The 71,681-nt window shown below is 42.3% G+C and overlaps 1 protein-coding gene across 4 annotated transcripts; it reads right to left on the bottom strand.

The window, feature by feature from the left end:
- Positions 1-2,657: 2,657 nt before the first annotated feature.
- LOC311581044 (interleukin-1 receptor-like 1) lies at positions 2,658-53,613 on the bottom strand. Of its 4 annotated transcripts, none has more exons than XM_084752934.1 (11): positions 53,477-53,613; positions 16,619-16,824; positions 15,906-16,113; positions 14,804-14,978; positions 14,533-14,695; positions 13,000-13,068; positions 11,610-11,751; positions 11,152-11,291; positions 7,743-7,889; positions 6,108-6,275; positions 2,658-3,857 (listed from the first exon to the last, which is right to left on the bottom strand). In XM_084752934.1, the coding sequence occupies exons 2-11, from the start codon at positions 16,677-16,679 to the stop codon at positions 3,454-3,456; spliced, it is 1,677 nt and encodes a 558-aa protein (XP_084609060.1). In that variant the 5' UTR covers positions 16,680-16,824; positions 53,477-53,613; the 3' UTR covers positions 2,658-3,453. The 4 variants fall into 4 exon arrangements, with proteins under 4 accessions (XP_084609060.1, XP_084609059.1, XP_084609062.1 ...); XM_084752933.1 differs by lacking the exon at positions 53,477-53,613 and adding an exon at positions 33,434-33,692; XM_084752936.1 differs by lacking the exon at positions 53,477-53,613 and adding an exon at positions 29,969-30,465.
- Positions 53,614-71,681: the final 18,068 nt, after the last annotated feature.

Raw genomic sequence — 71,681 nt, forward strand, 5'->3', positions numbered from 1 at the left:
GAAGAAAATCCACAGACGACACTGTTTTGCTGGATCACCCTGTGAGCCTTTCAAACCAATAAAAATTTAAAAATAAATAAAAATAAAATAAAACTACTATCTTGAGTGTAGCAAAATCATCAGATACTAGTTCACCACTGAAAAATCAATTGTAGATTTTTCTTTCCTTTCATTCTTTTTTGTTGTTGTTGTTGGGTTTTTTGTTTTTGTTTTTGTTTTTGTTTTTGTTTTTGCAACACAGGGTCTCTTTGTGCAGCTCTGGCTGTCCTGGACTCACTTTGTAGACCAGGCCGGCCTCGAACTCACAGAGTGCCACCTGCTTTTGCCTCCAGAGTCCTGGGATTGCAGGACTTGCACAACCGACACTACCACCACCAGGCTCAACTACAGATTTATATATTAGTGATAGAACTGAGGCAAGAAATCTGATAAGGAGACCAATTACAGCTGCAGGAGACAAAAGCCTTTGAAAGATGCCTGGTGCATCCTGGGCAACTGAAGAGCAAAACTAAGAGCAATGAAAAGAGCCACACAGAAGGCGATGGAGACCTGCACCACATGAGTGGACCGGAAGGAACCGGTGCCTGGTTGTCTACTTTCTACTCGGGGTTCAGCTGGAGGAGGACATACTTTGGATTCTATGTTACGAGTTCTATATACATTAATGTTCAAATCCAAGGGAGAATTTTCTAAGAAACTGTCTTAAATATGGACACATACATATTAACATATAATAATATATAATGTATATATATTATAGACAGTGTCTTGGTATGTACATCTATTTATTTATGTATTTTATATATAAATATATATGGAAATGCGAACAGTTTAGAATTGTCAGAGTGGTCTTGAAAGGGGACAAATACTGATTTCTTAGATCATTTTAGATGGGTATGGCAGCAGAGATACTGAACCATCTATTCTTAAAGATGAGTCTGGAAGAATTTTATTTTTAGAGGTCTTCATTAAGATGAATCACAGAATACAACCAACTTCACGTGGCTCACAATGAGATTTTATAATTACAAATCTTATTATTTATTGCATTCTTCCTGAAATCCAACACTTCTGTTTACTGTTAGCAAAAGAACTCAGCATGGTATAATGTTTCCTTTGATCTAAGGAAACTACTATCTGAGGACATGGAGGAACCTTCTCACGGCCACAGAGCTGGTTATCCAAACCAGGATTGCTCACTGACTCCACGTCCTGCAACATGGACCAGTTATACACAGTGTGCTTTTCACTGGTCACTTTTTGCAGTTCGATAAAAGTAGATGATGCCACAGCAGAACACAACAACCTACTGCGGGGGCAGGTGGGTAACAAACTATCCAGCTACAGGATTTGAATTCCAAAGCATCTTCAGTTAAAGTGGAGCCTCTTGGTGGCCTGGTCTGCAGAGCAAGTCCAGGACCACCAAGGCTACACATAGAAAAATCTGTCTCAAAAAACCAAAAATCTAAAAACAAACAAAAATCCCTGGAGCACAGTAGACGTATCTCCAATTTAAATGACTCCAAGCATATACAATGGTAGACTTACTTAAAAACTTGCATAAACAACAGCAAAAGTAAAACCAGAGAAAAAGCATGGGGAGGGGGAGGAATTTAAGGAGTCTCCAAATTATTAATAGAAGCTCAAGAAATGACAAAATTAATGATCCCTGGGAAAGAAATTTTATTTTTGAATAATTTTTCTAGTTTATCAAGTTCTTTCTATGTCTAAAACAAGCTTAGGGGCAATGCTAAATCAACACAAAAGACAATAAACTGTTTCTATTTCTACCTAAGAAATGAATCATTTTATTGATTATGTTTAAAAGGCAATTCCAAAGGATTTCATGTCCTTTCCTACAGAGGAGCCAGGTTCCCATGTAATCAGTGGATTATTAAACACTCTTGAAATAGTTAAAAAAAAATAAAGTTCAACCTTTAAAACGAACTTGAGCAATTTCCCCCTCACAGCCCCACTAGAGCACACAGAGTCGGCCGCAGCCCCTAGAAGGATGGGTTCTCTAGGTCCTGTGCACAGACTCCTGGGTATGATCTCTCTGCCGCCAGCACTCGGACCTCTATGCTGACCATGAGTTCAAGACTGCTCTCCTCTCAAGAATCTGTTCACTTCTATTTTCATTGTCATTTCAGTGTGGAGCCCCATCACCTAGTGAGGAACTCAACTAAGGCAGGACTCATATCTGTCAGCAAAACTCGAGTAAGACTCTAGCCTTAGCTCTGGATCCACTCCCTGGGTGCCTATGGCCCCAAAGTATGTGTTTTCCTGAAGAAGACTGTCCAGAGGACCTTTGACTATAGATCAAGGCTGTTCTGTGCAAATTCCCTACACATTTCATAAAAGTGCCACAAAAAAGTAAGATGTCTCACAGTGGCAAACATGTCAGTCGGTAGGGAGCTGTGCTTGTGAGCATGCAGGATTGACTTTCATGGTGGCTGCCTCAGCTGGATTCTGCAGTACAAACTGAGGCAGGACATTCTGAGCATCTGTGAATGTCAAAGAGGCTCAGTGACATGCCGCAGATTTTCACTAAGGTGGCAAATAGGAAAAATGCAAACTCCGTATTATACAATGTCAGCTATACAAATTATATGCATACATTTTAATTATGACTTATGAAATTAATCTTAAAATGACAGTTATGATTTTTAATATATTTTATTTTATTTCATTTCATCATTTTTATTTTATTATATGTTATTTTATACTTTATGTTTTCTAATATACCTTTATTGATTTTATAGCGAGAAAATATTTCTAAGGAGATAAGAAATACATAAAAGACATTTAGAACTGAAAAAAGCTCGATTGTAATGGCAATTTGGATAAGGTATTCTAACAAATTTGGTGATACTGATATGCCAAAACTGCATATCTGCCAAATAAAAATAAGAAAAAGATTTTGGCGTGTTGGGGATGTGGCTCACCACTGGTGTTCTGCCTCAGGGAATGAGAACGCTCTTCGAAATGAATCAGAATTTTATCCTAGAAGTGTCAGCTCGATATTTCACAGTAGACAGTAGATGAGAATTAAGAAGATATAATAAAGAGGAATCAAAGAAAAATAAAAGGCACAAAGGATGATCCCGTGGCACAAAGGAGTAAAGTAGGCAAAGGAGAGCAGAGAGAAGGGATGGACAGACAGCTCTGCCAACAACCAGGACCGCTAACAACAACCACCAAGATCTCTAACAACAACAATCAGGATTGTTAACAACAACAACTAGGATTCTTAACAACAACTACAACCAGGATCACTTAACAACAACCAGGATTCTTAACAACAACCAGGATTCTTAACAACAACCAGGATGGTTAACAACAACCAGTTAGCTGGGACCTGGGGCTGCTGCCCTTGACATCTCAAGTCGTCACACTTCCACTGTGGTGCCTGCTGCTGGGACACACTCATCTCTGGGCAGTCAGAGCCACAACTCAAAGGTGTTGCAGGTCCAGGCATGCCTTGTCAGTCAAAGGATCTGCAACAGGTGCCATCCTAGGGGGTCTGCGAGGCACTGACATTTGGTACCTCACATGCTTCCAGAATTTGGAGCTTAGAGACTCCTTGTTGGCCACGTGGTCTTCCTTCCACTTGATGGTCCCTTGCATTTTCACAAGGTGCTGGAGAGAATCCTGAAGGTCCTCAACCTGCAGCCGGCTTGCCTCACCCAGAGGCTGCATCTCAATAAGAATCACCTTGGAGTCGTTCTGGATGAGGGCGCTGTGCAGGGCAACCTCCTGTTCGTAGGCAAACTCCTTGCTGTGCAGCATGTGAGGGGCCAGGATAAACATGTGCCGCCTGCTCTTCTGGATGCTGCTTTCCACCACGGTGGCCGCGTCTACAACCAAGAGATGGATGGAGACTTCCTATCATTCCTCTTGTAAGTTTAATGTTTGAATCAGGAGTGTTCTGGACATTAAAAAAAAAAACCTCTATCTGTTGCAATCTGTTGGGAGATTCTGAGCTGATAGAGTCATATTCAGAAAGTAGAAGTGAAGTTAGTTATTTTGCTACAAAAATATCCCTCCAAGGGCCCTCTGTTTACACAGCTAGATCAATGCTGATGACTGATTAGAACTACCAAGGGAAGTGATGGTCTCTTAGTCTATCATTTCGTGGGGGACTTAGAATTTAAGATGATTGGAATTTAATTGTTAGGCTGAAATCTTCTTAGGCTGGCTACTGATGAGTTTTTAAAACTGTTAACATTTAATTCATACACCAAAGAGTGCAGACTCAGCAAATATTGATGTTCTCAACTGATCGATGTTACTAGACAAGGCCTGGGTCACTTTACCCGCCACCCTCCCCACCTCAGTGATCTCTGTTTGGAGAGTTGATTTGATCCATGATTCTAGAAACATCCTGAAAAAAGTCAGATCTCCTATCAAAGTCAGCATTTGTATTTGTGCACAGACCAAGATGATACATTAGCACTCGGTGGCGGGGTGGGGGGAGACTTAGAAGAAACTCTGTGTCCCACCTAGTGCTCACTGAAGAAGGGAAACGTGCATGAATGTAATGAAGCCATGAGCAACTCCAGATCTTAGACTGCAGTGGTGAATTCTAGTCACCCAGAGTGAGAAAATGATGTGAAACAGTGCCAGATGGAGTCTTATGCTGCTTGAGACTTTTCATGCTGGATGGAAGGAGATGTGGAGTGGACTTTAGGGCAGAGTGGGAGACAGCTAGCCAGAACACATGCACAGGGCAGTGGGCAAACACGAGCTTCCTCAAAGGGAAAAGCCGTGCTCTGTTGGCAGCTGTGCTTTAACTGGGTAGAGGAAGGGTCAGAGTTCATGTATTGAGGCAGGGGATATGGGAACCATCCAGAAGAGAGCACTGCAGCCTGACAAAGATGATAAGAGCCTGATTTCAGGAAGCATCCAAGTGTCTGACTTTGGCTGTTAGGAAGTGTTCATATAGATTAGCTCGGTGAAGTGGGAAGGAAAGATGGAGATCTGGCAGACAAGGGGGGTCCTATAGATCCTTGAACAGCTGTGAGACACAGAAAGCACACAATGACCAGTACCCACTGTTTTCTACCCCTACAGCAGTCAGAGGGAGAGTTGTGGAAGCGGGGGAGCTGGGACGATTAAGACTGTACCCTCCAAACTTGTGCATCTTTAAGCCATTTATAACAGTGACAGCACTGATCAAATATTGGAGAAGAACCTCAATTTCCCTGTGCAGTTAGCCTCTGGCTCTCATGCACATGTGTGACACACACAAAAGAAAAGTAATTTGAAATATTTCTTTTTTTTACATGATCATGGTGGCTCATACTAAGTCATAATTACCATGTGTTTCAAGCCAGCCTACACTACATGATGAGTACCAGAACAGCCAGGGGAACTAGGAGAGACACTGTCTCAAAATAATCAGTCACTCAATACTAAGTCTCTGGTCTTGAGTTTGAGATGACGATCAATGAAAGTCCTTCACCAATCAGCAAACAGGATAAATTCTTTGCATTCATTAACTTTGTTAATGCATATGTATTCGTTACAAAGTAAACATTCAAACTTAAAATCCCTATTACTACTCATGTTATACAAATGATAATTATCACTACTTATTACTATGAAATTACTATAATCTCAAAACAGGATGATAAGTTTAAAAATTCAGCATAGGAAATGTGAGAGTGTGGTCCACCTGATAAATTATAATGCTAAGGTGGGGTGAGAATTTTTATCTCTTTAGAGATCCAGTTATGTTATGTGAGTATGTTTTTGTTTATCCTAGGTGTTGGATGGGACTCCTTCAATTGGTACACAGCCACGAACTATGATTGTCTCGTGCTCTAGGAGGGGCATGATTTTTGCCAACATATAATTGTCCATATATTTTTGTATTTTAAAAAATTTAAATCTATGCACAATGTGTTAAACATCATGTTGGCATGTTCTATGGTTCTCCTTTCCACATCTTTCCCACCCCCATTGTCCTTGCACCCCTAATTACCTGCCCCAGACTCTTTCCCTCTGTTCATGCTCTATGTGTCCTTTTACCCACCCCATTCCTCCTCGTTACCTCACATCACCCTCTCTTGTTTTTCCTCCCTGACCTGTGGTGGCAGCGTTACCTTGTCCAGGCAGCAGGTCTCTCCCATAAATGCACAACTTGTAGCCACATTTATTCTCAAGAACGTTGGGCAGAGTATGATGAACGAAGAACTCTACAGAGCTGGCTCCTGCTGAGCTGCCCCAGAAGCCCCGTGGATAAATGACATAAGCATCATAGAGCTTGCCATCTAGAATGAGATCAAGAAGCGCCACTTCATTTGCTAGTTCTAAAAACTCTCATCTGTCTGCTGAGAGACAGTTTCCTGCCATGGTTTACCACTGTAAGTAAACATCTTTCATCCCCCAAACACTCTAAAGTCAAGAGATGTCAACAACCCAAAGCCACAAAAGGTGACCAGGAAATAAGAGACCTGAACCAAAGGTTTGTTTGTTTGCTTGCTGACATATCAGCTTGAATAATAGAGAACAGAGAGTCTGTTCAGAATACTTCAAGGTTGTTTAAAAGCTTATAGTATTTATCATCATGGATGGGACTTCCTTCTGTGCCTTTTGCCTGTTATATTTTTCCCACACAGCATTCCTTCTCATTTATCCACACAGCACAGGTTCAAAGAACTTCAGCTGATACCCGAAGCCACGAATGGTACTAAGTCCTCTATTCTACATTGTCACACACACACACACACACACACACACACACACACACACACACACTGAAGACTAGTTTACAAACTTAGCACATTAAGAAATTAACAACCATAACTCGTAATGAAGATAGAACAGTAGGCCACAGGCATCACTTGATGGCCATTATTTCAAAGTAAAATAACTGTTACTCAAACACAAGCTCCATGGTGCTTTCAACAGTAAACTGTTAACTAATACAGTAGTTGAACAGTGGGTGGGTTACAGATACAGCGTGGATACACTGATGCTTCATGTTCCAGGCAGGACAATCACCTACCACAGAATCATGTTCAACTTAAAACTCATATTTGTTTCATTCAGCGATTCCTTATTTTATCTTTGCAAGCTTCTGTTGACCTTAGGTAGCTGAAATGCCAGGAAACAAAACCGAGGATGTCTGGGAACTTCCTCGGGAGGAGTGCATACGTTCACAGGCTACAGGCTAACAGTGACCAGGAAGTGGGATTCCCTAAGCAGCCGGAATTCCTCACAATTCAAAATACCACCTGCTAGTCAATTGCTTCAAACACAAAGACCTAGTGTGTTCGCTCCAGGTGAATATGTCCCCCCTTCACCAGAGTGCTTCCTTCCATGTGTAAATGTTGTGCAAGTGTGCACTCACAGATCAAGGATTCAGGGGAAACGAGCCCCTCCTCCACCTGCTCAGAACTGGAAACCAGGAATGGTTTCTAGGTTTTTTTGTAGAATTTAATCAACACATATTTGCTGAAATGTTGAAAGCTGTATGGCCCTCAGCCCAGTCTACTAGTAGGGACTCCTAGGACCAGCAATCATACCAAGGAGAATATTTGAGATGAATGTCTGAGGGTCACAAGCATAAGAAGTGACAAAGCAGCATGGAAAATGATCTATGCAGACTCAAACACCTCACTGATGAGGTAACAAAGAACATGGACATTGGGTTTGGCAATATGACATCAACAGACAAATAACCAGCAGTCACTGGGACTTTTTCTTGTGAAAAGAACCTTGAAGTGGATACTCACCATTCTGAGTTTTGTAAGGTGTCACTATGTCTCTCCAGCAGAGAGCAACCTCAATCCAGAACACTTTTAAAACTATCACCAAGACACTGAGAAGCATTAGCAACATACTGCATCCCACAACTAAGTGGTAGGTGCTTCGACGATCAACTATGAAGAGATGGGGGCGCGAGAGAAATTGTCATTAGTATTAGTGAAATAAGACAGGATGGACGGTTGCCTGAGTGGGGACAGCACCTGAACCCACAAGATATTCTCCCAATAAACCAACACCGATTTTTCATAAATACTTTCAAAGTCAAAATTTTACTAGCCCATACTCTATGGAAATCTTGAGGCTTGGTAGCACAGGGTGTTCTTAAAGGTAAAAGAGACACATGTAAACCCAACAAAGACAGGCGGTAAAATCTGGCAGAGGCATTTTGAACAGAGGTTGCTCCATTCTAGGATAAAGAAGGAAGGCTTCCTATAGAATGGATCAGTAAAGGATGAAGAGTACTCAGAAACATCCAGAAAAGGCAATGCTCTCCTGTGTGGAGAGGATGCTGAGGCCATGTACAGAGGCAGAAGTGTGCTATGAGAACTATATGAACTCAGTGTGGGGAAGTAGTGGAAGATATGGCCAGGGCTGTGCATAATCAGACCCTTGCAAGGGAATTGGTCCTCACTTGAAAGGGCATTAAAAATGAAGTGCAGCAGGATTTATCTGATAGTGATGGAAAGCTTGTTTTTATGGGAAGGGATGACATGTTCAAGGGCAACTATTTGGGTGGAAGATGAGGCTTGGAACTCATGAGGTAAATAGAATGGGATTAGCAAGATCAGTGTTTGCTGGTGACCCAAGGAGCGTAAGTCAGTAGGTCAGGGAGCTTGTGGCATCTAAGGAGGACATAGAAGAAAACCAGGTCACACTCCACTGAGTATGTGTGATGGAGAAGTCAAATTGCTGGTTCTGTATGCTGGTGCTTTCTGCCATTGAGCTCTTCCGTCAGCATCTCTGGGCTTAGTCCCACATTCCTTGTTTCACAAAACACACAAGGAACATGGCTTCCAACTTCAAGAATTTGTAAGACAAAAGTTGAACACAGGAACTGTCACCATTCATGATACTCTCGGCAGTTGTTAACTTTATGATCTTTATAAACTCATGAGCGGCACTGCTTACACATGAATATGAACAGACTCTCATGTCTAACCTCTAAGTGCTTCTTTTTTAATTTGTTTGTAAGTCCTCATGTGAGTCACCCTATAGGACTTCCAGGTCCTGACATGAAAATCTCTGCTAGTAACAAATCCCTCTCCCACCCTTGATAATTCATCACATCTGTGAATCCAGGAAAAGGAACTCGAGACACAAAGTCTGTGACCCTCATTCAGAAGAATTATCTAAAAGTCCAGCTGGATGTGGGCAAGGATGGAATGGAAAGAGCACTTCTTACTGGAACTCTTGTGGGTGAAGCACCTGTGTGGGAGGCTGAAGATTTCACAAGGGGCAAAACTTGATTCAAGATGTTGAAGAAAGTTGATGTTCAACATCCACCTAAGTGCTTACGATTTTGTAAAGTACAAGTGATAAACTTGTACTAGACATAAATGACCCCAATTCCATTGTTTATAAACAGGAAAATCTCATCTGTGTTGAGTCCTGGCTCTCAAATTACAGTTTATGGGAAGCCCCTGGGATCACTCTGCCCTTGATTCCTTGGTAAGTGAAATTATGGACAGTGTGGGTGTGGTGGTGAGAAAATAACTGAGAAACTCCAAGGGAGAGCAATTAGATCTGGACTGAGCATGAAAACATTGAATATGTAGATGACCATAGTAGGCACTAAACTTGCCCCTAACAAGTGTCTAGAAATATGCAGAGAGAGGCTTTTTAATTTTATTGTTTAAATTTAAGAAATATCAGAATTGGAGAAAAAAAAAGAATTCATTATAATTCAATAGCAATACACACAAGTTTTATTTGGTATGCCGAGTTGTGGAAACAGTATGAACACATTGATTTGAATAATAACAATTGATTTAAAAATAAACTAGAAAGTATAAACACACATAAACAAAACAAATATAAAATTCCAGATAACACAAATCTATCAAATACAAATGTAACTAGAGACAATTCAGAAGTCTAGACAAAAGACAGTGTTGGCAGAAGAGGGTCTGAAAGACACACGGCTGTGCTAGCTAACAGTGTGGGTGTGGCTTCCCTTTTCCTGTAGGATCCACAGTGACCTCCACCATGTTGTAACACTGTGCTGTGGTCACAGTGATCCCGAGGAAGGCTGTTATCAGGGACAGATGCCCAAGATCTCACTGAACAGGACAGCACTAAAGGTCATCTATGAGTCACAGCTCTGGTCACCCATGAATCACAACTCTGTTTTGTAAAAAATTCACAAGTGAGAGGCTAAAAGCTAAAGTAAAACAGGTTTTTAATCCCAGCACCTGGGGAGGCAATGGCAGATGGAACTCTGAGAGTTCAAGGCCAGGTGGGTCTCCATAGTGAAAACAAGCAAAAACAAGAGAAATCCCAAGGACGCCATCAGACAGAGACAGTATGACTGTCAAATCAATACCTCCATCCTATCCTTTTCATTAATATATTCACTCAAATGAATGTCTCGCATATTGCTATGAGCCTAGAGTCAGTATCTCTTTCCTTTCCCTACCCTCTTGATATTTGAAAAGAAAACTAATTTTTTTTTACATTAGTTGTATTGCCTCCAAGGGAGTGGTCAGTACCATAAGAGAGTGATAAGGGTCAAAATATTTTCTCCCCATTCTTCTAAAATGGGATCAAGTCGGTCTTTTCTCTATCACGATGTCTGTGCCTGTGAACTCAGACACCCAGCGAGGATATTAATAACTTCTCAGAATGAAAAGCTTGTAAGTTGTTTTCTGTGACAAGGTCACACAAAGTGACACAATATGTTTGTTACTGCTTTGAACCCAGTATAAACACCATTGTCCCTTGAACCTGTGTGAAAGATGGCTGTGGAAGGCACTACCAGATGGAGAGGAGCCCAGAGAGGAGGGAAGGAGAGAGAGGGGAGGGAGACCATGTGAAGGAAGGAGAGAGAGAAGCAAGGAGAGAGAGAGGGAAGGAGAGCATGTGAGGGAAGCTGAAGTGAAGGGGGAGGAGTGTAGGGAAACCAAGCAGGAGGGGAGCACAGGGAGGAGGAGCAGAGTGGCAAGGAGCCTCCTGGAAGATGGGACCATTTGGGAGGGACCGGATTTGAGGAGCATCCTCAAAAAGAGAAGCACATTTCATGAGACCAGCCAGCTAGCCCCATGCTCACGATGGATGCCCTGTGACCAAGCTGCAATACACAGTCATCTGAGAAAATGGCTGCAGCTTACAGATGATTCAGCCAGTTTAGTCGAGCAAAGTGTGAGGGACACTCCTTACTTGGCTGTTTCTTTCTCAGTCTTATGGGGTGCCTTGTGCTGCCATGAAAGTTCATGGCCATACAGTCATATTGCTGGGACAAGTCCTTGTCTGTCACTCCAGTTATCCTTAACACGGAGGTTAAACAGCCCATGTCGTTGCTGGAAGTGAAAAAGCGGCATGTTACTGGATAATGTTCTCCTGGCAAGTGCGAGGTTTGAAGAGGCTGAAAGGGATGTTTCAACTTCAGTATAGAAATATCTAGGCACGGTGATATATGTTCATATTATCTCTCAAAGATGGTATATAATAACACTATCATTCAAGAAGAAGGAGAATCTCTGTGAATTTGAGGGCCTGGCCTGCATAGTGAGGTCCAGGCCAGCCAAGGCTACATAGTAAGGTGATGGATAGATAGATAGATAGATAGATAGATAGATAGACAGACAGATAGATAGATAGATAGATAGATGACATACTTATGATTTTGCCCTTCCTCTTCTTGAATTCTTGGTTCATTAAAATTTCCTATGTTGCTTTTGTTAATCTGCCACAAGACAGCAGTCAAGATCTGAGAGCCTTTGCCAAAGCAGGCTACACAGGTAATGTTCACTGTTTTTCCTAGAGGAGAAGTGAAGAGATTTACTAGGAAAATTAAATTCTGCAGGTGGCATCCAGTTTCACTCAATACAGTAAAATCTTCTGCAGTTCTGCCCATGGCCTATCCTCATCTGCTTCCTGTGTTTTCTGTGGACTCCACCCCTACTTCCCCAGTGTCTTCCTTTTCCTCACAGCCCCACCAGCCTCTCGTCTCAAGAACACTGAGCTGTCCCTAGGCTCACATAGTCACGTAGGAGTGCTGCTAGGTGAAATGCAAGTTTCCTGGTCCATTTCACATCTGTCTCTTGCCCCAGAATACCCCTTGTCCCTCAGTGAGCTACCTCTGGAGATAAAACAGCTTTACCCAAACTAACTATTCTCCTGGATGTAAACATTCACAAAGCGTGCTCTCCAACGCCCCATTTCCTCCAGCTCAAGATGTTCTTTCAAAAGTGAAAACATCAGAGCTGGTTGTGGCCACAGTTATACATTCAAGCCCCCTTCCTGAGTCTCAGGCTCCCATCAGGAACTTGCCCTAAAGTGAGGCACATAAGAGGCATGAAAACCTGAGTCTCTGGAACGCACAGCTATGGAGAAAAGATCAGAGGCTTCCACACTGCAGGTGGAAAGGGCAGTTGATGCTATAGTTAGATGCTACTCTTTGGCAAGGAGGAGGGTGGCAGGAAGGATTACACACGGAGTTATATGTGATCTTGCTCCCCAGAAATGAGGAACAACATTGTCTAAATAGGGAAGACTGCAAAGCACAGTGTTCATCAGAGTGATACACTGAGGCCAGGAGTGTGGTAGAGTTAGAGGTCTCAGAAGAGTGATGGGGAAGGCATGATCATCATCGTGTTTCGGGGAGTAAGTCCTTTCCACTGTATCTAACTGCTCATGGAAACCAACAAGGATAGTAACAGAGAGATTCATAATCTGTATTCTCATTCTTTGCCTATCACTCATCTGTGACCTTGGGTGTGCCTCTGAGCATCTCTGAGCCTATGTTTCTCAAAATTAAAATGAGGACTTTAGCTCACTGGGTAGAAGGGACAATAATAATAGATGCTTATATGAGAGCTCTATAAACTTCAGGGCTCAATACAAATGCAGTGTTGCATTTTGCTGTGATGGGGTGTTTCCATACTGTCACCTCACATGATTACCACATGCCCTCTACTAATTACATGACTCTTTCATAAAAATACAGACTCCAAATCCTAGGGAAACACCTCCCAGATTAGTAGGGAGTTAGTTAAGATTTCTTACCTATTTCGACATCAAATGTCTCATTTTTTGAAGGGGCTGTGATTACTGGAAAAATAGAAAAGCCTTTTTCTAAAAATTAGAGACAAAAAAAGAATATAAGTATTTAAGTATTGATTGGTCATCAATATAAAGCTAATTTTTTTTGTATTTTTATTTTATGTCACAGTATTGTGTCTTCTTTTTTGAAAATAACCTTTGGCAATGAATACACACAAAAGAAACAAATATTTTAAGCAACACTTGTTCTGATTACCATGAATCTTTTCTGTGCCTTCTGTTGTCTTGTATATCACTAGGACAAATACTGATCTAACACATCGGTCATTTGAAAACCATGATTTTGGAGAATGAGGATAAAAGTACCGAGAAGAGGAGGTCAATTTGCTCATGAACGTGATGCTCTCATGGGCCCACAGGTGTGCTCCTCTCTGCTCTCCACCCCTGTGTTTACATGTAGATGGGGATGCTTCTTCCTCCTCCTTCTCTCACCACTGAGGCTGGGACAGGGGTAAGCGGGGACTTCTCTCTGAGCACACATGAATCCTTCACCCATGTGCTCATTTATTTCAGGGCGTTGAGATTTATTGCAGCAGTTGACATTAAACAACAAGAGGCATAGACACAACTGTGGTCTAGTGATGCTTATTCTAACGATGCGGAAAAGGCTCTCAGCAAAACATTTTCTCCAACATTGTATCGTCCTTTTCCTGTTCAGTGCCAGTTGGATGGTGAGGCCCCATCTTCCCTTTGGAGGAAACTGTGTCGTGAAGACCTTAATTCTGTAAACTCCATCATATATGAGTAGGAAATTGACTCCTCTAATAGGTTCTGTAATATTGAAATCACTTTTGGAAAAATCAGTTTTCAAGATACTGATGATATCAAAAGCACTGTAAACAGAACTGAAGACTACTCAATAGTGTGTATAAAGGTCACTGGGCCCTGATACACTCAGACATCTTTGTGGCTTCTACATCTATGAACTCAATCAGCTACATATGCACATTACTTGCTTCTTTGCTATGTGTGGTGCAGACTTTCTCTTTGTCACTCTTCCCTAAGAAGCAGTATACCTGTTTATGTAGCAGTGCATTGGTTCTTACAAGCAATCGAGAGATGAGGTAGACTTTAAGGGTTAAAGTGAGTAACTTCTGAGAAAATATACAAAACTGGATCATCCAGGAATTAGGTAAATGAACATTCTGGACATCAGTAAAACAACAGCAACAAGCAAGAAATAAATAACAATAAGTAAAAAACAAAATAAATTCAGACTGAGTTTTCCATGAAAATTAAGTCTCTCCAAAAAGGATAGCTATGGCTTTGGCTTGATAATATGAAATCTCTCCCTAGAATTCACAAACCATATGCTGCCACGTCAGCACCTTCCTGTCACAGTACAGTATGTAGAAGTTAAGAGGAAGCACAAGGAAATTGGATATGGCTGGAGGACAGGAAATACTACAGGAAGTACCCAGGTCTTCCTGGTTGTTTTTGTTTGATCTTGCACACCTATTGAAGCCGAGAGCTCACCTTCAACTGTGAATGATCTGCTTGCAGACACATGGTAACCAGTTCCGTTCTCTGTGTGTGTGAATTTGCACGTGTAATCGCCTTCATCGTCGGGGCCCACATCGTCAATGAACAGGTATTCCCTGTGTGCCCTGAACCTCGGTGCCTGAAGAGCTTTGCAGTTCTGAAGTAACGACAAACACATTCCATCCCTCTTCCACTGACTTTGTCACTTGCAACTACATCAGTTGTGCGCATTTTATCTATTTCTCCCCAAATTGCGCACTTTTACCTTAAACCATTGCACAGGTGCTGTCCAATTGTAGAGGTCAATTGTTGGACAAGTTATCTTAGAATTCTTGTCTGATCCATGTACTGTTGAGTACATCAAATAATCAGGAATGCTGCAGCCTGGTGGCCTTTTATGTATGGTGACATTCACGTATCCAGTCTTATTCAAGTTTGGACTATAAAGAGAAGGCAAGGATTTAAAAGACACACTTATTACTATGGAGTAGCTTAACCCAACTCTACCCCTTGCACAATGTTGCGTTTGCAAAAAAGAGATGCATAGTGGTTCTTCTCTTACTGCAAGAAAATCATTAAAATCTCCAGCTGTAATGTCACCTTTCCCGTGACATGAAACAGAGGTCAGAAGTGGCTTCACAACGTCCACACACATCACACCAGCTGGAACATGGGGAGCCTAGCTAAAATGTATGTTCATGATCCTTGAGCCAGATGCAGTTAAGCTCCCTTTGTGGGTTGCATCATTTTATTCTCACAGTGACCTTTTGGGGATCATAATGATACTACTGTATGAGTTTTACAGACCAGGCAGCAAGAGACAGAGACGTCACTTGGTGGCACCACACACCTAACTAGTAGGAGGGGATGGATTTGGAAATTGTGGTTGCCAAACCTACATACCAAACTAGGTATAGTTTGGTGCCAGATGTTTTATGAGTAGCAGAGATGGTGTGAAATCTAAACATGTGGCAATTGCAATTCAGTCTAAGGGATCTGCAGACATAGACACCATGTCTGTCTCTACAGTCTACCTCTTTGTGATGCCAAATGTCTGGGCTTCCATTTGGTATGCTAATTTGTACTTACTACCAGACAACAGTGAGTGATTACTCACTTTATTCTATGGGTTACTAGAAAAGTTGGGCATTTTTCTAATCAGGCTGCAAATGATATATCTTTTTGTTATATATTCAACAGCCCATCACCCTTCAGGTCTTCTCATTTGTCCTTTCTTGTTCAAATCACTTTATTGATTTAAGCATTCTACTGAGAGTCAGAGCAGAGAAAAAGTAAAGATAGCTGGGCTACCAACTATTCATGAAAGAGGAGCAGCCACAGGCTTACAATAGTTTCCTGAACAATACCTTCTGATAATGCAAGTGTAAATCCCAGAGTCATCCACTCTGGCTGGGAGAAACTTCAGACGATCTCTTGAGACAAAGATCTGATTTCTTCTTTGAGTGGGAATACTTTCGTTTGTGTTTGAGTACCACTCCACAGGGTAAAGGGAGCCTCCTCTTTTGGGGCATCTCACAATTAAAGCCTCATTTTCTAGACCAAAGAATCGTTTACCTACAAATAAATATACAAGCATGATCCTGAAATGACTTTGCAAAAAGCCCACAGTTCTTTTATATAGCTAAATGGCTCTATTCAGGATTAGATTTTCAAAGGGATCATATATTGTAACGCTTTGAGAAAGAATAAGTTAATGATTAAAAGCCTTTACTACGTGTGCCACTTGGTGCAATAGATTAAGCAATCACTTTGAGCCAATGTCTCCCTTCACTCCTAGAGGAAAACACATCTATTTACCTGAACACATTGTCAGTTGATGAAGCCTGCAATGGCTCCCATATGCAGGTGCCTCTTGCATTTTGATTTATATAACTCAAAAAACTGATCTACTCACTTCCTTCTGAGAGATTTACCACAAAGAATGAATGAAGTGGAAATAATTTTTCTAGCAAAAGATTTAGCCCCCAACAACTGACAGCAAACAACTTAAATGAGGCAAAATATTCCCAGAATTGCTTAAGTTAAAAAACATACCACTTATCTGAGAATCAATACTTACTGCCCTCCGTTACTGTGAAATACACGGGAACGGTCAGAATTGCCAAAGCCCAAGGCCCCATTCTCGGCTTGTCAGTCACAGTCACGTGCTGGTAATTGATTGCTGAGGTCACTCTGATGGATCAATGGCACTGGATGGTAATTGTGTCTTCACAAGAGGCTGGAGAGTGTTGTCTGACTTAAGATCCAGAAGAGAGATCAATGTAGCTACGGAAAAAAAAACACATGAAAAATCATTAGTAAAATATTTATCTTGTCCTACTTTTTACTTTCTAAAGACCATAAAAGACAGCCAATTGACACATACTTATTAAGTTCACATATGCATAATAATAGATTTCAGGTGCGCAGAATTTCACTCAATTCTAATAAACTTGGAAACCTACAGCAGTCCTCACAATGACTAGATTTTTTTCACAATTACATCTTACCAGTTTCTTGAGAACTTTCTCAAAGAAACTAAATTAAGAGGAAAGAAAACAAATGTTTACATTTGAAAAAAGTAGACCCATAAAATCCAATAAGTGCTAGAAAACAGTGTTATTCAAAACCACAGGCATGTAGCAGACTGGAGGCAACACGCACATGCCTGTTGATGTACATTCCAGGACACGCAGACAGATAGCCACCACAGGAGGAACAAGGAGGGGAAATTTTGAGCTACAGCATCAGCCAAGAGGCCATCCAAGGCTCTTCACTGACTTTCAAAGACTGGTCACTTGCAGCTCATTCTCAGAAGCCACAGGGGTTTGCCGAAGGTCTGAGAATAACAAATAAACCCCTTTTTAAAAAGAATCAATTATTGTAGCTTTCCCCTTCAACCATCAGGGGAGGGATACAGAAATCGCACAGGTAGGAGTGAGTATGAAAACCTTAGCAGTCTCAAGAGAGCGCATCTCTTTGAACTGCAGCCCTTTTTGCTTCTTACCCCAAATGAAGGGCTGGAGAGAACAGGCTGGGCCAGGGAGCCTACACCCCAGCACCTGAAGCTCCTGTGCCTCTTTTCTGTAGACTCCCCATGTGGGCATGCTCCCTCTTTCATTTTAAATACACAGACAGATGTCTTGTGATCCTTCTACCCCACCCACCATGAAGTTTGAATTTTAGCCAAAATCCATGACTTGTTCAAAAATGCTGCTGTGTCACTTACGAAGAATTCTTAAACTTACCACATAAATATTTAAGCACAAAGACAATGTTATAATCCGTTGGGGGTGGACAGATGAAATCGCCCTCCCCCCTCCCATTTTTTTGCTGGGTCATTCCTGCTGAGATAAACAATGCTGTTTATCTCCCCTGTGTCTTAACATTCAGTTCCACATGACAGCACACATTAGGCTGCCCTTCAGCTACTCCCTGACATGACCTCTGGCTGACAGTGGTCAGTGGGGCAAACAGTTTCTGTAGTGTGGGCAATTTCACAAACTCCAGTGGTGGGGGAGGGTGCAGGACATCAGGTTTCGTAGGTGCTGAGAGATGGTCTATAATGGAGACAGCACAGCAGGCTCAGTCTGAAGCATAGTCTAGCACCTCAGATTTTCATTAGTGACTCTCAGCTGGGATGAAAATAACCAAGGGGACCTCCAAGGAGGTCATCCTCTTTTGGGGCTTCACATAAAACCAATGTTAATGGCTGATTTTTGATTTTTACTACACATCCTTGTCACGACTGTATTATGAGACTAGCACCAGTAGAAAAAGAATTCAAATTTCATCTTGACGCAGAATCTCCTTTTTGCCTTCTGCAGCAGTCTGTAACTCACCTATATCTGCTCTTCATTCCCAAAGACAACCAATGCCACAGTATTCTCACCACTGTACAAAGAAGGACCCGCAGGCACAGAGATAAAGTAGAGGGGTCCACACAACACAACAAGAAGAGATCAGAGCTGAGGCAGACTGGCTGTAAGGATTAGCCACCAACTCAAGTTGAGCCAGGTGCCAAAGTGAGGCTGGGGATGCTGCTAGCTAAGAAGGAAGCTTGGACCATTTCTCTACTGCTCCTTCATAGTGCCGGGCGCTGCTCCCAACATCTCTTCTTTGCCCAATGGCTCTTGGGCTCTGGTGACACACTCTACAGGGCAGAAATGCCAAGCCTTATGTTTGCTGGCATTGACCTTAAGTCTGTTCCTTTCTACTATTGATCTTTATTATCAGAATCTCAACATGAGTATGTGCAAAACTGAAGACTACTTCATCTGGTGCTCCCGTTAAAATCAGCCTGCTTAAATAATTTAACCAAGCTCACTCAGTTGGGGCTGGGGTTAAAATCAAGTTGTTGGAGGAAAAAAGGAGTGTGTGTGCATTCTTGGTTTTTCCTTGGGTCAAGTAAAAAAAGAGAAACTGTCATGGCCAAAACCTTTCTGATATTGTCGAGACTGAGTTGTTAAAGTTGATATTTCCCTTTCCCAGGTTCTTCAAGGAGCAATAAGCCATTTAGCTGCAGTTTTGATTTGTAGACATGGACTGCAGTAGTTTGAGAATACAGAGAATACAGCAACACAAGGGACATCACAGCAAGGAGGGCCTCCAATCAAAGCACCAAACAGGAGATATAAAGAAGCCAAGTCCATCAGAATCTGTCCAGCATCTGCCAATTTTTCTCAATAATGCTCTTTTATAATGTCTTCAAATTAACCATCTTTTCAAAATCAACTAATTAAAATAGAAAAGATTTTTGCACCATTTCCCCTGTTTGGGGATTATAGTTATGAACCTGTATGTGTGTCTATTTATCATCTGGTTCGTTGATTCTACTATGAAGTAAATTAAGAGAAACCCCTATGGTATTTGTGGGAGAGCAGTCAGTTCCTTTCATCTGAACTGCAGCACTGGCATGTTGTGTAACAGATCTTATGCAAAGCTTATTCATTTGACTTGGCCAACAGTGCAGCTATTTTTAAATTACAAACATTGTAATCCTCCTGAGTGGCCTGCCAGTACCCTGATTTCATCATAAGTCCACCATAGGAGTTGGAGACTTATTTATCACATTAAGAACCTTTATATATAAACAGATCCATACCTTTCAGGAGGTCTTACCAGAATAATTACAGAATGGATGACTTTGCCCTCCTGTAATTAAAGATAATATTTACTATCTTTTAGGGCTTATTGGTTGTTTGGTTTGGTTTGGTTGTTTTGTTTTCCTAATGAATTGTGTGCGGCGCTGTCAGTGCTGGCCTGTCATCACAGGCAATGCACATCCTCTCCTGTATCCTTTGACTCACCTTCTCCAGGCCACTCAAGCTCTGCTGATTCCTGCTATTCTTTCTGCTGCAGTTGCCTCTCTGCTCCAGCAATCAGAAGAACAAACTGAAAGAGTAGAGGCTTCCTACCTGCAGAACCTAACACCTGGTGTCCTCCAGCCTTGTCTCCTGCACCCCATGAGGGCTGGCCTCTCTACAGCTTCTCCTGTATCAGTGATAAGCACGCCCTCATTAACTTAGAACGAAATTCCTCATCATGATCCACCTTCCACCGCACATCTGACAGAGAGTTGGCCCAGTGAGTGAGTCACCGATTTTCACTTATGGAGCCTATCCTAGCGCCAATGTCCCCTACCTCCACTCCCACCTTCCTCATCCACAGCATCATCTTTGATTGTGTTTTATTGATGGTTTTGTGCTATCAGAGTTTCCTGGTGCCTCATTGGGCTTTTCTGAATGCGCTGACCCCAGAGAACCCCTAGGAATCTAAGTCAAGTCATGTCACTCTCTAGAACCCTTCCACTTTAGCAAGAGGAAAGGCCAATATCCTAGAATGGCCACGTGGACTTAGTGGTAGGATGCTACCTGTCACCTCTGTGGTCCTGTGTCTTTCTGTCACTTAGAGGTATTAGGCAACTCCACTGTCACTGTCGCTTCATCTCACAGGACACCTCATTGCAGCTACCCATGGACCAACTCTTCTCCTCCAACCTGGGTCTAAGACAGACCTTCACACCAAGCTCAGCCTGGTACCCTGGCGAGCTTTCGGATGCCGCGATGAAGCTGCTCTGACCAAAAGCAACTTGTGGGGAGGAAAGTGTTTGTCTGGCTCACAGGTTACAATCCATCACAGAAGGAGCTCAAGGCAAGAGCTGGCAAGTAGGAGCTGAAACAAAGACTAACAGGGAATGTTGCTCCCTGGCTTTAACTCCCTGGCTTTCTCAGCTTCATTCCTGACACAGCCCCAACCCACCTGTCTTCAGACAACACTACCCATAGTGCATTGGGCCCTCTTATATCAAATAACAATTAAAGTATCTCACTTTAGTCTAATGGAGGCAGCTTGAAGCTCTCTCTTCCCAGGTTTGTTTCAAGCAGATTAAAAAACAAAATAACAACAAAAAACTTACCTGCACACCTGGAGATTCCATCATCTCCTTCTCTCTCCTGCTCTTCCTCCCTTCATTTTCTTTGGTTATAGTTTTCTTATGCATGTATTTAGGTGTGTGTGTGTGTGTGTGTGTGTGTGTGTGTGTGTGTGTGAGATGAAGGCACAGAGGAACCCACATGGAAGTCACAGAACATCTCACACAAGAATTCTCCAACAGGTGGATTCTATGGATTAAACTCAAGTTGTCAGGTGAGGCAACAAGAGCCTTTACATGCTGAGCCACCTCACTTTCCCTGTCTCTTGTTGCTCCTGATTTTGAGGTAGATTCACATACTATGAAATGAAGCAGCTGAAAGGGCACAACTCGCTGACAGTGCCTTCGCAGTGCTGAGCGGACACCAACACTAAGTGCAAAGCCTTTCCTTTACCTCCAAACAAAACCTTGTACCTGTAACACACTCTCCCTGTTCCTCCCTCCTCCTCATCCCACACGAGCACTGACCCATCCTGTGTCTGCATGTATTTGCCTAGTCTGAATATTTCATATCAGTAGAGTGATGCAATATGTCCTTTTGTGTCTGGCTTTTTTTCACTTAACATGATGTTTTCAAGGATCTTCCTTGTTGAGCACAGGTTAGGAGTTTTTCCTTTTAATGGATAAATAACATCGAACTGTGTAATTGTACCATGATTTGATCACCTGTACATCAAGTTATGACATTTGCACTGCTTCTGCTTCATGAAGCCCATCAACTTCAAACTGGAATAGCCCCTTCCCTATCTCCTGATCCTCTTCACACTTTCTCTGGAGTATTTGCCACTTCCTAACATCCTAATTTTGAGCAGTATTTATTCATTTTCTAATCCCCCCACTGGAATATGAGCTCTAGAAGGCAAAGTTATTTAAACATGTGAAATACACCTTAAAGAGACAAGACAGCCAAGCAGGAAGCGTTTTGGGTCTGAATACTCAAGCCCTGGTGTGTAGATCACAATAGAGTGATGTACCTCTACCCAGTGACCTCTCCTCTACTGAGTATTGTCTCTTCTTTTCTCAATCATGTTAAGTCAGGCCCAAGTTGCCCTGGGAAGATTCAAGAGGAACTTGTGACCAAGGAAAAAGTCATCAGCAAGAAGCCAGAAAACAAGGCTGTGTGGTGAGAAGAGTTGGGTGGCAGTCACTCGAGAAACTTCCTGCAGTCTTAAGCTTTTGCACATGTGCAGTGACTAAGTCATAAATAAGAGCCACTCAGACCTCAGAGCAGTTAGTGGCTAGCTATCTGGGATATGAATTTGTCATATATTAATTGAGTCCAGGTGCATCTTCCTCTGCGTAAAAGGTCATTGTGGCTATGATATTTCCCAGATCAGAACTGATTTTGTGTATATATATTTGCTTTTTAGGGGAATTCTAAAATTCTCATGAAAAGTCTAAGTACTTAGAATATCCAAAACACTGTTTCCAAAAAAAGGAATGGTTGGAGCATTTACACAACCTGACATTAAGATTTCTCCATATGGAGCTGCAATAACTGTAGTAGTGTAGTGTCTGCAGATTTACACACAGTGGTCAGAGACTGGAAAGGAACACCCAGAAAATGACTCAAACAGAGAGGGAATTGGCATTTCATTAAAGTCTACAGACAAGTATATGGGGAAATCACAATTTTCCAACGTGTGATGATGGAAAAATCAGCTATCTATGTGGGAAGGTTTCAATTTTCATACACAATATAAAAATCAAGTGTATTTTAGAACACAAAATGTCTATAACTTAGAACAAGAAATGAATTTAAACCAGACACACACAAATGACTCTGCTAATCATGAAAGAAAACTTAGTAACATGGACTTTGCCAAAGTGAGATTGTCTCAAAAGATTGTCTTCAAAAGATATTGAAATTTGAATGTGCTGACCCATAATTCCTGACAAATGAAATATACATAGCTGAAGAATGATTTGTACCCGAATTCACAGAATTCTTTTGAAGGCCAATATAAAGAAAATGGAGTGGTCAATTCAAAAATGAGAAAAATATCTAAAGTGAAATTTAACATAAGAGAAACATCATCATTTGACAACAAACTGATGGAAAATATTCAGAAATATCAGTTGTCACAGACATTAATATAATCAAACCACTTTAGAATTCTATTTCACATCCAATTTTAAAAAGACTGGCAATTCCAAGTATCGGCACAGCTGTATGCAATCACGGATCTCAGAAATTGCACATGTACTGCTGATGAGAGTCTAAAGTGACACCGTGGCTGCAATACAATGAAATAATTTGCTGTAGGACTCAGGAATTCCCCTATGCCTTAGTCTAAGAGAAATTAAATGTATGCACATAAACTGCTCCGTGAATGTCCACAGTGACTTAGTTTATGTAATAAACAGCATACATGCTGCAGCTTTCACAGTATGTGTATGAACAACCATCCGTGTTCATTGAACCAATAAGAAAGAATAAATCAGCAATTGTTAACATTAATTAATGGAAGAAACATTAGACTGAATGAAAGAAGTCACCCATAAAAAATATACTGTGCAACCCACAAGTGTGGTGTTTCTAAACTACAAAATATCAGTTAGTGTGGTAGGTGAGAGGACAATTATCTACAAAGCAGGATATGAGAAATACACAGGGTGACGTCTGAAATGAGATGAGGTCATAGTCTACACATTTGTGGGAACTTATCAGGCATAAAGTGTATGTATGTTGATATATATGAAGTGTATATAAGAACAAGATAATATAGCTAAAAAGAACTTCTGCAGAGTTTCTCAGTACTTTAACTCCTTGAGAATTGAATCATGATGCCCACAAACAAACCATATTCACAATATCAAATCTGAAAAATGACTCAGATGGTCAGGAAGGCCTGAGGCAGAGATAGGACAGAAAAATAACCAGCCACCCCAACCCAGTGGGACTGAGCTGCCTCAGGTGCATGCGCTGAACAGACCAGGCAAGAACCTAGCAACCTACCTCAGGATATTTCTTGCGCAATTTGGTAGAATTAACCTCATGTAGCAAGGCTCCACAGCCCAGGAGGGCCTCTCATGCTACCAGGAGAGGCTGGGTAGGACTGAGGGCAGAAATCTAGCCAAACAACAACAATCAGAAGCCAGAAGTTGCTCTCTCCCTGGCGGCCAGAACCTAGGCCTCACTGCCTGAATGGATCAGGCAGAAACCTAAACAACTAGTAAAAGTCAACAGACTTTCAGGCACTCTAGGGTGATCCAAGCCTAGGACCCAAAGCCCCAAGGACCGAGGGCAGGGTATTCAAAGCCCAGGTAAAGACAGGATAACCAGCTCTACATGCACTATCTCAAACTGTTCCTGGGGCTGCAGAACACCAGTATTTACCTCTGTTAACCCAGTGGGGAGCCCAGGGTGATGAGCAAAATCTTCTGGAGCTGAAACCAGATCATCTGCCTGCACCAGGGAAGAGTTCCCTGATCCCCACAGGCAAGGGCCCTTGGCCTATATTCACTCACCAAGAATCTGCTCTCAACGACCAGTGAAGGACACCAGAAGCTACCTCCCAACATTAGAGACAGGAAGATGACTAAAGGCCAGCATAAAACACAAGCAACAAAACCAAACAATATGACATCTCCAAATCCCATTGATCCAAAAGAAAACAACCCTGAGAACTCAATCACAATTGAAATACATGAAAATGACCTCAAATCCTTAGTATTGAAGATGATAATGGAGGAAATGAATAAAATCCATAAACAAATGCAGGAAGATGCAGCCAAATAGGTTGAAGACATAAAAGAGGCCTATAGAGAGGCACTGGAAAATATTTCCAGAAAATGCAAACAATCAGATGAAGGAAATCAATAAAACAGTTCAAGATCTGGAGGCCTATAAAGAGGCACTGGAAGAAATTCAGGAATATACAAACAATCAGATGAAGGAAGTTAATAAAACAATCTGAGATCTGAAGATGAAAATGTAAACAATGATAAAGGCATAGACAGAAGAAAAACAGGAATGAGAAAACTCAGAGAAGAAACAAGAAATATAGAGGTTAGCTTCTCTAACAGAATCCAAGAGATGGAGGAATAAATCTCAGGACTAGAAGATATAACCATAGAATTTGAAGCAACCATCGAATAAAAAGCTAAATCTGAAAATTCCTGACATCCAAGAAATCAAGGACATCATGAAAAGAAGAAACCTGACAATAATAGGCACTGAGACAAGAGAAGATGCCCTACTCCAAGGCCCAGATGATATTTTCAACAAAATCATGGAAGAAGAATTCTCCAATTTAAAGAAAGAGATGCATATAAACATACAAGAGGCTTACAGTACACCAAATAGAATAGACCAGAAAAGAAAATCTTCCTGTCACTTAATAATCAAAACACAAAATATACAGAAAAAAGAAAAATATTAAAAGCAGTAAGAGAAAAGGGCCAAGTAATATATAATGGCAAACCTATCAGAATTACACCAGACTTCTCAGCAGAGACCATAAAAGACAGAAAGGCATGGACAGAGGTCCTGTAAAATCTAAGAGACCACAGATGCCAGGCCAGACTACTCTATCCAGCAAAACTATTAATAACCATTGATGAAGAAAATAAGATATTTCACAAAAAAACAAATCCAAACAGTACCTATCCACAAATCTGGCCTTACAGAAGTTATTATAAGGAATCTTCCAACCCACAGTGACAAGCTACAACCAAAATTACCTGAGAAATAAATAACTACACTATCTCAAAAACATAACCCCACAAGTACTCTACTGTAACCAACATCAAAATCAAGGGACTTAACAGTCACTGGTATTAATATCCATCAACATCAATGCTCTCAATTCTACAATAAAAAGGCACAGATTAACTGAATGGATGCATAAACAAGACCAAACATTCTTCTGTATTCAAGAAACACATCTCAGACACAGGGATAGACATTACCTCAGGGTAAAATGCTAGAAAAACGTATTCCAAGCAAGTGAAAGCAAGAAGAAAGCTGGTGAAGCCATTTTAATATCTAAAAAATCGATTTTCAGTAAAAATTAATCAAAAGAGATGAGGAAGGACACTTTATACTCATCAAAGGTAAAGTCAACCAAGATGACATCAGAATACTGAATATCTATGCTCCCAAAATGAGGGCACCCACATTTGTAAATTAATATTAACACAGCTTACACCACTCATTCATCCCCATGCATTAATAGTGTGATATTTCAATACCTCATTTTCACCAAAGGATAGGTCATAGAAACAGAAAATAACTGAGAAATAATGACACTAACCAATGTCACGAATCAAATGGATCTAACAGATATCTACAGAATGTTCACCCAAACACAAAGGAGTACTCCTACTTTTCAGCACCCCATGGAACCTTCTTGAAAATTGATCATATAGTAGGTCACAAACCAAGCCTCAACAGATATAAGAAGATTAAAATAATACCGTGTATCCTATCAGATCACCATGGTCTAAAGCTGGACTTCAACAACAACAGAAATATCAAAAAGCCTACTTACACAAGCAAACTAAACAACTCTCTATTTAATGACACCTGGGTCAGGAAAGAAATAAGAAATAAATAAAAGATTTCCTGAAATTCAATAAAAATGAGGGAACAACATACCCAAATTTGTGGGACACATTGAGAGCAGTGGTAAAAGAAAAATTCATAGCACTAAGTGCCTTCATAAAGAAACTGGAAACATCCCATATAAGCAACTTAACAATACATCTGAAAGCCATAGGAAAAGAAGAATCAGAAACACTGAAGAGGAGTAGAGGTCTGGAAATAATCAAACTCAGGGCTGAAATCAATAAATTAGAAACAAAGAGAACAATTTACAGAATCAACAAAACCAGGAGCTGGTTCTTTGAGAAAATCAACAAGATAGACAAACCATTAGCCAAACTAACTAAAAGGCAGAGACATACTTTCCAAATTAACAAAATCAGAAATGAAAAGGGAGACATAACAACAGACACTAAAGAAATACAAAGAATCACAAGATCCTGCTTCAAAGGTATAGATGCCACAAAATTTGAAAATCTAAGGGAAATGGACAAATGTCTTGATTGATTCCACTTGCCAAAATTGAATCAAGATCAGACAAACAAATTAAATAGTCCTATTTCTCCTACAGAAATAAAAGCAGTCATTAATAGTCTCCCAACCAAAAAAAAAAAGCCCAGGGCCACATGGTTTCAGCGCAGAATTCTACCAGACCTTCAAAGAAGAGCTAATACAGATACTCTTCAAGCTACTTCAAAAGATAGAAATGGTTTTAACATTATCAAACTCAGTCTATGAGGCCACAGTCACTTGATACCTAAATCTCACAAAGACCCAAAAAAGAAAAAAAATTTCAGACTAATTTTTCTTATGAAAATTGATGCAAAAATACTCAATAAAATAGTCACAAACCAATCCAAGAACACATCAAAGATATCATTTACCATGATCTGGTAGGCTTCATTCCAGGCATGCAGGGATTGTTTAATATACGGAAATTCATCAATGTAACCCACTGTATAAACAAACTGAATGAAGAAAACTACAGGATAATCTCCTTACATGCAGAGAAAAACATCTGACAAAATCTAAAACCCATTCATGTTTAAAGTTTTGGAGAGATCAGGTATACAAGGCACATACCTAAACATAATAAATGACATATACAGCAAGCCAACAGCCCACATCAAAATAAATAGAGAAATACTCAAGGAAATTCCTCTAAAATCAGAAATCAGATAAGGCTGCCCACTATCTCCATATTTCTTCAATATAGTACTTGAAGTTCTAGGCAGAGCATTAAGACATCAAAAGAGACCTCATGAGGCTGAGAAGCTTCTGTAAGGCAGAAGACACTATAAAGAGAACAAAGCAACAGCAATAAGGTTGGGCAAAGATCTTCACCAACCCTACATCTGACAAAGCCCAATATCCAAAATATATAAAGAACTCAAGAAATTAAGCACCACCAAATCCAATAACCCAGTTAAGAAGTGGGGCTCAGAATTAAACAGAGAATTCTCAAAAGAAGAATATCAAGTGGCTGAGAAAGACTTAAAGAAATGCTCAATATCCTTAGTTATCAGAGAAAAGCAAATCAAAACAATTCTAAGATTCTATCTTACACCCATCAGAACAACTAAGATTAAAAACTCAAAAGACATTCTGGTGCCCCATATTTGACCACCACCCCTTGGTGGGGAGGGCTAGTGGAACTCAGAGAAAGGATAAGCAGGTTACCAAGATGAGACTTGATAGGCTGTGACCATATGGTCGGGGAGGAGGTCCCCTTCTGTCACAGACCTAGGGGAGGGGAATAGGGTGAAAGAGGGAGGGTGGGAGGAATGGGTGGATACAAGTGATGGGCTAACATTTGAGTTGTAATCTGAGTAAATTAATAAAAAAAGAAAATTACTCAGATAATTATCAACTGGACAGTAAAGAAAAAGTACAAGTAGTCAGTGATATAAGGAAGGAATTCCTAGGGACACGATGAATTGATGTCTCACAAACCAGCATAGTCTAAAACTACGGAATCATTTCAAAGTTAAAAATCAAATTCTCCTCCAACATATCCCAAGCAAAAGACACCAAATACAGAATTACAGCTCCATCTTTATGTGACACTGAGCAATGAGGATTAAAGGGTGTCAACATGGAAACTAGAAGCCATGGCCCATTGCAGTAGAGGGGGAGGGGACAAGGTCTGTTTCCTGGGAAGAAGAAACATAGTATGTGCTGGGTGTGGCTAAGTGGGCAGAGGTTTTCTTCCACACGTGTGATAGGAGATCGTGGGATTGTCACAACATGAAAAAAGTCTCCTAGTGATGGCACAGCATTTTATTGCCCCTTGTCACAGCCCTGGAGGAAACAGGAGACTCTTAACAACTCCAAGAAAGATCGGTTGTAGGAAGAATTGTCTTGGTTTGTGTTTTTGATGGTTCATCATTACTATTGTAATGATGTGACAGCACACTCGGGTAGTCAGAGGATAGCTTGTGGGGTCAGTTCACTTCTTCCACCTTTACATGGGGACTTGAAATTAAACTCAGTTGCTAGGTTTGTACAACAGATGCATCTGGATTTTGAGGGGCTTCCCAAGGAACAGTCATGAGGAGAATTCAGAGGATGTCCAGGCCTTTTCAGTTTTTACAGGGAAACATATCAACTCTGCATCAAACAGGCTTTCAACTGCTACCTGATGAACCTCAGTCGGCTATGTGGATTAGACACAGGTCCCTGTTTCAGATACTGGAGCTGCAGGAACGTACCAGACAGAACAGAGGACTACAACACTCCCTGCTGTCACAAAGTTCATACCCTAGAAGAAAGGGACCACAGACAACATAAGTAAGTAAAATGTATTTATAAAAGATTTAGCTCATGGTACATTTAAGGAAGAAAGATAAAGTGGACAGGTACAGAGGGTAATTTTTACAACAGATGACCTGAGGAGGCTACCTAGGAAGGTGGATTTAAGAAAACAACAGAAGCACAGTCCAGACAAGAGGAGCAGGCCAGCTGGGAGCCCTGCTGGAGAAGGACATCGCAGAGATGTGTTGGGGACGGGCTACATGGCCAATGTTCAGCCATCCAGTCAGAACCTAGGTTCCTATTTCTCCAGAAGTCTGCCATTCACCAGAAACTAGCTGACCTTGTTGTAGGTCGGCAGTTAGACACCTGTTATGGTTTATTGTGAGGGCTGGTCATTCCAGACCCCTGAGCTACTCCTTTTCCAGTGAGACTACTGATAAGATCAGATTAAGGGCCAGCTGCCTGCAAGCAGCAGTTCTGGTAGTTTTTTCCTGACTAACCAGATCCTTCATGACTTTCCTAGAATTTCTCTCCTGTAATTATAGCAGCTGTAAAGGTAGACACCTACCTGCTGGTGCATTCCAGAGTTAGGTATCCATAGCAACCCTTGCTTACGCAAATACCCAGGCCTCTGTGCCTATATAAACTCTGTAAAAATTCTCAATAAACGGGGTTTGATCAGAATGCAGACTTGCCTCCTGCTTCACGTCTAGTGTTCTGTCTCCATGCAGTAAAATTCTCCTCCTGAGTGTTAGCGAACCCCAGCGGGCCAGGGCAGAGATGAGAGTCAGTGGTACCCTGTGGCTCCAGCAAAGCAAGGGATGGTGGAGACATAAAAGCAAGTCAGAAGGTCATCAAGGTCAACTCCCTGAGTCCTGAGCACTTGCACTCCAAAGTAGTGGGTGGAAACCAAAGAAAATTTTAGACAAAGGTCTGTATTTTTAAGTAAGTTCTAGAATATTCTGAATGATGGAAAAAAATTGGCTCTTTTCAGTTTATTGCATGAAGGATTCACACTGGTCCAAGTTAAAAGTGGATGCTGAATGGTTACATTATACAAGCTGTGAGGTTTTAAAACTTGTGGCAAGGGACAGAAGGGAAATTCTACTCAATGCATGGAAATCCTCATTTAAGCTTCAGAGCCACAAGCACTTAAAACCCAGGAACTTTCAGCTGGTCAACCTTGGCCTGTCCAATCTCTATCAGGGATCAGTATGGTGTTTTTTCAATATTTCACTTTACAATCCAAGTGTAGCCCACCCCCTTGTCACCTCTGGTCCTACCCACTTTGCCTCAGCCCCATCCTCCCTCCCCATGTCCTCAGAAAGAGGAAGCCCTCTTCCTCTATCATCTCACCCCAGCCTATCAAGCCTCATCTCGACTTCTTGTATCTTCTTCCTCTGTGGCCTGGCAGGGCTGCTCTTGCCAGGGGGAAGTGATCAACAAGTGGGCACCATATTATGGGGCCCACAAGGAAAGGAGCTGTATAACACCGAGGACCCTAGGGAGGATGCTTAATTCTCATTCAGGTGTGCAAACAGAATAGACACCAGAAGCAGCTGAAGAGAAGTAGCAGTAAGGGAGACTACCATAGAGGTCTTCTGAGAGACTCCACCAGGCATGGGATGGAAGCAGATGCTGAGACTCACAGCCAAACTTCCAGGTTGACCACAGGGAGTCATGTTAGGTGATAGAAGGACCTGGAGGGGTCAGGAACTCCACAAGGAAACCAATGGATCCAACAAACTTTGGCAGCTTGGGTGGGGGTGGGGATGCTGCAGAGATGGATGCACCAACAGGGTCCATGCATGGTGAGGACCTAGACCCTCTGCTCATATGTAGTAGATAAGCATGTGTTCTTGTACTGGTCACTCTGTAGCTGAATTACTTCTCCATATTCTGAATGCTCAATTACAGCTCTGTTGCAGGCAGATTTCTTTTTAAATGCCCTCTCTTGTTTCTTTTTATCATAATCATTAGTGATCCCCTGGACAGTACTGAGGGTCTTTCTGCTGTTTCTCTGTTTAATTCTTACGTGGATTATAATCCTTAGTGCCAGACGGGAAGCAGAGCATCACACTTATTTGCATCAGCAAAGGGGACGAAAGAGTAGAGGTTCTGGATAGCAGACATAGGATACTGGGGCCCATGAACATATTTTTAAGGACACTGAGATGAAGGATAAAAACAGGAGTGGAGACAGAAAATATATTTACTTCATGGAGCAAAAGAAAACAATACAGGAGGATATCCAAGTCAGTGTCATTTAAGAAAGGATGCTTGCTTTAAAAATCTGTCCTCTTTGAGATAGTTAGAAAAAAAAGATAAGCAGAAAGAGACAAGATTATCATTTTCATTGGAATTGGTTTTACCTTGGAATGCTGGAGGTTACGTGGGTCATCAGATGTGCTAAGCACGTGCTTGATCACTGAACTACATCCACACTGCCTAGAGTATGTATTCATAAAGAGAGAAGAGCCACCACTGTCCTGCTAGTACTTGAGAGACTGAGGCATGAGATCCACTTGTTCGACATCAGCCTGGGCTACATAGCAAGGGCCAGTCTGAGCTATATAGCAAGTCTCTGTCTCAAAAGAAAAAGAAAAAATACTGAGAGATATTACCAGAAGGAGAAAGAGAGAGAAGGAGGGATGACTGGACTGAGGGAGAGAAGGAGAGAGTGAAGAAAGAAGGAGGGAAAGAAGATCAAATAAATGAATGAACGAACGAATGATCAAGTCAACCAAACAAACAAACATTGAACAAAGAAAAATCAAGCAGATAAACACCCAAAAGCTTGTAAGGACCAGAATCCATCCATGTACTGGCTTGTACTACTGTGTGGTGAATGTTTTAAATCAGTAATGGTCTTAAAACCTGGAAGAACACACCCTTTCCGCTCATCACTCTTCTGTTGAGCTGTGGGTACGCAAATATGTAGGCACCCAGTAGGTCAATTCTTTACGGTAAACTCTTCCCTCAACAACTCCGGAAAGCCTGGAGCTTTCAAAGAACAGCCCCAGCACCCAGATAGCTGGACAAATAGGTGGACATGGCCATAGCAGGGAAGGGGACAATGACAATGATGATCACTGACGGCATTTTGTGTTTCTTTTACCACAGCTGTAAGGAGTCTACACCCACTCCATCTTTAGGAACCACCCACTGAGCTTTGTGTCAGCACAGCATGCTGGCTTTCTAGAGAAGGAACCCAAGAGTTGAGAAAGAGAACCAAGCTGCCCAGAATCCTATTGCAAATAAGTACAAGAACAGGAGATAAACACTGGGGTAGAGGTGGAACTATGATAGGACACCTGACCAGCATGGGTGAGGTCTTGAGTCCGATGTCCCCCCACCCCCCGTAGTGGACAAGGAAAAGGACAGGAGTTAAATGCTGGTTGGCGTGTCTGAACTGTCAGTCTCAGCTACTATCCATAGAGAGTGGTCAAGGTGGGGTCCAGATGTTCATAAGAGGACCAAGGCAGTGCTGTGACCATAGTGCACCTTGAAGATCTGATAAGAGACTAACAGATGCAGAGATGCACCTCCTATTTGGTTTTTAATGCCTGAAAGAAATGACAGTGAAGAGCAAATGACCAGTGGGAAAGTTTTGGGGCCAGTTCTGACATGTTTTGGTTACACACTTCTCTGGACACCTTCAGAGAAGCAAGATAGGGGCTGTCCACCTTTTGTCAAATCAGGCACCAGGACAACAGTGGGTCTCCTCAGTGATTCCCTGATGCCCAGGCCGACTGACCTTCACCATCCTACCGCATCACATTCCTCCTCCCCATCCCTTAGCCTCTCACTCAACACTTTGAATCAAGAACACTTCATTATTTCATTTCTAAAATTCTGTGGTTCCCAGGTATGATTCAGGAACCCACGTGCCGTCTAGATGGACTGAGCTCTAAGGTCGCACATCTTTCACAGCTTCACCCCAATCCTTCTCAATACCGTAGACCAAAATCTCATCATATACTAGAGTTCAAGGTCTCAACCGTATCGCTCTGTAGCTTGGGTTTTTTCCCATTAATAATACCTAGCCGAGATTGTAGTCATTATTATTTTTAACCTAAATTTTTATTGGAAAAGATTTTTCCTTTTGATATACACCTATTTTTATTTAAAAAAAGAAAAAACTCTTCAAAGGCACTTACCATCACCCTGTGGTCCTGTCAAGCTTTCTTCCTCAGATGCCCACCACCAGAACTTGCCTGCACTCCAAGGTGACCTCTCTAATAGCTGTATGCAAATGTGGGAGCAACCCTATCTTTAAAAACCTCCCAGCTTCCTTATCAGTTAAGATACAGGAACCCAGCTACTGATAGATAGACACTGACTAATAGGTAACTAAGAGACAGCTGTTACCATCTTTACTGGCTTTCCTGTCTGTTTTAGAGACTCTGTGCCATGCACTTCCAGTTTGAACCTCATCTTCTTGGACTTTCACATACCATCTAAACTAGAGTGTGCATTCCTTGGTGGGGACTCTCAGAAAAACCAGCCCAGGAAACCTTGAATTCCCTGCAGCTGTGCTCTGAGAGTGAAGTTGCACATTTCTGCAGCAGCCGCCAGTGCTGCTGTTGACACTTCTGTGTCAATGTCCTGAAGACTCTGGCACATGTCAGTTACTTAGGGTGCACGCCCAGCTCTTGGTGCACTGGCTGCGCTCCTGTTAGCCTTTGCAGTCTCCACAGCCTGCCAAGCAGCTATGGGGATAGTTATCTCACCCAAGACACTGTCTGGGACAGTAAAGTCAGAATCCAAAGCTCCATCACTGGGTTCTTTCCATCTGTTTCCAAACGGATTCTTGTACTTAAGACCATAGAGATTCACTTTAAGCCTTCTAGAATACCAAGTAGGCAGACTTTAATTATTCACACAATTGTTTTTCTGAACATTAGTAGTTTTTGAGCCATAGGGATGTATAATTAACCAAAGCCCCCCATATGGAGAAAGAATGTGAGTTTTAAGTATGACCTGTTGGTTTTTTGTTTGTTTTGCTTTGTTTTGTTTTGTTTTTCTCTTACTTAATGTGTAATTTGGGGATGTTTTTTATTTCTCAAAGGGTATTGTTGCTATTAAATAGCCTTTGTAAGGTAACCTGTATTAACAAATACTAAAGGTGGTTTTTTTGCCTCAAACATGAACATTTCATTTGGCGCAACTATAAGGACCAAACAAACTCCATTAAAAAAAAAAAGAAACTACATTTTGTGTTAATCCCAGCCAAGGGCTGAACTCAGATTCCAGAAAAACCACAAACTAGCCTAAACAGAAATATATTCCCAAACAACACAATCAGCTCACCTTGGGAAAGTCCAAATATATACTCTCTGCTGGTCAAGCTGACCAGCAGTTGGTCTGGCATATAGTAAAAAACCAATTAGGAGAAGCCAGGCCAAGCTTCTAATGTCCCATGACTGCTTCAACGAATGTTTTCTATAGGCCAACTTGCCCTATATCTCTTACCCAATCACAAAATGCCAAGGCTTGTAACTCCCTGCTTGTACCTTTTCTTCCCAAATGTCATCCAATCATAAACTGTAAAACCCCATTTCTTTGTCTAAAACCTAAAAAACCCTCTCAGTTGAGACTTCGGGCCATTTTCCTGCATCTGTTGTGCCAGTGCATGGGGGGGGGCCTGGGTTCGAATCTGCAATAAAGACTTCCTTGCCATTGCATTTGGACTCTGCTCTTGGGTGGTCTATTTGGGGAGTCTCTTTAAATTTTAGGCATAACACAATGACATTCAAAAAACCAAAACAAAACGAAGCAAATGAAAACACACCTTTAGGACTTGTTTGACCAGGCAGAGCTCTTGAAAACTCAGCAGAAGTCATATCTGGTCACTTTCTTTCTTTCTTTCTTTCTTTCTTTCTTTCTTTCTTTCTTTCTTTCTTTCTTTTTTTCCCCAGAGACAGGGTTTCTCTGTGTAGCCTTGGCTGTCCTGGACTCACTTCGTAGACCAGGCTGGCCTCGAACTCACAGGGATCCACCTGCCTCTGCCTCCCAAGTGCTGGGATTAAGGGCATGCGCCACCACCGCCCAGCAAGTCCTAACAAGCTTGAGGTAGAGCCTGGCTTTTGATCTCTCTCCTTTACTTTTGTCCTGTGTCACAGAACCAGCTACACCCATCTCAGCCAGATGTACTCTGGAGTTATGCCATCATGAGAAAAGCTAAAAAGATACCAGCGAAGGGCAGCAGAGCCCAGCTGCTTGCTTACTGCACAGGCTCCATGTGGGCTGTGACATTATGGGGTCACCTACCATTTATTCCCCACTGCTAGAGATTGAGGAAACACAGGCAGACAGGCAGGGACCACACACTGCCTGATATGCAAAACAGTTTTCCTAGAAACCAAAGCACAAGCATGGGGCACATTATTGGTCTCACAGGATGCAACACTGTACAATTGGCAGAGGGGATACAACATGTCATAAGTCTGTAAATTTGGGGTTCAAACTAACATAGTTACAATAATCAAAATCCTTTTTTAAAAACTGGAGTGGATTATTTCTAAACTATAGTTGTGTTGGATAGGTGGTTTTTGTTTTGTTTTGTTTTGAATTTGACACAATCCAGAATAGTCTGGGAAGAGGAAACCTCACATGAGAAATGCTTCTGTCACACTGGCATGTGGACAGACCTTCTGGCATCTTCTCATTTAGTGACTAAGGTGGAAGTAGCCGGCCTCTGTGGGTGGTACCACCTGTCTAGAGGGTCGCCCTGGATTGCATAAGAACCCAGACTGAACAAATGTGGAGAGTTTGACCTTAAGCTGCTTCCTTTCTGGCCTCTGCCTCACTTCCTGCCTCCATGTTCCTGAGTGAGGGCCTGTCCCGACTTCCCTCAGTGATGAACTTGACAGGGAAGTGTAAGATCAAATAAACCCTTTCTTTCCCAGGTTTCTGTCTGCCATGGTGTTTTATCACATCAACAGAGAGCAAGCTAACATGATAATCTTTCCTCGTGAGGGAAACTTTTTTTCAGTACTGATGTGGTCAGCCTATGGCTCTACCCTAACTTCAGTCTCTTGATACCATTGATGTCATGTGAGCATGACAAGAACAGTGTTTAAGAGCGTGGCCCATCTCTGCCATGGTTCTTTATCTTTAGAACAGTCTTTATCAGTCCTTCACGCTTACGTCTCTGGTACTATCTAAATGAGTAGTGGTAGTTTCCATGTTCTCATCAGACCCAGAGAGACCAATGTTGGGGTCCTCCGGGGCCAGCAATAAAAAGATCATACTGAAAAAGAAATGTCTGGGAGGCCTAAGCAGCCCTGTGTGGCTTTGGATGTGCCTATTTGTAAAGGCTTACGTCACATCCACCTCACAGGGAGCGTCTAGCCGAGCTACCTTGGAAAGTCTCCTCAGGCCAGAAGGTCTTGCCCCAACCCAGTCTGATACACCTTCATTTTCCATCCACTGTAAAAAACTATAGCTCTTTTCTGTTATTCGCTTTAAAGGCTTATTGATGCTCTGCCCCTTCTCCCCTCAGTCACACCCTAACACTCCCTCCCCAGAACTGTACCTCTTAAAGCAAACTCTCTTTGACAAAAACAGATGTAATCAAAGGTGTTTCTGAAGATGGTCAGATAGCTCATGGGTGAAGGTGCTTGTCCCCAAGCTGACAAACACGGCTATATCCCCAGGACCAATGTGTAGAAGAAAAGAGCTAGCTCCCTGTAAGCTGGCCTCCACAGACACACACACATACACACACATCATCATCATCCCAAGGACGAAAGCAGTCAGGGACACAATCCCACAACAACAGCACAGACTGCAAAAAGTGTCTCAAGATGAAATGTCCTAAAGGCAAAGATAAGCTGTGGGTTTTTGGAGGGGTGTAGGGTGGGTGCATTGAAAATCAGCAGCTGATGGCACCTTCTCCTAGAACCTCCAACAAGGAATAAAACCTCAGCTTTACTTTATGTACACAGAGTAGTAAGTTCACAGCTTGTCACAGCTGTCACAGTTCCCTAATGGTGCATCTCTCCAGGATCAGGACTTGCGCTGGCTGTCCTTGCTTTGGATGAACAGCTGTCATTAGTGACTTCCTATTTGCTAGCTTGATCTGCAGAGGGAAAGGCTGTGGTGCAGTGACTCCCTTCTCCATCTTTAATGAGTTAAAACTTTACAACCAGGCAAGAAGCCTGGGGTTCCACCTTTATTCCCCCATCATCATCCAAAGCTCAAAAAGTGCTGTTGGAAGTGAGTCACCATAGGTACTTCATGTGGGTGTGAGGGACAGGAGCCACATTCAATGGACCTGAGGGCTTGGAAAAAATAACCTTAATCTGATTTTTTTTATTATTGCACTCTCTATCTCAGAGAGAGAAGGTAAGAGGGAAAGGAAACAGAGAGGAAGGGGAGGAAAACATACAGACTTCTTTAGATTGAGTGATTTCTCTGAAACTGGCAGAATCTTTCCACATTTTAACAAGATCCTGTCTCAGCCTGTTCTTAGATTCATTAAAAGCTGCTTTTAAGAGGATGGGCAGCAAGCCTCTGAGATGGTTCCAGGTGCGTTTTCCTGCTTGTTCCTTCCAGATCCCACCACCCACCACCACCACCACCACCACTCACCACCACCACCCACCACCATCCACCAGGACCCACCACCCTCCACCCACCACCACACACACTGCAGCAAGGCAGGTCAATTTGGCCAATAGAAGCTGAAATGTCTGACCTCCTCCAACCTGGGTGGTGACAATTATATGACACCAACCAGGCTCTCTTCTCTTGAATTGCTCACCCTCCACGAAGCTCATCCTGAGAGGCTCAGTGGAGTGGCTGGACCGACTCACACGTCATCAAGTGTGAATTCTCCAGGTCCACTCAAACCCTCAGAGATAAACCCCAAGGCAGAAACACCACCTACTTCACTCTAACTCCAGACTGCTGGGACCCATGTTAGATGCTCATGTTTACCAAATAGGCTGCTAAAGTTTAAATTAATCTTTGTTGTGGCAAGAAATCCTTGTTACAATGTAAATCAACAGCTGATTTTCTTTTCTTTTCTTTCTTAGTAGTTTATTTTTTTATTTTTAAATAATTTATTCAGATTACATTTAGATTGTTATCCCCTCACTTGTATCTTCACATTCCTCCCTCCCTCTTTCACCCTACACAGCTGAGTTTCCTGTGGATCTACAGATGTAGAAGCCAGGATTCCTGCTAGGATGGGTGGCTTGATTCCTCTTTCTTTCTTCCTTTCTTTGTTTCTTTCTTTGTTTCTTTCTTTGTTTCTTTCTTTCTTTCTTCCTTTCCACTTTATTGTGCTTACCACAAGATCAGAAGCTCAGCTCTTGCTCCTGCTCAGTGGGCCTTGTGACATCTGTGGCATCAGGAAGTTGGCAGCACTGGGGTTTCTGTTATCAGAGAAAGACTCTGCTCTTAGAGATTGTTCCACCACTCTGCAAAGATTATCTGGCCCACTCTGAAGAGATAAAGCATGCTCTTATCATGTGCCTGTCCTATGTATTTGACAGAAGTAAACTCATTTAATAGTGGAAAGAAATACTCTATTATTTGTTGCCTGCAACCTGCCATACTCTTTCCTGTGCTGAAACAGCAAACTTAAGTATATTATAAATTATAAATATATAAATAAATTATAAATATATAATACACCTAATATAATATAATAAAATATATTATAAGAAATATAATATGGTTAAATATGCCATGTGTTTAATTTATGTATATTAATTAAAGATAAATACACACACACACACACACACACACATATATATATATATATATATATATATATATATATATATATCCTGAGCCACCAAATAATGATAAAGGATCAATCTACCTAAGACTATGATAAACATATATATTTTATTCCTGATTTTAGAGTGTTGAAACAGCAGACAAGAACTTGAAAAGTCAAGAGAAGATACAGGGATCTTGAATCACAGCCAGACATTTTAACACTCATCTTTCAACAATTGTTAGATGAGATGGAAAATTGGTATGGCCAGGATACAGAAGATTTAAAAACACTGTCCCCAAGGCCACATAACTGACATCGACAGTTACAGACACAGGATTCTCCGTCTAATAATTTCCATGTGACAATAGTCAAATTAGGTTACAAAATCAATAGCATAAAGGTTTATACAAATGAAAACATTCAGAAACTAAATAATAGGGCATTGACCAATACCCAGCTGGGAGAAGTCAGGAAGAAATGAGGAAAATTTGAATAAATTAAAACACATTCTCTACATGCATCAACACTGACACGATGCAATGAAGAGGGGGACGCCCAGCACTGCCTGCCTGGGGTCGAGAGAGGGATGGATGCCAGGGAGGACCCTGGCTGCCACCTAAGGAACTACAGAATGTAAATGAGGAAATACCATCCTCACAGGAAAAAGGGAAGAGGACGCAGAACAACAATGAAGGAAATCCAATGACACCTAAACTGGCTTCTTGAGATCACTAAACGTGATCGGTCCCCATCCAGCTTGTTATTGAACAGAAAAAAGGAAGAAGACTTAAATGAGCGATGGCAGAGGGGGGACAGTGACACTATTAAGCTCCTACAAGAGTTCAAAAGAAACTATCAAAGATCATAAACAGCAAAGACGACAGTGACATATGCAACCTGGCAGGGGGTGAATTTCAAAATATCTACGAGGATGAAAGAGCCAGATGAGGCAGAAAACACGCTAGCGCGGCTCCTAGTATAGAAAGCTCTGGGAAATCCCGACTGACGCACAATGACGAGTGTAGGGGTGAGACGCAGGAGGGAAGAGTCTCACAAAGGTATGTGGAAACACTCAGCTTGATGTGTGTTCCGTCTCATCATTGTGACAATAGCTTCCTTATGACATGTTCACTTTTTCACGTCAGTTGTGTCTCAGTAAAGCTACAGGATTTGCAAATATTTTAAAAGATACCTTCTGCTGTGATCTTAATGTATACAACACACCTGTGTACAGCACATGTGCATACGCATGTACAGAGACTCGATACAGCATGTTTAAAAGCCAAGAGTCACAAACTCTTGGCAATGCCCAGCTACAAGGGGAAGATGGTGGCCTTCACTCCTCTCCTCTGGATTTACTATTTCAAAAAATGGAATGTTCAGTTTATACTTATATATCCCATCAAATGTGCTTGTGCCATCAATCTGTCAGCACTTGCTGTGACACACACACACACACACACACACACACACACACACACACACACGTCTATTTCAGTTCTGCGGACTGCAAATGATGGTCACCTCCAGTCCACAGAGTGAGAACACAGACCATTATCACTGTGTCAAGGCAGAATCTAGAACACAGAAGAAGCAAGCCCACAGCTGACACTTCAAGCACATTGTGTCTGGGGAGACGCTCAGTGGCAGGGTGCTTGCTGCGTGGGTGAGACTCTGCTGTGGGTTCCCAGCATCCAAAACAAACAACAGTCATGGATAAGTCCCTACAAAACCAGCACAGCCTTGAGAAGTGACTCAAGACCAAATGTCCCAGAGCCAGAGAGGAGAGAGAGACAGAGACAGAGAGAGGGGGAGGGGAAGGGGGAGGGAGGAGAGATTTTTATGACAGGTTCAGTGAGGGTTATGGTCCTCATGATTCCCCAGGAGTTCAAGTGAACAGACAGCTCCTGTTCTGGATAAACACCAGGAACTCCGGGCTGGAACTTCTGGTTAATCTGGTTCTGCCTCTTGAGCGATGGGGTCACAGCCCCTTATTTCTGGACAATCTTTTTCCTCGGTGACATCACTTTAACTTAATGAATCTGAGTTTTAAATAGACAGGAATGAGAACTATGGCATGTGTGACTCAGAACATGCTCCAAATGTCTGTTGTTTCTGGACTAGAAAAGCTTTCCCTGGAAACCTTCTAACCCTTAATGAGCATTCCACAGATGTCATCTCCAGTGTTTGGCGTAACTTTAATCCTCATTGTCCATTGCCAGCATCTGCATCCCAGATTGTCCAAGCCTCCATGTGCAAAGTGCAAATATGAACATCCATGCTAAGTATTTAAACAGCCCATTTGCTCCCCACATGCTCTTTGAGCTGTTAATTTTAAACTATGCATGTGTATGTATATGCATATATGTGCATATGTGAGTATGTGTATATACGTATATATGTGCATATGTGGGCATGTGTGTATGTCCATGTATATATGTGGGCATATTTGTATGGGCATGTGCATATGTGGGCATGAGTGTATGTGCATATGTGGGCATGAGTGTATGTGCATGTATGTATGTGGCCATGAGTGTATGTGCATGTGTATAGAGGCCCTAGGTGAACTTCAGATGTTAATCCCTGGGACGCTGCCCTTCTTGTTTTTGAGACAATGCTCTGTGGCCTAGAACTGGCCAAGTAGGCTAGGCAGGCTGCCCAGTGCGCACAGAAATTTGCCTCCCCTGCTCTCCAGTGCTGGATGGCACATGTGCAGCACCACATGCACATCTCTAGGTTGCTACCTCAGGGCCTCATGCCTGCTTTATCGCTAGGCTGTCTTCCATGATGGCATTTTACTGCTTTTCCTAAAGAACCATGAACAAGTCACCTCTTGCTTTCCATGTCATGAGCCTGAAGTGTAAGAAACAACATGGAGTAGCCATGGTTCCTGTCATCATGGCAATAGTCACCTAGGCAACACAGTGTGATAAAAGGTACAAGAGATCAATGAAGACATAGAGTCTTTCCACATAGTAGTGTGAAGTTCTGTGTGTTGATAAAATCTTATGAATGGAAATCTCCCTCCAGGAATGAAAAACTGTAACTTTCCACTTAGAACTTACATAAATTCCTACACAAATCAAAACACATATGAAAACTGGGGATAAATTTCCTGACTCCTGCTAGTGTTTAATGCTACCAACAAATCAAGAGACTTTTGCAAGTCAGTGAAAATAAATATTGTTAAACACCACAATATCCAAAATAAAAGTTATAAACAGTGAAAATCACTTAAATATTCTGTATATTCTATACCATCCTAAAAATGTGTTTTGGACTCTTCCTATATTTGTTATATACCAAACTGATTAAAACAGAAAGGACTTCATCTTAGGCATTTGATGAATTAATTTTCCAGTTCCTCCATTTGGGAGAAGGTGAAAGCAGAGAGGAATGCTGGTCTCCTTCACGAAGGCCCATCAGCCTAGCAGCATCTGCTACAGAGACCCAGCTTCCAGCACATCTCTTGTTATGTAACACCACATTGTCAAATAACAGCCTATCAAAACTACAATATTATGCTTTTTGAAAATCAGCTGATGTGTTGCCACATAAGATAAGCTTCCTGGCAACTGGTGAGGTTAGATCAGTTAATGCGAAGTTTGCAGAAGTCAAAGTTGAGGGGGGTAAAGGGCAGACCCTGAAGGAAGGCGCCACTTAGAACATGCCCATCTCCAACTTCTTCATCAGTGCAGACGCTGATCCTTGGGAAGGTGGGATGGGGCATGTCCAAAGCCATGCGCTAATTCTCAATAAACTCGGACGGAACCCATAGATAAGAAGGGGCCTTTACATAAAAGCGTTCATTTGTCTTTCAATTTATTTCCTTCCCAGAAACACTTACTTCATCTAAAAGACTTCTGTTCAGTCTTTGGGGAAAATCACATGAATCCTAGATAAGCCATGTGTGCCTTACCTGTAGAAAGATATGATCACACTGTGACAAGCACTGGCAATGCTGGGCAATAACAGATTCCCTAATAAGAACTTAGCCCCAAATAACTGGTGTACTAAGCATTCTGAAACATATTGTAGAGTAAGGTAATAATTACCCATAATCCCCCCATAGAAGGCATAAAGGAAAATACGCTATTTAACCTTGACTGTCAGCTTGATTGGCTTACGAGGAAAAGCCTAGATTAGTGGAACACAGATCTGGGTTCCCCTGTGATGACCTTCCCGACAATAGTTAAGTGAGAAGGGCTCTGACTTCATTGATGATTAACTTCTGAGTCCGTTCACAGAAAAAAAAAAAGGGCCTTATTGGGAAGATGGTAAAAACTCACTCACAGGGTCTCTGGAGGACGTAGGTCCTTGGAGTATGTCTGTGGGGCTGTCTCTTGCCTGAGCCCCTTCCTGGACACCCTCTGTCTCTGCCCTACAATGAGGTAAATGTGTGTCTGCCACATCCTCTTGTCTACATGATTTTCTGCCCAAGGACATGGAGCCAAACATACATGGACAGAACCATTAGAACCACAAGCCAAGATGAGCTTTTGCTTCTTTTCACCACTCAGGGTGACGCAGAAGTAACGAGGGAACATACAAACATTGAAGAATGGGTTGGTTGTGGTTGGCATGCATATGGGTATCTTAAAGGAAAGCTCCCTTGTTGGGACCAGTGCACATGTGTACCTCTGCCCAGGCATATTTCAGCAAACCCTCTGTCCTGGTTGGGAAACTACACATGAATCAGATTTTGAGCTGAATACATTCTCCTCCAGCACAAGGTACCACACTGACCTTGCTGGGCCAGCTCAACCACAGTGAAGGCCACACTCCAAAGAATGAGCATCAGTGAGCTGGCAGGAACCTCATGGTCCAGCTGCATCCTTCATTCAGTAAGCGCTTGCCCACCCAGGCACTGTTACCTGAGAAAACAGCATTACATGGAGATCTTGTTTAAGGCAACAGCTTTGGACCATGACTAATGCACAAGGCATCATGTGTACACAGTGGCTTGAGGCTGCTGGTCAAGACTGTCAACGTGACATACAGTTTGCCCAGGGAATGGCTCGATGCTTCCTCCTCACTATGTGTGCTAGAGGAAAGGAAAAAGGAAATGACTGAGACTCAAGAAACGAAAATAATGATTTATAGCCATCTCACTTTCTCATCTCCATAATGTCTCATGTTCTATCTCAACTAGATTAATGATTTATTATCTTCTCACTCTGCTTTTTTTTGCTTTGTTTGAGATGGGTTTTGCTTGTACTTCAGGCTTCAAACTCAAAATCTGCCTTCCTCAGCTTCCTGTGAGCTAAGGTTACAGGCACGTGCCTTAGGACCCACTAAGGTTACCTTTGTGAGCACTTGGTTTCTGTGGAACCTTCACAGGGCAACTCTATAGGCCCTGATTCTTTGGCTTCTAACAACTTAAAACACTCTGCATGGTGAGGTGGGACATCTGCATCTTCATTTTGCTTGTTCTGTGTGCTAGCATCTTGACCTAAGGTCATGTGGTGTTCAGGAGATCTGTGGATACCCAAAATACAGTAGTCAATCAGAGTAAATACATTATATAGAATTCAAAAGGAATCATTAAAGTCTGAAAATGTGCTAAAATAAGCAAAATAGGAAATTACTATGTGTGCTTTGTAAAGTTTTTTTCAGTAGAATTATATGTTTTTTAAACTGATTCTGCTTTTATTTATGTGTGTGAACCTGCATGAGTTTATATGCACATGTGAAGGGGCCATCAGAGTCCAGAGAGGCATAGAATCCCTCTTGGAAGTGGAGTTACAGATGGCTATGAACCATTTGGGGACTTGAACTTGGGTCCTCTGCTGGAAAAGCAACATGTGAGCCATATCACAATCCCAGAAGTACTTTGTTTTATGACAAAAAAATAAGAAAAATCCATCTTTAACCCCTTCAATTTTTTCTTTTTTAAAAGGGGTTATTAGATTTGTAATGTTAAGTGAAATTCTTCCTAAGTTTATATACATCTTTTAAGCCTTTAACATTGAAATTCTTAAGAAAGGGTAGCTTTAATTCATTATTTGGGAAGGTGTTAGTCAAAGTACTTAAGAAGGAAATTCAGACACATTACAGTGATGAGTAGAGTTTAAAATAGAGATATTTTGGCCTGGTAAATTTGCCAATGGATAGCCGTGTGTTATAAGTTTTTAAAATGTGCTAAACTTAAAAATGCCATATTATTTTAATCTTCTTCTTATACATTTAACTGACTAAGTGAATATTGATGTTGAAACTAAGATAAGTCCATGTTTTCTACGTCTAGGTCTGCCTTCAGAGGAACTTATAATATTTATGAATTTGCTGATATATTGTGTATTTGTGCCAGAGTATGTAAGTGCACCATGTGTGTGCAGCAACCCTCCGAGCTCAGAGGAGGATGTCTAATCCCTTGGAATTGTAGTGACCGACAGTTGTGAGCCAATATGTGAATGCCAGGGATCAAACATGGATCTTCTGGAAGAGCACCCAGTGCCCTTAACCTCTGAAGCATCTCTGCAACCCTCAAAGGATCTGAAAGCGAATCTAACTGAGGAATTTCTATCAGAGATGAGCACAGAGTTTGTTTGCCAGCTCCCCACTGCCCACCACTGTGAAGACAGAGGTAAACCTAACTAACCAAAGCACTTCTGATCCCTCAAATCAATCATCTAGTCCTGTGGAGCATTGCCTGTTGACCTAGGGAGCTAACCTGCACTGTATCTCAGGGAAGAAGTTCCTCCTATCCAGCAACAGGGCTTTGCTTTGATACTGCAGGCTCCAAGGGAAAAGCTCAAAGCTGCTACTGACAGGGAGTGCCTCTCCCTATGACTTCGCGCTGTGCTTCCCACGCAGCACAAGACAGAGCTACTTCCTCTCAGATCCCCTGATGGGTGAGCATCCCTCAGCTCACACACTGTGCTTAGACATTGGGGTGTGAGTGGGGATTGCAGGGCCTCATTGCACACTGTGGAGCGTTTCCATCCACAGCTCCTTCAGGTCAGGGCCTCTCTCACCTCAGGTCCCACTGCGTCCTCTCCTCTCCCCGCCCATATCTGCTATCTCCCCCTCTCTCCACTCTCACCCCTCCAGCTGCAGCACGTGCCCCCCTTCTTCTAACCCTTATCTCATATCTTCGACTTTAATGAAAACAGCTGCCATTGCTCTCAGTCATATCTTTCCCCAATAAAAACAAAATAATCTTTCTCAACATGAATTTAGACATATACTACAAGTCTACCTGGGTACATGAAAATGCTCAGGATTATATTCTTCATGGAAGAGAAGGTGCCTGGTAGATTAGAGATAGTGGTCCTTAGAGCAGGATGATAAAAGGATGGATCTGAAGAAGCTTTACAAAGTAAGGAAGAAAGTCCTAGGAAACCAGGAAGGACCAAAAACACTTAGTGCTACAAGGAGATGACTGGGGCTCGGGTCCCTGGCTCCACCACTTAGCAGAGCAAAGTAATATTACCAAAACTGCACCTGCAATATAAATATGACAAAGGCACTGACAGGGTTGTGTAGAAAGATGTAGTGACATTCCAGTACAAAGAACACTTTATAAAATTGGAATTGTGTGGTCGTAGGTCTGGCTACTACCTCACTGACGAGAACATGTTTGAAAAGAAGTCTAACTCAGCGACTCACGCTAGTGTTTTGACAAGTGAGTGTAGGTGGTGAGCTTGAATCAAAGCCAACTTCCTGTTGGGCAACAGTTCTTCATCCCTCACAGAGAACAAGCTGTGCTCCCCTCTGCCGTGTGATTAACTCTAAAAGGCCGGGGAACCTCACCATCCCGCAGACATTGAGGTACATCCCTGCGGGATGGACTCTCAGAGCAGGATTTCTCAACAGAGCCTTCCCAGGCCAAGTGAGATCTGTCAGCACATGTATGAAAATGCTTCCTGAAAATCTTATGTTCCCCAACTCTGCCTCAAGCCTGTCCAGTACTAGCATTTCCAGGAAAAGATCTCATAGGTTGCAAAAGCCAATAACCACAGGAGGCTTCAGACTTCCCAGCCCCTAATCACTGAGCCAAAACAACTTTCTCTCTGTGCAGCCCCAGGGCCTCAGCCCATGCAGCCCACTGGGAATCACAGCTGTTTCCTCCTTGGCCTGGGGCCCATACTTGGGGCTCAGGACCTGGGGAGCTGTGCACACCACTGATCTCGGTCTCTAGTATCAGTGAGGGCAGGGGCAGCATGTACTACATGTCAGGAGCACTGCCTCTGTGCATGGGAAAACCAGAAGTGCCTGAGGGTTCTTCCTTGATGAAGTCAGGTCTCCCTAGGGTCCCCGCAGGCCCTCCAGAGTTTATGTGCACACAGAGCAAGGGTTGGGGGCCTATTAAAGCAACTGAGTTTAGAATCTCTTGGAATGTCAGTGCCAAAGTTTGTCATTGGATCCTGTGCAGGAAGGTGTGTGCTGACCACCCATACTACTAACCTCAGAAATACAATAAACCCACATAAAAACCACCCAGTAACACAATTTGGATTACTAGCCATTCAAAGGCAGGAAATTATGACTCCTAAATTGAATCTCAGTCTAGTAAAACAGCTCACATGTCATGGTCCTCTGAAAGCTTCGTGACACAGCTGCACGGAGCCTGAGAGAGCTCTTCCTTGTCTCACATTACCTGAACCCTGTGAATATCCATACTCAGTTTTCCAACTGTTTACACTAATGGGTCTGATCCCATATCGGTTACTATCCTCTGGATGGTGAGGGGTTAATTTTCATCATAGTATTCTCAAGGTTACTTAGGTGATGCCACTGTATACAAATGGGAACAATTGCAAGCCCTATAAACTTGATCTGACCTGCTTCACTTCTGATTTGTCCTCTTCCCAAAGCATCATCTACCAGAAGCATCACGATGTTTCCATCCTGCTTATGCCAATAAGAGTCCATGGTTCACGTCATGCCCGGTCACTTAGTAACTAGAGTGCACTGGTCTAGTTATTCTGTCTCCACAGGCCTGGGTTCTCCCATTTGAAAGAAAAAAATGAATTATAGCAATACTTGCCTCGCTGGGGTTTGAAGGACAAAGCAAAGAGCAGAAGTGCCCACCACAATGACAACCACAAAATGGAAGCTCAGCCAGCCTGTAGAAGTATTTAAATGTGTCCTGTGTCTCCAACAAGGCAGCAATTTATTCAGGAGGGGATTACTTAGAGTTGCTTGTCTTTCTGTCTTGCCCTTTCCTTGAGCTACTGAATATGGCCCAGTAGTTAAGAAGTCCTTTTAAGGTCCTCTTAAGTTGGCTGCTAAGGCTTCTTTACTCTTTCGACAAATACACTCTCTGTGTGTATAACGTGTTTAGCTGCATGCACTACAACATGAACATTACTGGAAACAACAAAAATAATAGCCATGGCCTCTTTCCTAGAGGTGCTGACTGCCTATTATGGGAAACAGACGCCAATCAAATGAGAAATAAACAAACAAACAAAACCCCCTGCTTTTGTTAAACAACTGTTGCCCAGTGATCCCTCTGTTAAAGTTTGATCGATATTTGGCTGGCAACATTACAAGGAGGTAGTGGAACCGTTTAAAAGGTGTGGAAGAGAAATAGAGAGAGAGAGAGAGAGGAGTCGTGGAGGACATGTCACCTACAGAACTGTGGGACCCTGACATACAACCGATTTCTTACTTTGTTTCCCAGGAAAATGGCCAGATGTCTGACTCTATACTGATTCACTGATTCACAGCTGTAAGCAGTGGTCAGTGGCTTAGAAGAAAGCTTGGAAAACAGATGAGAAAAGACATCTGGAGGACTGTACCCGGCAGATCTCTCCAAAAGGCCAAAGGATGTAAAGTTACCTGGGTTTCACATAAATACTGTCAACCTCTTTCCATGGCCATCTCTGTCCTTTTCCAGTGGGGCTGTCAGGAAAGTAGCCATGGTGTCAGGGTTGGAGGTTATGCCTAGAACTGACAACACGGACTTCCACCCACCAAGGCTGACCAGGATACGACTGTTGCTGAGGCCAGGCATGCCAACAGCAGAGACCAATATTGAGCGGCCAACATGGCACCATTTCCCAGGGTGCCTAGCCAGGAACCTGGTGTCATGTTAAGGAACTTGGCCCTCTTTCATCAAAGAAGTGCGATTTTTGTCTTCACTGACACACTTATTCTTGTGTGGCTTTGCCTCTCCTCTGTGTAATGCTTCAACCAATATAACCATCCATGGACTTAACAGGATGACTTATTTCCCATCTTACTACTCCATACAGCATTTCTCTTGAAAACAGCAACTACTACTACTACTACTACTACTACAGGCTAAAACAAAAAACCTTATTTGACAAACAAAGAAGATCACAGTGGGCCCATTTTCACAGAATCCTTACTGTGTCCCCCATCATCCTGGGGCAGTTTGTCTTAAGAAATGCTGAAATGGAATTTTTGCAATATAGTTAGAGCAGTGAGAAGTGAAAGTAGCCTGGAAGGCTGGGACAGCTTCTCCAAAAGGCTCTGTCTACTCTGCATCAGAATCCTGCATATGGTACAGTTTCTCCTACAGCCAGGAATGAAAATGAGAAAGACACAACCCATCACCATCCATAGTGACCCATGGGCAACATTATCCCATCCTGTTCCCATTAGTATGTGCTTTGCTGCCTGTATGATTTTATTCCACAAGGTGAACTTTTGCAGGTGTACCCCAAATATTCTATTGAACTAGAAGTGAGGACTTCAGACATCCTCTGACAACTTCAGGCTCTTGGTGCCCAAAAGACAACCAACTGAGTAAGGAGTGGTTGCTTTTAGGAGTGACTGGTCCAGACCACCAGGGGGGATCTGGGCCACTGCTTCAGAGAAGTGCCTGGACTGTAACAAATTTTTCAGGATTTTGCCATGTCCTGTGATTCAGATCAATTGGGAACTACAACAACCCAATCCAGGTAAGATAATAAATGGCTTAAACCCCTCAGGAATGAACTGTGGGTCACTAGTCCAGGTACACTGCCAAGAGCCCCTGAGGAGCTGGCTGAGGATGGAAGAAATATAGACTAGGTAGTAGAGGAAGATAGCTATAAATACCATCTAAGCCACGTGACCAATTAGTGAAAGGATTGTGATCACCATTTTTTTATTTATGAATTTATACACATGCATTAAACAGATTTGTGTTTTCTTTTCTCTGTTTCTTTATCATGTAATGTGACATCAATTGACATAGTATCAGTAATTAACTGTTATAAATCTATATTTATCATATTTAAGATACAGAATCCTGAAGGACTAAGGTTTCCACAAGAGTCCTCTGGGCTGCAGAGATGGCTCAGTGGTCAAGGTGCTTACTGCCTGTGCAGAGGACAAAGTTCAGTTCCCAGCACCCACACAGTCAATCAGTGCTGTCTGTGGCTGCAGTTCTGAGGCATCTGTTGCATCTTCTGCCCTTCTTGTGCTCCTTCCTGTACATATGTGATATACATGTATGCACTCAGGTAGACATGTATGTACATAAAGTAAATAAAGAGATAAATACATTTTTACAGTACTTTGTTATCTGGTCTTAGAGAACTAAAGCATTCTTGGCTGCAGGCTTTATGGTTATATCATATTAGGCAAGACTGTAGCCTTACTGTTTCCCATTTGGAGATGTTGGTGAGTATCATGTGACATGGGGTAGACTTGGCTATGACTTTTATTGTATCTGGTGTCTGGGATGGTATTTTCTGAAGGGTTAAGAGCCTCCCTCACATGGACAGTGTCTTCTAGCAGATATGTAGAGGGCTGAGATGAGAGCCCCCTCTGCTCCTTACTGTTCAACCCGTCCACCTAGTTCTGTTTCCATCTTTCCTGCTATAGGAAGCCAGTTTCTTCCAATGGAGACAGCATGACACTGGGTCTCTAGACATCCTCTAGGTCTTCTTTGTAGGCTAAGAGGCTATTTCGTACCTCACTTCCCCAGACAGACAACCATGGTGAGACTACTCAGCCTGTATCGTGTAAGCCAACCTAACCCATCCCATTTGTAATAACATTCCTTCTCTTGGTTATATCTCTCTAGAAAATACCCAACCACCATGACTTGTATCTTCTTCTCCATCTTGCTTTCCAACACCATGTGTTCCCCAACACCATGTGCTCCCTCCCTATAGGCCCAAAACCAAAGCACCAAACAGTTACACCTCAAAATAATACCCTTTCCTCCTTAGAAATTGTCTATTCAGATATGTGTTACAGAAAAACACTAAGTAATAAAAAACCCCAACATGTAAAAATGTATTCCTGATTCTTAATTGAATCCATTTTATATGCTGTCACTCAGTTAGCAGTACAAACACTGTATCCAAAGTCCCTATGTCTTGCTACTGCCTTCACAGAAAAGCTTAAATTTCCTGGAAGAGTGACAGCACCATGCTGGACATGCATGGGACACCAAGAGGAAAGACAAGAAAATCTGACCTTGTAGTGAAGGTCTTTCTCCATGAGGAACTCTGACATGTCTGTGATGATCTGTGGACAGATTGTCAGGAACAGTGAGCGTGGGACCATGAGAACAGTGGCACACTGTGGCAGAAAGAGCAGAGTTCAGGGAACTGAAAGAAATCCAGAGTTTCTGAAGAACTGAGCAAAGGGCAAGTGCTGCAAGACCAGGATGGACACACATTGCAGGCCTCAGGGACACAGTAAGAATTCTAATCCTTCCAGGAGGTGGTGGATCACAACTTTAATCCCAGCACTTGGCTGTCAGAAGCAGACAGATCTCTGTGAGTTCAAGGCCAGCCTGGGTTCCTTAACTGAGAGCAGAGACAGATGCAGAAGTTTGAAGTTGAGAGCTTATGCTAGCAAGTTAAAAACGTGTAAAGGTAAGACATATTCATGTGACAACTATAGTTGTTGCCCTACAAACTGCCTCCAAATCACAAGATTAGAGGGGCCATTTGTGCTGAGCTTAAAGATGAAATCTTTCTCTCCTCTAGACAGACATTCAGGCCTGGGATATAGAAAAAGAAAGAATGACGTAGGACCCTGCATAAGGCATGTTGCTTTACCTGAGAAGAATCAAAACAGGGAGTGAATGGCTGATTCTCTCACAGACAGTAATAGAGTCACTCACTATTTGGGCCTGGGCCAAGGTGACTGGAAGGCTAAAGCCACCAGGTTATCAGGAGTTGCCATATCTGTGCCTGGTTTGTTACAGATCCCACCCCCAGTCATCCATCACACACAGGAAGGCTGCCTTACCTTAGTGACCTTGCTCACAGGACACATGGACTATTGCTCATTGGACACCACACTTGCTAACTAGCACCTGAGATTCACGAGAGATGGGCTTCCTACCTCACTGTTCAGTGGGAAATGCACCAACAGCCATGAGGGCATTGTATGAAACAATAAATCACTGCCATGAAATAAATCAATACCATGAAATAAAATCACTGCCATGAAGATGGTGCTAAGCGAGAGACTCTTGAACTAAGCTGGGGGTAGCAGAGAGTGGGGACCTGACACGGAATAAAAGCAGCCAGACTTTATGAGAAAGTTGATAGCAGAGAAAAGATGGAATGGTAAGATTGATGTCTGTTTTTAAGTTTTAAACAACAGAAAGGATGGGCATGCTGTGAGCTAGGGAACGGAGAGGAGGGTCTGCTGCACCCACTGCAATCACATGGAGGCTAATCTGAATGTGGCTTCAGAACTGTTGTATTTAAGCATTTAAGATACCAGAGCAAAAATTTCAGATAGGCATCTGAAATAGGACCTCAAAAATTAGCATTATAAATAACAGTGTGGAAATAGTTACTGTTTAAAGCAATGTTGGAAAAAAACTAAAGTGAGAGAAAAAATCAAGCATAATACTTGGCCCAACTTTTTCTGCCATGGGGAAGCCAGCAAAGAAGATGGGTAAACAGGAGGAGGCAGGGAGAGCAGTGAAGGGTCCTAGGTGAGCAGGGGAGAGCAGTGAAGGGTCCTAGGTGAGCAGGGGAGAGCAGTGAAGGGTCCTAGGTGAGCAGGGGAGAGCAGTGAAGGGTCCTAGGTGAGAGCAGTGAAGGGTCATAGGTGAGCAGGGGTAGATTTTAGTTTTCACATCGGCCAAGGGAAAACACTTAAAGAAAGGAGAATGCTGCCTTGTCGATGCTTAGCCAGAGAAGCCCGAGGATGGAGCATCCTAAGGTGGTTGTGGCATTGCTCCTCTACTGGGTACATCATAGAAAGAGAGAAATGGAGGAAGCTTGTGCGGGGGAAGTAGAAAGATACTCAAAGCTTTCATCTCGTGATGACCTGTGGCCTCAACTGGGCCAAATCCAATGAGTGATGCATTTGTGGTCTTATTTTCTTCACTCAGCCTGTCTCACACTTTCTATGTCTCTGCCACCTGGAATTCCCTGGCAAATTCCCTCTGTTTCCTTTTCTGCCTTCCTCTGTTTCCCACTGACCTTGAGCAAACCTTATGTCTGCATGAGCTCAGTGTCCCTTCTGTAGCCCAGTTCCCGAGTGCACATGCTCACAGGCTGTCCCCAAGCGTGGCCACACCTACCTGCCTAGTGGATGCTTCTTTCTTCTTCCCAGGCACTTCTCCCTCTTCCCAAGCCTCCATTTCTGTCTCTTTTTAGGATCACACACAGTTGCTTGCTGGAATTAGCAAGTTCACTCATCAGTGCTAACTTAAATCATTCCTACACACTTACCATCGTTTTCTGTTTCTAGTTCCCTATAGCTCAGTATCTGATGTCATTTTCAACTTCCCATTACCTCCCTGCTTCCTGACTCACCCACCCTTTTTCCTTTCCTTTGTATCTTACACAGGAAAATGTCCTGCATAACCCTACGATTCTATGGCCTTAGTTGCCACATCCAACATCACACGTGAATATGCAATGCGAAGAGTCAGAAACCAGGCTCCACCATTGCACTCTCTTGGAATCGTCTTCTTTACTTGGCACTATACTGCACTGTGCTAGGCAGCTTAAAATAGAAAGAGGAAGACTAACGAAAATAAAGAATGACTAACACAGCCCGACTTGTTGCCTACCCTGATCACTCGGTAATTCTTTGTACTGAGTTCCTGGGATCATAATGCTGAGAAAGCTTCAGAAATACCTTCCAAATGTGGCATTAGAGCACCATGGTTGGCCACTGCTGTTTGTTATATGTTAGGAAGAATGACTAGAAACCCAAATAGTAGATCAAGTTCATTCCTTGGTAACAGAATTGGATTATAACAAGTCTGTGGTTTAATCCCAAACAGAGATCCATGCCATCTATGCCAATATTGAGAATTTTATGAAGCATAATTTTTTGAAATATATATGATAAAGTAATATAGTTAATGTTTTTCTTATATATTACATTCTGTTCTTTATATAGTTATTTTGGTGTTCGTTTTCAGAGTTATTTCTGTTACAAAGAGCTTATTAAAGGAATGCCTGAACTGTAAACATTTTAATTTTTATGAATCAATTTCATTCACCAATATTGCCAATACCTCTTGCAGTTGCTTCAGAAGATAGATGATAGATAGATACAAGATAGACAGACAGACAGACAGACAGATAGATATGCTGACTTGGAGAGTTGAAAGTCAACTTAAAGTAAAGCGACACCATGAGGTATGTGGCATTCAGGCTTAAGAACTGCACTGTTTGGTTTGAATTTTCCATTAAACTACTCAGATAGTGACTAAATATTCATTTCTTTCTGAAAACTTTAGACCCCAAATTTTAAAACTTTCTATTAGCCATGAAATACATCCAAGTGTCATGCCAATGTTACTTTGTGTAATATCCTATTTGCTTTTTAAAATTTGTTTTTAAATTAATTTTTCTGAATACAAATTGATGCATACAATATATAAAATTAAAAAAGGATGTAAACTATGTAATAAAACAAAATGTTGTTGTATAATATAATATTGCATAACATAGTATGTTATACAATATATAATATTATATGTTGTATAATATAACATTGTATTATAAAATAGTAATAATATATGATGCTTACTATAATATTTAATAACTCCTTACTTGCAGTGACATAAATAAAACATCAAAGAGGAAGAGAATCCATTTCTCTGCTACATGGTAGTGATTGTTTAAAAGAACTCAGTCATGGGAGAAGTCCCTCCACCTCACCTCAGCCTCTGCTAAAGGCCAAGAGTCTGTCACTTTGAGTTAAGAGTCAACCTTAAAGAAGACCTAACATGGGGTGATCCTGGTCTGTGATTGTCTTTCTCTCTAGTGGGCAGGATCTAGAAATGACTTCAGCTCCCATGCAGAGGGAGCCTGTACTTGTAAGGACTGTGGTTGTCCTTGTTGGCATCAGGCTACTTCCCATTACACCATGTCAGACCCTTTAGCATGATGCCCTGCCATGCACAGCTCCTTCGTGAAGAGGAAGGCCTAGTCTCTACCCACACATCAGACGTAGAGTCTAAGCTGCATGTCACGTTGGCATCCACCTCTCCGGCCCTGGGTATTGCTTTCCACGTATCCATGAAGTGCTACAGCCGACGATCTCCTGAAGAACAAGAGCCAGGGCCCCTGGACTATGGAAGTTTCTACATGGCCTCTACAGTTCAGATTTATTTTAAACTTGATTGCATGCACCTTGACTTTGAGTGTGTGACCTCTGCCCATTATTGGATCCTTTGGAACAACTATGTAATCCTTCCCCACAGTATGCTCCTACATAGTCTCCTGCTTCACCTGAATAGACTTGTGCACCAGTATTCTTTGCTTTCTGGCTATTAAGTCAGGAGCCATCTGATGACAGCTGCCATGCATGATCGATTCTTATAAAAAGGCTGGATTAGGGAAAAGGACAGATTTCCTGTCTTCCATAAACAAGCCTGGAACTCTAAGCCCTCCCCTGATATGCAGGTTTGATTCTATCCACAAGAGGGGGGTTTAGGGAAAGTGGTGTAAGAGCCCACCACCTCAGGGCAGAGCTGCCCATCAAGTCTCATGAGTAAGAGGAGCCTCCATAGGACAAAGAAGAGGCAGACCAACTCTTCATCTGACAAAGGTCTAATATCCAAAATATATAAAGAACTCAAGAAATTAAACACCACCAAACCAAATAACCCAATAGAGAAATGGGGCGCAGAGCTAAACAGAGAATTCTCAACAGAGGAATATCAAATGGCTGAGAAACACTTAAAGAAATGCTTGACCTCCTTAGTCATCAGAGAAATGCAAATCAAAACGACACTGAGATTCCATCTTACACCCATCAGAATGGCTAAGATCAATAACTCAACTGACACCTCATGCTGGCGAGGGTGTGGAGAAAGAGGAACACTCCTGCATTGCTGGTGGGAATGCAAACTAGTACAACCACTTTGGAAAGCTATCTGGTGCTTTCTCAGAAAAATGGGAATAGGGCTTCCTCAAGACCCAGCTATTCCACTCCTTGGAATATACCCAGAGGATGCACTACCACACAACAGGGACATATGCTCAACCATGTTCATAGCTGCCTTATTCATAATAGCCAGAACTTGGAAACAACCAACGTGTCCCTCAATAGAAGAATGGATAAAGAAACTGTGGTACATTTACACTATGGAATACTACTCAGCTATTAAAAACAAGGAATTTCCAAAATTTGTGGACAAATGGATTGAACTAGAAATTGTCATAATGAGTGAGTTCACACAGAAGCAAAAAGAGCTAAATGGTATATACTCACTTATATCGAGACACTAGTCCAAGGTGTACGTCCCCATGAAAAACTGTACCTACCAGGATAGTGGGTAAGAGGAGAGGACATTCTATTGAAACTTTAGGTGTGAGAAGCCTGGGAGAAAGAGGAAATAGAAGGATCCAGCGGGTCCTGGAAAACTACCGGCGAGTCTGGGCCCTGGGGTCCTCTGCAAACTGTGGCAACAGCCAAGGAAAAAATAGGCAGTAAAAACCTTGAACCCCTACCCAGACTAGCCGATGGACATTCTCCACTGTTGAGTGGAGAAGGAGATCTAACTTTCACAAAAATTCTGGTGCCCCATATTTGAACATGTCCCTTGGATGGAGATGCCTGGTGGCACTCAGAAGAAAGATAATAGGTTACCAAGGAGAGACTTGATACCGTATGAGCATATTCAGGGGGAGGAGGTCCCCCTCAGACACAGACTTAGGGGAGGGGAGGGGAGTAGGGGGGAAGTGGGAGGAAGGGAGGAATGGGAGGATACATGGGATGAGCTAACAACTGAGATGTAATATGAATAAATTAATTAAAAAATAAAAAATAAAAAAAATAAAATTGATTCCACGTTTACAAAACCTTTTTGGAACCTCGCAGGAACTCAAATATTTATGATTGCTGCTAACCTCAGAAATAAACAAGACCTTATCCTTAAAAAAAAAAAGAAGAGGCAGAGATGAAGTCTCGACAGTCTTCAACTGCCAACTCTCTAAAGTCATCAGACTGACATGGCAAAGGCCGTCTGTCACTTCCTTGGTTAGTATTGTCCTCCTTGGGACAGGAAAGCAGCAGTTAACAGGAAAAGCATGCTCTCTGCTGCAAGGCCAGATAAGCCCCTGCTGTGAAGCTGGAGAAGCCCCTGCTGTGATGCCTGAGAAGCCCTTTCTGCTCCTCTCTTCCAGAAGAGAAGGAACCAGATTTATTTCACAAATGGTTCATCCATGGGTTGGCACAGTTGATAAATCAAGTATATTCCTACAATTGAGACTGCCCAGTTTCCTTCTAACCTCCAATAGTGCCCAATTACAAGCCACAAATAAGAAAACAACAACAACAACAACAAAACAAAACAAAACAAAACAAACTGAGCAGCAGACCCAGTGGCAAATTAATGTCATTCTATTCCCCTCAGATGACCAACTTAAGATTTCTTACACCGTTAAAGTTAAAGGAGACACTAAAAATTGGGTGAATTTACTTTTTAATTTTTATTTTTAATTAATTTATTCAGATTACAAGTCAATTGTTATCCCATTGCTTGTATCCTCCCATTCTTCCCTTCCTCCCACTTTCACCCTATTCCCCTCTCCTAGGTCTATGACCAAGGGGAGGGGTCTCCTCCCCCACTTTATGGTCATAGGCTATCAAGTCTCATCTTTGTAGCCTCCTTCCTCTTTCTCTGAGTGCCATCAGTCATCTCCACCAAGGGGGACCAGAGCTCATGGCAGAGTTAATCCCTGCTCTCCACCCAGCTGTGGAGAATGTCCTGTTCATTGGCTATATCCAAGCAGGGATTCTATGTTTACTACTTGTAATATCCTTGGTTAGTGCAATAGTTTGAACAGGCCCCCTGAGACCTGATCCACCTGTTATAAGGTTCTTCTTGTAGGTTTCTAAGATCCTCTGGATCCTTCTATTTCCCTATCTCCTATATTTCTCTTACCAAAGTCCCAGTATGGTGTCCTCACATCTATCCCAATCTCCTGGTAAGTGAAGACTTTCATGGGACACACGTTTTTGGGCTAGTGTCCAATTATAAGTGAATATATACCATGTGAGTCTTTCTGCTTCTGGGTTAACTCACTCAGTATGATCATTTCTAGTGCCATCCATTTGTGCACAAATTTCAGAATTTACTTGTTTTTAATAGCTGAGTAGTGTAAACATACCACAGTTTCTTTATCCATTCTTCAACTGAGGGACATTTAGGCTGTTTCCAGGTTCTGGCTATTATGAATAAGGCTGCTATGAACATGGTTGAGCATATGACCCTGTTGTGTGGTGGAGCATTTTCTGGGTATATTCCAAGGAGTGGAATAGCTGGGTCTTCAGGAACTCCTATTCCCAGTTTTCAAAGAAAGCACCAGATAGATTTCCAAAGTGGTTGTACAAGTTTGCATTTCTCCCAGCAATGAGGGAGTGTTTCTCTTTCTCCACATCCTCACCAGCATGTGCTGTCACTTGAATTTTTGATCTTAGCCATTCTGATGGGTGTAAGATGGAATCTCAGAGTTGTTTTGATTTGCACTTCTCTGATGAATAGAGTGTTGAGCATTTCTTTAAGTGTTTCTCAGCCATTTGGTATTCCTCTGCTGAGAATTCTCTGTTTAGTTTTGAGCCCCATTTCTCAATTGGGTTATTTGGTTTGGTTGTGTTGAATTTCTTGAGCTCCTTATATATTTTGGATATTAGACCTTAGTCAGATGTAGGGTTGGTGAAGATCTTTTCCCAATCTGTAGGCTATCACTTTGTTCTCTTGACAGTGTCTCTGCCTTACAGAAGCTTCTCAGCCTCATGAGGTCCCATTTGTTAATTGTTGACCTTAAGACCTGGGCTGTTGGCATTAATGTCAACAATTAATAAATGGGACCTCATGAGGCTGAGAAGCTTCTGTAAGGCAGGTGACACAGTGAAGAGAACAAAGCGACAGTCTACAGACTGGGAAAAGATCTTCACCAACCCCACATCTGACAAAGGTCTAATATCCAAAATATATAAAGAACTCAAGAAATTAAATACCACCAAACCAAATAACCCAATCGAGAAATGGGGCATGGAACTAAACAGAGAATTCTTAACAGAGGAATATCAAATGGCTGAGAAACACTTAAAGAAATGCTCAACCTCCTTAACCATCAGGGAAATGCAAATCAAAACAACGCTGAGATTCCATCTTACACCCATCAGGATGGCTAAGATCAAAAATTCAAGCGACACCACATGCTGGCGAGGATGTGGGGAGAGAGGAACACTCCTTCATTGCTGGTGGGAATGCAAACTAGTACAACCACTTTGGAAATCTATCTGGTGCTTTCTCAGAAAAATGGGAATAGGGCTTCCTCAAGACCCAGCTATTCCACTCCTTGGAATATACCCAGAAGATGCTCCAGCACACAGCAAGAAAATTTGCTCAACCATGTTCATAGCAGCCTTATTCATAATAGCCAGAACATGGAAACAGCCTAAGTGTCCCTCAATAGAAGAATGGATAAAGAAACTGTGGTACATATACACTATGGAATACTATTCAGCTATTAAAAACAAGGAATTCCCGAAATTTGTGGATAAATGGATTGGGCTAGAAATGATCATAATGAGTGAGTTAACCCAGAAGCAGAAAGACTCAAATGGTATATACTCACTTATATCTGCATATTAGCCCAACGGGCATGTCCCATGAAAGCCTTCACTTACCAGGAAACTGCGACAGAGGAGAGGACATTCTAGTGGGACTCTAGATGAGAGAATCATGGGAGAAAGGCAAAGTAGAAGGACCCAGAGGGTCCTAGAAGCCTACAAGTAGAACATTATGATAGGCAGATTTGGGCACAGGGGTCCCGCTCAAACTAAGGCACCAGCCAAGGACAATACAGGTTGTAAACCTTAAGCCCCTACCCAGATCTAGCCAATGGACAGAACACTCTCCACAGTTGAGTGGAGAGTGGGATATTACTTTCTCACATACTCTGGTGCCTCACCTTTGACCATGTCCCCTGGACGGGGAGACCCGGTGGCAATCAGAGGAATGACAGCAGGTTACCAAGAAGAGACTTGATACCCTATGATCATATAGAGGGGAAGGTAATCCCCCTCAGGAACAGTCATAGGGGAGGGGAATAAGGGGAAATTGGGAGGGAGGGAAGAATGGGAGGATACAAGGGATGTATCCATTGAGATGTAACAAGAATAAATTAATAAAGGAGGAAAAAAGAAAAGAAAAGAAAAAAAAAAAAAGACCTGGGCTGTTGGTGTTCTGTTCAGGAAGTTGTCTCCTGTGCCAATGTGATCCAGGCTCTTCCTCACTTTTTCTTCTAATTGACTTAGTGTCTGTGGTTTTATGTTGAGGTCTTTAATCCACTTGGATTTGAGTTTTGTGCCAGGTGACAAATATGGGTCTACTTGCATTTTTCTACATGTAAACATCCAGTTAGACCAGCATCATTTGATGAAGATGCTATCCTTTTTCCATTGAATAGATTTCGCTTCTTTGTCAAAAATCAAGTGCCCATATGTGTGTGGATTCATTTCTATCTTCAATTTGATTCCATATATCAACCAGTCTATTGCTGTTCAGTACCATGCTGTTTTAATTACTGTTGCTCTATAATACAGCTTGGGATCAGGAATGGAGATTCATCCTGAGGATATTTTATTGTATAGGATTGTTTTAGCTATTCTGAGTTTTTTGTTTTTCCATATGAAGTTGAGAATTGACTTTTCAATGTCTTTAAAATTTGTGTAGGTATTTTAATAGGGATTGCATTGAATCTGTAAATTGCCTTTGGTAAGATGGCCGTTTTTGCTATGTTAATTCTTCCAATCCATTAACAAGGGAGATCCTTCCATATTCTGATGTTGTCTTCGATCTCTTTCTTCAGAGATTTGAAGTTTTTATTCAAACAAGTCCTTCACTTATTTGCTTAGAGTAACTCCTAAATATTTTATATTGCTTGTTGCTAATGTGAAGGGTTTAGTTTTCTTGATTTCTTCCTCTGCATGATTGTCATTTGTATATAGGAAGGCTACTACCTTTTTAGTTAATTTGGTATACAGTCAATTTTGCTGAAAGTGTTTATCAGCTGTAGGAGTTCTCTGGTGGAATTTTGGGGGTCTCTTATGTACACAATCATATCCTCTGCAAATAGGGATAATTTGACTTCCTCCTTTCTCATTTGGATCCCCTTGATCTCCTTTTGTTGTCTTATTGCTCTGGCTAGGACCTCAAGAACTATATTGAAGAGATATGGAGATAGTGGGCAGCCTTGTCTGTTACTACCTTGGTTGGTATTGTCCTCCTTGGGAGAGGAAGGCAGCAGTTAACTGGAAGGACATGCTCCTCGCTACAAGGCCAGAGAAGGCCCTGTTGTGAGGCCTGGGAAGCCCCTGCTGCTCCTCTCTTACAGAAGAAAAGGATCCAGATTTGTTCCACAAATGGTTCATCCATGGGTTGGCACAGTTGATAAACCAAGTATATTCCTACAACTGACACTGCCCAGTCCTTCTAACCTCCAATGGTGCCCAATTACAAGCCACAGATTTGGCTTCAAAAGACACTGAGCAGCAAACCCAGTGGCTATATAATATCATTCTATTCTCCTCATATGCCCAACTTAGGTTTCTTAAATCACTAAAATTAAAGGAGACATTAAAGTTGCGGTGAATTTACTTTGAATTGAAGACTAAAGTCACCTCCTCCATGGGTTTCATTGAGAGAATAAGGCAGATGGACCGGGGACTTCAGTCTATCATAACCCTACTAAGGTGAATCATACAACCCCATGCACTGTGCATTGCAGTCTGTGCATGCCTCAAGCATCACCACACCATTAAACCCACTTATTTCCAGAGAAGGTATTAAACAGGGAAAATTATTCTCCCCTCAAGCCAGGTATTATTCCCATCCGTTATGTTACATAAGTTGGCCTAAGAACCAAATGACTGAATGATGTGCCATGAGGCCGAGAAGGCATGCTGACTTCCGGCCAGGTGTTCACTATACTAAGTCTTCAATATGAAAACTTGTTTATATTTCATATATATTTTTGGTTCTTATCATGAATTTGAAGCCAGGAGGACTATGTATTCTCTCCATGAGGCAGAGTGCTGCATAGGGACACTAGACAGCACATGATGCTTCTTGAACAGTTAAAAAAAAAAGGCCAAAATGCAAATTAAAACAAAGTGGTCATGAGAAGGCATTGTTTACTCCATAAAACTGAAACACACCTGCTTTACGAAGTTTTCTTGACCTCAGCTGGGAATGTGCGTGGTGACAACTCAGATTGCATGCCATTCTGTGCTTGCCTGTGCATAGCCACACAAAGCCATGATTTGAGAGATGTAATCAAACCTACACACTTGTAAATTCATAATGCATAAATAAAGAGGACCAACTGTGGGCCCCCAGAGCCAGTGACCTACACATTTCAGAAACACACCTTCAAAAAGTCCGAGAAAAATGTTCACTTTGGGGAAAAAGCATAGACAGCAATTCTGTGAAAAAAAAAAAAAAACACTTCTGTCAAAACACCAGAGTTGATGCCTGTGTTCTTGGTGATTTGCCTCTGAGCTTCAGTTCAGATAGAAGTCTTTTCTATAGATGGTAACTATGACATAGCATTTACCATTTACCACATCCTGGAAGGGGAAAACAGCCAAATTTCTACCTTACCTTTGAGCTCAGAGAGGTTTTTTAAAAAACCTCTCAATCATGTAACACATAAACTATGTAAATCAAAAAGCTGCCAGAGAAGTGACAATAGAGACACTGGGGACTAAAAAACCCTCTGTAGAGAAAGCAGGCCCTGGGTACTTGGACCATCGGGAACCCACACATCATGGTGTCATTTTTAGGCTTCTCTCTGTGAAGCTACAGATTTCCAAATCAGTAGGATGTGAGACCTGCCTCAATATGCTGTACCCTGCCCTCACCAAGGGATCATAAACCAAGCCTCGAGCCACCAGAGTGAGAGATTTAGGGCAGGAACCCATTAGTTTTTCTCTTTATTCTGTGTCCTTATCTGTGAGTTGGAATAAGTGCCAAAGGGCACAGTGTTTCTGTTCTCTTGTGGGCAGTGGGTGCGGCAGGAGGTAGGCGCTGGCAGCCCTCCTGTCCTGCCCGAACCCCAGTCCTCTTTAGGATAGAAAAGGCTGGCTTCCTGTTGGGCGAGGCCTTTTGGGTTTCAGTACCCACACACCAGGCTCTGAGGGAGAGAAGTGCTCCTTGCTGTATGTTGTTCTAGACCACCAATTGCATAATTTCCTGTCAAGAATGGGTTCAGGAACTCAACCTGTGGGCTCAAACCCTGGAGGTGGTTGTTTTTTTATCTCAAAAGAGATAGAGAGTTTGATGACCTTATCACAGAATAAGTTAACTATCTTTTGGGGTCAAACAAAAGAAATACACACAAGAGGGGAAAAAAACCTCAACAGAACTCTAAAGGAAATGATAAAAGACGTGCACTGTTTCTTAGAATGCTGCTAGCCTTGTGACGCTGTTCAGTCCATAGAGTTTGCCTTCTCAGTACAAAGACCTGAAGTAGATCCCCAGAACTCATATTAAAAATAAACTAAAAGGTGGTTGGCTGGTGCAGACATAATTCCATCACTCAAGACAGACAGCCAAACCCTGGGGCTCCTGAAACTGGTCTTTACTACATTGTTGATTCTTCTTTTTCCTCCCTTTTATCCTCCAGCACCATTTTGCCACCTACCATTAGATAGGAGTGAAGGTAGATTAGATGGGGGGGGGTAAGATCCTTGAATATAATTTCTTTCTTCTTATTTCTTTTTTTGAGCATGACTATTAACAAACCACAACCACCACCACAGATACTCCTCAACCCCCTGACAACAAACAACCACAACATCCCTGCCTCTCAGTGGCCCTAGCATGTATATACCTTCTGAAAAGTTCCCAGAATTCCAAACATCACACAATTGTGGAAGCTGTGTGGAGGTGACAAAACCACACCTCTGCTAGAACACAAGGCAAATACTATAGTCACTGCTTTCGACAGTCCAAAGCAGCCCCACATCCTGTGATTAAAACAAAAGCACATTCTTATAATATTTCTGCATTTTTAAAAGAAACTGAAATTCTCATATTGTCACTTCAGGCTCCTGAACAGCAGCCTAACCTACTTGACTGGCTGCAGGCTACAGAGAAATCCTGCCTCAAAAAAAAAATTGGCCGTTCCCTTACGAGCTACACTTAAGGCTTTCTTCTGCCATGTACGTGCATGTTGATACACAACTCACATCCTGCATCAAGTTAGGCAGACGGCTTAAAGAAAGGAAGATTGACAAAGTAGAGATGCTGGTTTTCCCATCATTCAGCTTTTGTGGCCAACAGGGCACAGCGGTCATCATCATTGTCCTAAGAGCCTCACATTGGTCAGGGGCCAGGCTAAGGCTGCCTCGGTGCTTTTTGTCTTACACTTCTCTGCTCTTATTTTCTCCACCAGCTGCTGAACAAATCCTGGCGAGACCTAATGTTGATATTTGGCACAATTATGGAATATAGTCATTAAACAGGTTTTGAGCAGAGCTCTGAGTGAGCACTTTGCCTACCCATGGAGACGTGCGGTTGACAGAAAGGCACACAGAATGACTCTGGTTTCTCCAAACAGAACCTAGAGCTCAGGTTATCCATCTGTATGGGGAGGGTGTTGACACAGCACAGGTAAAACCTGCACTTGCTGTTGTCTGCATTCCCGTCATTGAGCACCGTTTCAGGTGTCCTGTTCAGCCCAGGTGTCACAAGTCAGCGCCCTTGCCAGAGCCACAGGCCCCCATTCCAGTCTGAGGAAAAGGACATCATTGGTCATCATCATCTCTTAGCCAGACTTCCCCGTGTCCTCACCCACCTTGATCCATCCTCAGTGTGGAGTGTGTCTCCTTCCTCACACTGAGCTCCCATGCTTGCATTGTAGAGTGGACCTCTCGGGTCTCCTAGGCCCCGATGCCCTCTTACCTGAAAAGGAGCCCTCATGGTAGTGCCTATCTGCTTCATATGTAGTCACTATGGATGTCTCAGTGTCACTTGTCTCATGCCACAACTAAAGCCCTGTCTGTGCTTAGCTATTCTACGGCACTCTGACCTACACCTTCCTTTTTTCCTTCCTTTTTCCTGTCTTTCCTTCTTTTGTTCTTTCCTTCCTTCTTTCCTTCCTTCCTTCCTTGGCTTTTCACCTAGGAATTATACACCAGCCTTCACCAACCCAGCACCCTTCTGGCCTCTGGAGCCTGAGGTCAAGCTATTATGGAAGAACTGAACTTTTTACTAAAAAGTACAAAGCACCTCCTACGCTAACACGAAATGTTCTGCTCTTCGCTCTCCACTGGCACCATTTACTGTTATCACCACCACCACCCGACCCTGCCCGTGCTCCACTCCCGTCCTCCAGGATGCCCCACTCCACTCTTGTTTCCATCACTTCCCCCTGTGACCCTGTTTGGTTTCCTTGTCATCTCTCTGGTCTCTCTCTGAGCTTCCTCATTGGTTCCCTGTAAGTGGAGCCTCCACTCAGGGCCTGGCCTGTCTCGCTGTTGAGGGTTCTGTAGATTCCTGCAACTCCAGCTCCCAATAAGTGCAGATGGCTTAACCATCCGAGTCAAAAGGCCTTTTCTCATGCTCCTCTCCAATTTATTCCATGAGCAAACTCCTTACTGCCACAGCAGAACCTGCATCACATCTTCTTTCTCCATCTTCCATAACTACTTCATCATCTCTCACAGGACTCCCAACAACAGCATCCCAAGGAACCTCTGTGTGTACACTCATCTCAATGAAGTCAGTTTAGTTTCCTTCATCAAATCAGCAGTCAGTGCTTCACTGGAAAATTGCCCAGAAATGCTTTGCGCTGCCCCACAAGAGCTGATTGGATGGAAGTCAGTTGCCTGTGTTGATTCTTTTGTGGTTCAGGGCATGTGTGGCTGGAGTACGGTGTGTCCAGCTGCTGCCTTAGAGATCCATGTTCAGCCTTTCTGCCAACCACTGCAATCGGTACACATGCGAAGCTTGGAGTTGAGGCCAAGTCCTATCACACTCCATTCTCTGGGCTAAGTGTGAGTTTGGTCAGAGGACAAAACGCTTTTCCCACCTTCACACAAAGACAGAGTGAAGGGATGAGGCCTCTCCAAGTTTCTCTCTAAACATGTCACTCCTTTTATTTGTCACTCAAACTCAATTTTTTTCCAAAATATGCCTTGTGCATTAACAACCCAGTGAACATGTTTCTGCTGGCTCTACCTAAGGAAATCTCCTGTTCTCACCTGTAGGTTGGGCAGTGTACCTCTCTTGTTTGGAATAATTCCCCCTTGTTTATTCTTAAGGTGCTGGGAATGGGATGCAGGATCTCAATCATATTAACTATGTGCTCTGCCACTAAGGCGCATGCCAAACATGGAATCCCCCTCTGAGTCTTGATTACACATTTATTGAACATATGTTCCTTTGGTTAGGTCTGTACTTTACATTTGTGATCAGTTTCCTCCATTTGTGGTCAGTTTCCTCCATTTGCTTTGGGTGACCTGTAGGTAGGATGCATTTTACAGCCTATTGATGGTTGTTTGCATGAACAAACAGTAGATTTGTAGCCAAGTTCTATCACTTAAAATCTGGGAAAGGAAAGATAGATAAGAAAGTGTAAGGAAAAAGGATAACAGATCAAATAATTATTTTCTCAAAAAAAGCCAGCTGTCACACTTTCTCTGTGTCTCTCTCTGTGTCTGTCTCCATGTCTCTGAGTCTCTGTGTCCCTGTCACTGTGTCTCTGTGTCTGTTTCTGTGTCTCTGAGTCTCTGTGTCTCTGTCACTGTGTCTCTGTGTTTGTCTCTGTGTCTCTGTGTCTCTGTGTCTCTGTCTCTGTCCTCCCCCTTCTCTTTCTCTCTCATCTCCCTGTCTGCATGGCAATTTCTCTGCCACCATTCCTTGGGACTGGTATACCTAGTCAAGAGCTGCCACCCAATAAACTTTCCTTTACGCTTTAATAAAATAGCCCATCTGCAAATTAAAATACTTCTCAGTAGCTACCAAATACTATAACCCTCAGACTCTAACATGCTTCAGTGGAAATTTTGAATTTGTTTTAGGCTTTACTCAATTCATTGTCCTGGAAGTCTCTTCATAGACCAGGCTGGCCTTGAGCACACAGAGATCTGCTTGCTGCTACCCCTTGAATGCTGAGATTAAATGCATGTGCCACCATGCCCAGAATTTTCAGAGAATGATTTTTAAATAAACATGACTAAAGCAATGCTACACAATGACCACTGAAAAATAAGTCAAGTAAGTCATCTTCCTCCACCAATAATGTTACATTATTATCACATATGTATAACCCTACACATGTGAACTCATACCTAGGGATTTTTCCTAAGACATGCCAGGAAAGTTTTTCCTGCATTACCATGATGTAGAGTGTTCTTCTTATGGTACTATTAATTCAATGATGGTATAGTAGGAAATTGCATGATTGTACACTCAATGTTTAGGCATTTTCTGATCATCACTTTTGTCTACATATTCATGTACTTCTGGGATCAACATTATTATAACTAATATTTGATACAATAGTACAATTATCCCGCTACACCCACAGAATATTTGTTCCAGGAATCCTAGCAGGTACCAAATTTCATCCCTGTTGAGTCTTATATAAAATAATCTAATAAATGTCTGTAGCCTATGAACATGCTCGCATTGACTTCAAATCATCTCCAGGTTTCTACAACTCCTAAGTAAACTCAAATGATCTGTAAGCAGTTGTTACTGTGTGACAAGGTGTGGTCAGTGCAAATGCATTTTCCATGAACACTTTTATCCATAAATTGGTGGAACCCATAGATGCGTACACACAGATATAGAAAAGTAAGTAACTAAAATAGCTAGGAAACAGGAGAGATGGTTCAGCAGTCAAAAGCACTTGATGGTCTTGCAGAAGACCCAAGTTCAGATTATAGCACTCATGTGGTATTTCACAACTGCCTGTAACTCTGACTCCTGGGGGATCCATAACCTCTTCTGGCCTCTGGTATCACTGCATGCCTGTGATACACATACATACACACAGGCAAGCATCTCCATATAAAAATAAAATAATCGCTTTTTGAAAACATATAGCTAGGATACAGAGTGGGAATGAACTTCTATAAATTTAGGACTTGGGAAGTCGAGATAGGAGGATGCCAAATTTGAGGACAGTCTGAGCTATACAACAAAATTATGTCACAAAACAGTCATAAATCAATAAATTCTACAAATATACCTATTGGATCAAATGTTAAGCTAATGGTGTCTATAAATACACTGGTGCCTGGAATCATCACACTGACCTCAAGCATTGAGATCAATGACTGGCCAACATTACTACCTTCACCCATGGAGTTGCCATTAGAACACAGAATGTAAACCATGGAAACACTCAAGAAGATGGTCTGTGCCCGAGTGTCACACTCACTGCCACCTGACCCAGCCCAGTGCCCCAGTGCCTATGTTTCCTGAAGTGTCCAGGCCATTCTGTGCAAGCCAATAGTCTCAAGAGCCAGCAGTACAGCCCAGCCCTTCCTCTAGAGTCACGGGACACTAAGCATTAGAGGTGGCGTGCAATGGAAAAAGGAGAATGAGAATATGTCTAAAAGATGGAGCAAAATAAATTAGGAATTTAGATGAAAATCAGGCTGTGTTTGTTTACAGTTTTCAATGAGGGGATATGAAGATAGGGTGAAGAGGAAGAGGAGATGGATCTTGAAGTGGCTTGTGAATATGGCCAAAATGTGCTATAAAAAACAATAAAAATACTCTTTTGTAACAACACTTTGCAAAACGTAGGGTTCTAAGACACTCTAGTGAAGAAAGGCTTTGGTGTTTATCAGTGATTTCCTTCATTTTAGATTGAAGAATAAGTTAGTGGTCCAAGCTTGAGCACATACAGAGGACATGGGTATATGCCAATTTTGTGTGTGTGTGTGTGTGTGTGTGTGTGTGTGTGTGTGTGTGTGTGTGAGAGAGAGAGAGAGAGAGAGAGAGAGAGAGAGAGACAGAGAGAGAGAGAGACAGAGAGAGAGAGAAAGAAAGAGAGAGAGAGAGAGAGAGAGAGAGAGACAGAGAGAGACAGAGAGACAGAGAGAGACAGAGAGAGACAGAAACATGGAAAGCACGGTGGAGAGGCTGAGGAGCTGAGGGATCAGCATCTCCAGCAAGTGTCTTCTAGCGAGCAGCTGAGCTGGCAGCTGTGACCAGTGATTGTCTTTTATTACCACTTTACAAGAAAAAGTGATTTTCACACTTTTTTTTCTGAGAAAGGAAAAAAGATCTTTTCACCTAGTTCTCCGCAGCTCTCAGGAGATGCACCCATTGTGGTTTTGAGAATCTGTCTGGCTGTCACTAAATCTACCTTAGCGCTGCCAGGTGTGAAGTGAATAGTCATTTCTTTAGTGTTAGTCAATGGCTCGGGGATTCTGTAGGAGAGCGTCATGACACAGGCTGTGTGTCAGCAAATGCTCCGAGCACAGCGGGAAGAAGTGGTAGAGAACTCTTTCCATGGAGGGTCTCATATCCTGGCAGTGATGCCGTCAGGTTATTTCCTTTAAAGAGACATAGTAAGTCAGGTGAAAACTGTCCTGTCAGGTAGGGTCTGAACTGAGGTGGGTTTTATTCTTCCTGCTGTTGTGACAAGGAGTAGGGCTAATACTAGGCAGGAACAGCAAGGCAGGGAGAATGAGCCAAGATGATTGACTCTCTAAACACATGGCGTTCTCCCTGTAGGCACTGGGGCTCACTTTGAGCAAGAGTGTGAAGTTTAGAGGAAGTGTTCAAGGATGGTGTGTGACCATGAAGGAGATTAAAGAACACGAAGGAGAAAAGGAGCTAACTCCCAGTCTAGAAGTTTGAAGATGCAAGTGGAAGATGCTAGTGTGATTTTTCGTGGGCATAACAGAGACATTCTGGACACGTTTATTAGTAGTAGTAGTAAGTAGTGAGTGGCTCTTCAAGAGGGACTTGCAGGCAGAAAGTTAACTTGAAGACCCCACCATATGAGGATTAGGTATTCTTGGACATTCTCTGATGCTCCGTTTTGTTCATAATCCTTTGAGTCATGGGTAGTCTCTTCCTTAAAAGAGTTGAGGGGAAGGAGATAAGACCTGATGATGTCCAGTAGTAGGGGTGTGTTTCCCTAAGGGGGAGTTCTCACATAGATTAAGGGTAGCGTCTTGGAAACAAAACAGGTGGAAGCACAAATCAAGCACTGGCCTGTCTTAGTGCTCATTCCAGATGCCAGGAAGGGATTCTCGTCCTCTTCCACAGCATTCTCGGCTTGCCTTCCTCTGCATCTTTACTTGTGTGGATGTATCACCTGTGTGAAATTTGAACCCCACTTCCATCCTCACCCTATTTCTTTCCCCAAGAAATCCACGCTACTTTCTACTTATAACTGTGACTTAGAACACATCCTATAATGTTAGCCCCCTAAATCCCAGCCTTCGCATAGTTCCAACATGACCACACAGTTGCTCCTGTTGAGTAATGAGAAGACAAAGAAGGTACAGATGAAGACCTATTTCACCTCTGACCCCTGGCAACAGTGATGTGACCACACTTAGGCTTGATGTCCCTGGTATGCTCAGCTCTAACTGGTCCAGGGACTTAATTGGTGGTTTAAAAATATGTAAATCATACATGAAATAAAACAAGAGAACATACATCTTGCTTCTAATGTTACTTGAATGACAACAACGGGACCAAGATATTTTTTGACTTCATATTATATTGGGATTGGTAAAACTTTTATTTTCACATCAGGGCACAATAAAGATAAATAGAAATAATTTTTGAAGTTGCATTCAAAGAAAATGAGTCAGTGAAAGAAGTAAGTGACAGCAATGTTGGCTGAAAATAAAATCAGAAATAAAAATCAAAAATTAAATGTCCTAATATCAATGTGATTGAAGCAAGAGCATCGGGTGTCAATCTGTTTTGGTAGCACTAGAAAGCCACTTAAGGAAAAATTATATCCTCTGGTGAAGACAGTGGAATCTGTCTGGCTCAACGGAGTCCTCACATTTCAAACCACCCGAGATGTAAGAGTTAATGCAGTCAGAGTACTCAAGAGCCTAGCTAACCTGTGGGAAGGGGAATTCACCTTAAGTCAACCTGAGGAGCTGGGAGAAGCAATTATCCCATTAATGAGGGTATGGGATACCCTTCCTTCCCAGAATGCCCACTGCTGACGCGCTGCCAAACTCTGTCAGGGCTGTTCGGCTTTGCTACTCCTGAAGTCAAAACAACTTTTCCTTTTGCATTTTTGTTTTCCTGT

Source organism: Acomys minous, assembly GCF_964271855.1.
Source record: "Acomys minous genome assembly, chromosome: 13".
Taxonomy (NCBI): Eukaryota; Metazoa; Chordata; class Mammalia; order Rodentia; family Muridae; genus Acomys; species Acomys minous.

Coding starts and splice junctions, on each gene's coding strand:
- LOC311581044 (XM_084752934.1), bottom strand. CDS start 16,679: ATGGGGCCTTGGGCTTTGGCAATTCTGACCGTTCCCGTGTATTTCACA. Junction 14,696..14,803: donor CACCTGTGCAATGGTTTAAG/GTAAAAGTGCGC, acceptor TCGTTACTTCAG/AACTGCAAAGCTCTTCAGGC. Junction 13,069..14,532: donor CAGATCATTCACAGTTGAAG/GTGAGCTCTCGG, acceptor TCTAATTTTTAG/AAAAAGGCTTTTCTATTTTT.